General features: G+C 36.5%; 2 protein-coding genes across 5 annotated transcripts; one reads left to right on the plus strand and one right to left on the minus strand.

Annotated features, from left to right (window-relative positions):
• Positions 1-4217: 4217 nt before the first annotated feature.
• Positions 4218-31679, minus strand: zc2hc1a (zinc finger, C2HC-type containing 1A). 2 transcript variants are annotated; one of them, XM_067377491.1, is made up of 10 exons: positions 31589-31679; positions 30850-30920; positions 28667-28783; positions 18589-18624; positions 13226-13367; positions 12979-13127; positions 6186-6285; positions 4993-5098; positions 4790-4900; positions 4218-4373 (listed from the first exon to the last, which is right to left on the minus strand). In XM_067377491.1, exons 1-10 carry the CDS (start codon positions 31602-31604, stop codon positions 4238-4240), a joined length of 984 nt encoding a protein of 327 aa, XP_067233592.1. In that variant the 5' UTR covers positions 31605-31679; the 3' UTR covers positions 4218-4237. The 2 variants fall into 2 exon arrangements, with proteins under 2 accessions (XP_067233592.1, XP_067233593.1); XM_067377492.1 differs by lacking the exon at positions 18589-18624.
• pkia (cAMP-dependent protein kinase inhibitor alpha) lies at positions 20287-41799 on the plus strand. 3 transcript variants are annotated; one of them, XM_067377494.1, is made up of 4 exons: positions 20287-20730; positions 32948-33073; positions 40375-40552; positions 40899-41799. In XM_067377494.1, the coding sequence occupies exons 3-4, from the start codon at positions 40402-40404 to the stop codon at positions 40979-40981; spliced, it is 234 nt and encodes a 77-aa protein (XP_067233595.1). In that variant the 5' UTR covers positions 20287-20730; positions 32948-33073; positions 40375-40401; the 3' UTR covers positions 40982-41799. The 3 variants fall into 3 exon arrangements, with proteins under 3 accessions (XP_067233595.1, XP_067233596.1, XP_067233594.1); XM_067377495.1 differs by lacking the exon at positions 32948-33073; XM_067377493.1 differs by lacking the exon at positions 20287-20730 and having other exon boundaries at positions 32843-33073.
• The last annotated feature ends 30290 nt before the right edge of the window (positions 41800-72089 follow it).

Consider the following 72089-nt stretch of genomic DNA (forward strand, 5'->3'; position numbering starts at 1 on the left):
AATGCCTTCCAATTCCTTTTCATGGGGAAAATATGCTAAGCATAAACATGAGAATGTTTTAAAACTTAGACATTGCTTTTTCTATGATCAGGACTGTTATATTTGCCATAGAGTGCTGAACATTTACTGAGGATGCAGAGTTTAATTGCACATCGCTGTAATTAACACAAATGTTGTTTTAGAGCATATGTTATTTCTAGACCTCAAGTTACAAACTTTATGGTCTTCACATGCTTGGGGAAGTGACCCTATTCAGCCCACCAAACTCCAAATCTTTATGCTTTCTCACAGCTTTCAAATAAAGTCAAATAGTAATCTCTTATAGAAACACTTTTCTCATAAACTGACCAAATTAATTATTCAGTTGCAAACACCAAAACGTCTGGAGTGAGCTTTATGGTGCTTTCCCACTGCATGGTACGGCTCACTTTTGCGGGGTACAGTACAGTACCTAGTACATGGTACTTTTTTAGCACCACCTTGGCTGAGGTTCCTAGCTTGCTGTACCAATACTAAAATGTGATGTATAATCACTGCAAAGCACTGATTGGTCAGAGAGAATAGTCTCTACCTGCGTCATTCGATTTGCGACACGAGACACCAAGCCCGCTAGATTTAAATAGTCGGCGATTTGTTCGCACTACTTTTTGTCAACGACTTGCTTTAAACGGCCGTGATTTAAAAAAAGGTATGGCTGTATCGTGGTCAGTAGACAAGTCGGCGGTGCAGCTATAATGATCAGTCTATAATTCCACCCACTTTGAAGCGGTAGCCTACTAAACTGCAGTGGAAAGCAAACCGAACCAAAGTAAAGGGAGCCAAGCCATGCCGAGTCATACCACACAAGAGAAAAGCGCCTTTAGACAGTTTATCTATTAAACAAAAACAGTTTATCAAACTAGACAAATATCTAGTTCAGTCATGAACTCTGGAGAGCACAAGCTAACAGGTCCTTTACATGCAATCTGCTAGCGATCACGTTACTGCATGGCACATATGATAATGCGGCCAGCATATCTTACATATATTCCACATTCAGCAGTAGCAGATCTAGTCTGCCAAGACCAAATGCCATTGCCATATTCAATAACATGCTAAAACTATTCAGAAAGTTGTCATGATTGAAATATGGTTTTGTATGGATTTGGTTTTTCAATACAATAACCAAAAACAAATAGTTTCTTTAATTTTAACATGACCCTCTACTCTTTTCTTAAAGTCATCAAATTTCTCTTTTTATTTGGTTAATCAGCTATCATCTCCAAAAAACTTTTTTTTTTTTGGCTAAAGCAGCACATTTGTAAGCATTCCCCTATTTTTAGGCAAGTGTTTCATATCCCTGTTCCAAGTGGCACACCAGCTATACACAAAGGGCCACAGTAAGCCATTGCTGGGCATGATCCAAAAAACAATTGAGAGCAATTGCGATCACATTTTGGCTCCCCTTCAGCGGTAGTCAGCTCTGCCTTATGTTTTTACCCAGCATGCACAATTATCCATAATGAAAACATTGTAAGCAGGTGAAGTGCATGAACTGGATGTGTTTTTTGTATGAGGTTCTTAGTTTTTTATTAAGAGTCGTTCCTTGTAAACCCTCTTGGAAAAAGTGGTATTTGTGTAACGGAGGCCAGCCAGTAAAGAGCTGTGCAGTTGAAACCTCACTCCCCTGGCCTCAAGAGGTTGTCTGACTATCACCAGACCGAGCTCAATTTAAAATTGAACATTGGTCTGGGGAGTCTATGTATTTTCCACTACACAAGAGGCGTGATCAACGAGCATTATTCATGCAATTGGATAGTCCTTCAACCAATCAGATCAACGATCCGGGTGACGTACTTTGCAGAGCGAAGTGAAAACTCAAAACATGAAAAAAAAAAAACGAAAAAAAAAACCATGAAAGTGAGTGTTATTTACACCCACTCGAACGATTTGTTTGATAAACTAAAGAAGTCATTCAGCATTGTCGAGAGGTTAAAAGGAATTGGATCGATGGTCGTGCTTGCCGTCGCTTTTCTATCGTCATTGTGTTATGCCCGCCAATATCGAGCAAGGTGGATAAGCCAGTCTGTCATTGGTTCCCGCAAAAGTGTAACAGAAGCAGTAGAAATGAATGTACGGGTTTCCAGACTGAGCTGCCGGGCGAAATCAAATCGCCGGCAGATCAGGCTAGGTTTTACCCAGTCTACTCAAGAGGCGCACTAGCGACTGAAGCTAGAGGCTGTGGACTTTAGCATCCTTGTTAGCATGGCCACCTCCCATGCCGGATTGAATCGTGCTCCAAGCGGTTCGAGTAGGACCAGTAACATTGGTGCCGTGACCCGGATGGGAGTGAGGTTTAGGAGGGTGGGTGTAAAGAGAGATGTAAAGAGCTGTGCAGGTAAACCTCACTCCTCTGGCCTCAAGAGGCATGCTAGAGGCCATGGTCTTTAGTGTTCTTGTTCCATGCCGATGACTGGTTTACATCCTGCTTGGAGCAGGTGTGAGTAGGACCAGTTATGTATTGATTATAATCACAGACATTAAACCTTGTTTTTGATTCAAGGAGCTTTTAAAATGTCTCAGTTTAATGTGGTTGGCAACAGTTTTCATCTATCTATCTTTGTGAGCAACACTGAGTTTCACACAAGCTACAGATCAAGTAAACCTCATTTTCTTTCCTTGGATTTTAAAATTGCTTTTAAATACCTAAGAAATCTTTTCAGGTTGCCTTTTATTTACTTATGTCTTTATTTAAAAGTTTTTTATATTGGAAAAAATATAACAGAAGGTGGGCTTATATGGCACAGTACATAATCTTTTTAGGGTCACTTCCACTATATTATAAACATGTAGCTTTACAGTTCTCACTGTTTTCATATTATGCAAATATATTTTTATATAACGGTACAGCATGTTGTTACTGAAATTTTCAGAGCCTATTAAGTTTTCTGAACTTGTCTTCAAAAAAAAAAAAAAAAAAAATCATAGCATTATTTTACAGTGCATTACAAATTTCCACTTGTTGACTACAGTTTAATATTTATTCTGTCGAACTTCATTCCAGTAGTGGCAAGCAAATATATTGGGTACATAAAGAGACACTGAAATATGGAATGGGCTTTTGAGAAAAGCCCCAAAATTAAGTCTTTCAGTGGCATTACATTATTGCATGTAATTAATTAAATGGGCATTACAAAACACTGGAAATAGAAACTATAGGAGGCACAATGAAATGTTGATTTTTTTTTTTTTTTTTAACAACTGTGCAGAATGAATGTATTGAATCAGCAGCCCTATCTAAATCAATTAAACAAACATCAAACAAGACAATCTGAGCTTTGTTTACCACTTTATTTATGTAGGATAACTTCAATTCAGGAGCCATTTTTACCATTCAATTCTTTAATGGCAAAAATTATGTCATGATCCATTTAGCGGGTATAAATAAGCCATGACATGCTGTCAGAGCAGCAGTAGTACAAGCATAAGGTGCATATGAGCTTGAGACCAGCATGAACACACACCAGCTCCTTGACTTCTCTCACTCTGGACAGAAGTGACAAATCTTTAAGGCTCTGAAGCTATAAAATACCATAGTAAAGTTCTTTTTGTAAGGTTGTAGCATGGTGCACGTTCTGGAAGGATGTTAAGTTTTGAATGTTGTGTTAATGTGTGAATATGCTGAAGACATTAGATCAACCGAGGTTGAACAGATGTGATGGATTTTATGTCTAATAAATATACAACAACGACAATTTCTACAAGATATTTTCATGTTGAATACTGTTAAAAACACAAAACAATCAAGAACGTATAAAAACAAAGAAATACAAAACTGGATTGCTCAGCGAAAGAACTAAAGTAAATGGAATGAACAAACATTTAACCTAAAAAGTTTAATAAAAATAAATAACACTACAATAAAATATTGCTCTGATAACATCAGAACGGTTGCAATTTGATATGGTCCCATTTTAAGGCCTAGATCAATTAAAGTCAATTTAAACATTTTAATCATAACTTTGATTAAATAATAATTTAGCAGTTTAATCATATTATGTAGCAGTAACCAATCATATTGCACTTTCATATGTATAAAAAGAAAATGAACAGAAGGGTGGGATGGGGTTCAGTCTATAGAAAAGGCAGATTACAAGTGAACGTTTTGTACAGCACAATGATTTTTTGAAGTACACTAAATGAGTTGGAAAGGAATACTCAGTTCTTTTAGCTACAGTGACTCAGTCTTTTGTACTATTTAAATGATCATTCGTTTCACTCCACATTCACAGCAAAACTTGGCCCAGTCCACGGGGTACTTGGTCCCACACTCATGACAAAACTTGGCTCCTGTTGTGGAGTAATTGTTGTCATTTTCATTTTTCACCTCATTCCTAAGAAAAGAAAAAGGCCAAGATATAAATGAGCCATTGTGGACTATTCAAGACAAAACTACAAAACCTCAAAAGGATTAGGAAAACCAGCCTAAAACATGGACGACTATAAATCTTTTGAAACTGACAGAATGTTGTGCTGGAAAAGACTAAGAAAAGGTCTGAATAGGGACCTTGGAGAAGATTATGAAACTCTTTTTAAACCATGTAAACTTTAAGCGATGTTGCCAGGCAATGTTGCTTAGCTTTTTTTAAGCAATGTTGCTTGGGCACTTTCCCATTACGAATGGGCAACAAATTTCTATCTGGAATACTTTAGATCAAAAGACTTGTTGCCCAGTCTCAATGGGAAAGTGCCTTCGTCGCAAGTTCCAAGAACGTAGCAGTGCAGTACATCCATACTTGTAATGTCGTACCTTGAAATACAGTTATCTGCATTTTGGACCTTCTTCTTGTTCATTCCTATACCAGAAGGCGGACTTCTCAGGGAGCTTTGCAAAGCCATGCCCTTGGGTTTCATGTTCCCTCTGCAAACACAAGTGCAATGATGGTCTTAAAAGCCTAGAGATCATGTATATATATATATAAAAAAAAAGGATACAATTAATACTTGTCTTACTCCGATGGAGAGCTGGTCAAGTCGGATGAGGCGTTTCGTAAAGGAGCATATCCTGATGTTACGCTCCTCACTGAGCCAGTGGATGAGATTTTGCTGCTAGGAATCCCTGTGGAGGGAGAGGTAAAAGGGTTTTTCGATGTCCTTATTGAATAAAAATTATACTTTCTACGCTTCATGTTTTGTATTGCAAGTCTTCAGAAACCATAAAATAGCTTTCTTAGAAACAGCCATGTTTCTAACACATGTATCATCTTCTAGGAATCAGTGTTATTTTTGTATATTGAGATACTGTTATAGTTTTATTAATATTTTGAATAAGTTCTTATATTTATATTTTTCCTTTCAATTTTACTTTTAGTCTAAATTTCGATAATTTTCTTGTGCATTTTTTGTGTCATTTTTATTGTTATTTTAATATCTATTTGTGTTTATTTTAGTATTAAGTATTTATTATCAAGTTAAACTAAATGAAAATGAGAAATGTTGTCTTGGTAACTAACTGAAATCAAATAAGTTTATTTTTTATATTTTAAGTTTATTTTATTTCAAGTAATGTCATTTTTAATGGTTTTAGTTATATAACTACAAGCACATAAAAACTAGATTTTAATATAAGCTTTTTTATGGAGGCTTGTCAACTCTATGACACTAATGTGCATTTTAAATATTTTAAAGAAAGTCCAATTTTTTTTTACCTTTTTACTGGTGTTAAAAGTGAAAATATTTAAGGTGACAATTGGAGGTGGGATGAAATTAAAACAAAACATGGACTGCATCAGTGTTGTACTTTTTTGTGTTAGTTAACAACAACAACAACAAAAAATTGATTAGGGTTAAAATAAAGTTAAAATAAAACATAAAAATTAGATCAAAAACCTAAACTTAAAAACCCTGTTTTGTTGTTTCAGTACTGAAATTACTAAAACTAATACACTAAATATACTAATAAACTAAGGCTATACAAATATATATATATATATAAACCACTAATAAAATAGGCAAAAGCACAAATAGTAAAAATGAAAATAAAAAATAAAAGCTAAAATTCAAAACATAAAAATATTCTCGAACAGTGTATAAAAAATAACAGTGGGCTGGATTCAAACTCGCATTTCCCATACAAGTACCACATGTGTTTAGTCCTATGTCACAGCGCCAACACTTGTGGAGTGGAAAAGTGGAGGAGTCCATACCTGTGCCAGCACCCTGCCCATAGGCTGAGCGCTGAGGTAGACGAGAGGACACGGTGGATACAGCAGGAGAGTTTGCCTTCTTTGGTGGAGGAGGTTTGTACTGCAGACAGAAAAATGCAATGTTTATATTAACCACTCAAGGTACAGTAAACAAGTGGTGTTAAAGGATTAGTCCACTTTCAAATAAAATTTTCCTGATAATTTACTCACCCCCATGTCATCCAACCAGGATTATTCTCCTTATAGTGGACTCTTCAATGGCCTCCAAACAGTTGAAGGTCAAAATTACAGTTTCAGTGCAGCTTCAAAGGGCTCTAGTGAAACGATCGGTCATTTTCGAAAAAAAAATACAACTGTATATGCATTATATAAACAGATTGCCTTGCACGTGCTTCCGCTTTCCGGATTCTTCAAAAAGCTTACGTCGTTTGTCCTACGCCTTCTCTATTCAACCTATGGGAAAAAAATTAAACTGATGGCACGTTCATTTTGTAAGTTGAATACGGAAGGCGTAGGACATACAGCGTAAGTTTTTTGAAGAATACAGAAAGCAGAAGCATGTGCAAGGTGATCATCTGTTTATATAAAGCATATACAGTTGTATTTTTTTCAAAAATGGCAGATCGTTTCACTAGAAAAGACCCTTATTCCTCGTCTGATATCGTTTAAAGCCCTTTGAAGCTGCCCTGAAAGTGTAATTTTGACCTTCAACCGTTTGGAGGCCAATGAAGTCCACTATAAGGGGAATGGAATGTTTTCATCAAAAACCTTAATTCTTTTTGGACTGACGAAAGAAAGACATGAACATCTTGGATGACATGGGGGTGAGTAAATTATCAGGAAAATTTTATTTGAAAGTGAACTAATCCTTTAAGTAAAGAAGGATGGTACTGGTGTGTTTTAGCCTGACGTGGTCATACTCAATTCTAGTTCGAATATGAGTCTGATACTGCTCCATTGGGCTTTGATTATGGGGGCGTATTTCAACCGATCCAGGAAAGACCACAATTGGATAGACCTACAACCAATCAGAGCTACAGAGTAAGTGATGTATGTTGAGCGACACATAGTTGTCAACAGAACTCAACAACACACATGCTGGAACTAGTAGAAGATGAGCGTAAACAATCTTTGCTGGTGTTGTAAAAAGAATAAGTATACACGGAGTACTTGCCAATTACTGCGCTGTCGATATCTTCTATAACGGACGCGTTGGCGGAATCTACACATCTCAGTTCTTCAACAACAGCCATCATTGTTGTAAACTAATTGAAAGTGCTCTTTGATGACGTGGCTGATTACGTTTCTGGTGATAATCTGTCAATCATCGCCCTGACAAATGTGATTGGTCCGAACAGTTTCTGTTCGGGCATAATTACTCCTCTACGGATCGTTTCCAGACCGAACTCCCCGACCTCAAAATGTTGTGGGCGGGGCTAAGTTCAGCTGGCATCCAGGCTAGGTGTGTTTGTTAACCAGTTTTGAGAAAGTGCTTTATCCAAAATGGCTTCATGACCATGGGAAAAAAAAAAACTGCTTTAAGACTCCAGTGACTGAAAAAGACAAATTAAAAAAAATAATTTTAAGCAAGCCTCTAAGATAACTTGAAATAGAACATTTCTTTCTTTTTTTTTTTTTGAACTTTATTATGAATACACAGAACAAAAAGAAAAACAAAAACACATGAACATTGTCCTGAGAGTGGGCTTCATACATTATTTACAATCAGAAACATAAACAAATTAAGGCATAGATTGTGTCCTATTTCAGAAAGTCAATAGCTGGACACCATCTTCTTTCAAAAGCTGCGACTTTTAATTGCAGTTGTGCTGTCAACCATTCCATTAAATAAACTTGTCTTAACTTTTGTATCCATTGCGTAACAGTAGGTGGCTCAGGCTTTAGCAAACAGATTGTTATCATTTTGCTAGCCGTCATTAAGAAGAGACGGAGAAGAAATGCTTGATCTTGTGAACGGTTGTCTGGAAAGATTTCCAATAAAAAAAAGTTTGGGAGTCAAAAGATATGTTCACTTTTAGTAGATTTTCCACAGCGCCCTTAATGTCCCTCCAAAAACAATGTATGATGGGGCAGTCCCAAAAGATATGAGTTTGATCACTGACCAATCCATATTTCCTCCAACATTTGTCACTCATACTCATTTTGTTCTGGAGACTCGCGCTCTGCTGCCACACTAGAGCGCACTCACCACCTACTGGACAGGGGTGGGAATTATAGTTACAAGCTACATCCTGAAAAATCTGATTTTTGTTTTCCAATCAAATTCCCTCCAGATCTGACTGCCCACACCCTTATGACAACCAGAACAAATATTAACCCAAACATCGTCATCCAAGGTAACATTCATCTCCATTTCCCATTGTTGTTTTATATGTTGTGTAATACCAGACATATCAATCAACAATTTTTTGTACAAGGACATTTGTTTTTTCATTACACCACCATTTTCAATCAAATTAATAAAATATATTTGTAGGCTCACTTCTTATCAGGTCCCAATCGTTATGTTTTGTGACATAGCTCCGTATTTTGAAAATACTTATATAGATCACTTGGGGGTGATCTATATTTAACTTAACTTAACGAAACTTAAAATTTCGCTCTTAGTTGGGCAAAGGTTTTAAATACATTTCCATCAAACAATTGATTCACTGTGAGGAGACCTCTCTCGGCCCATCCCCGAAAAACGCTACTGTCTGATAAGGATGGGAGGAACTCAATATTTCTATCAATGGTCATAGCTCGAGATAAAGCAGTCTTTCCCTTCAACAGCTTTTGGACCTTATTCCAAATCTTTAAAGTATGTTTGACCCATAAATTCGAAATTTTTATTTTTTTCTGAGACTGCAGGTTGAGAAATGGGAGCTGAGAGAGAGAGATTCCCGGCACCGAATATTCCTCCACAGATACCCACTGTGACTCCGGATCCCGGATGATCCATGCCACCACAGCTTTTATTTGGGCAGCCCAATAATATAACTTGAAGTTTGGTAGATTTAAGCCCCCATTTTCCTTAGACGTCATTAAAATTTGTAGGCGCACTCTTGGTCTTTTGTTCTGCCATATAAATTTTGACAATAGCTTCTCTAGAGATTTAAAAATAGATTGTGGTACAACAACAGGTAGGTTTTGGAATAGAAATAATAGTCTTGGAAGAATATTCATTCTTATACATTCAATTCTACCCAAAAGAGAAAGCGGTAGTACATCCCATCTGTTTAAATCAGATCTGATTTCCTTTAACAATTTATCATAATTAGATGAAAACAACTGCTTAGTCCTGGGGGTAAGAATTACTCCAAAATTTCTAAACCCCTGTTTGGAGTGTCTAAATGAAACAAGATTATCCAGCTGCAATGGCCAAGTCCCCACAATCACTAAGGCTTCGGATTTGTTTGTATTAATTTTATAACCTGATACCATAGTGTATTCCTTAAGACTTTGAAGCAAAGCTGGAACAGAAGTAATAGGGTTTTCCAGAAATAATAAGATATCATAGGCGCAAAAATTGACAATTTATGTTGAGCATTTGATTCATCTCTTACTCCCCGTATAAGAGGATTGGATCTAATCAGTTCAGCTAATGGTTCTATACTCAAAGCAAATAGAGAGGGTGAAAGAACCTCACCCTGCCTAGTACCGCATCCCAGTGGGAAAAATTTTGAACAGTGTCCATTGACCCTTACTCGTGACTTTGGATTCTTTTAGAAAGTTTGGACACACTTTATAAATGTCTCATTAAAGCCCATGTGCCCCAATGCCTGTTGTAGAAAGCTCCAATCCACCCAATCAAAAGCCTTCTCAGCATCCAAGCTGAGAAGCATTGATGGGGTATTCCATTTCTGTGCCACTATTTGGAGGTTTAAAGCTCTTCGAACATTGTCGGTCCCCTGTCTACTGGCGATAAAGCCAGTCTGATCGGGTTTCACAAGTTTTCTCATATATTTTTGCATTCTGTTTGCAATAATGGCAGTCAGTATCTTTAAATCCACGCAGGAGACTGATGGGGCGATAAGACGAGCACAAAGTAGGATCTTTACCATCTTTATAAATGACACTAATAATCGCTTCAGACCATGACTGAGGAGAATCCCCATCTGAGAGTGCATAATTATAAACTTTATCCAAAAGAGGCGTAAGCTCTCCTTCAAACATTTTATAGTATTCACCTGGGAGGACGTCCACTCCTGGAGATTTATTATTTTTAAGTTTTTAAAATACGTTTTTTTATTTCCTCTCTTGTAATTGGGCGTGTCAAAAGATCGACTTCATCCTCAGTCAATTTAGCAAGACATTTTGAGTTAAAACAATTATCTGTTTTTTCCCCCTTATTTTGACAGCTCTCTTCCTTGTACAAATCTTGGTAGTAGGTGGCAAATGCCTTTGCCACATCCTTGGGTTGTGATAGCATTTCCCCAGAATTTGGACACCTAATTCTATGGACAACTCTGCCTGATTGTGCTTTTCGCAACTGAAATGCTAACAATCTACTTGCCTTGTTACCAAATTCATAATACTTTTGATTTGTAAATCGAAGCTGCCCCTCTGCTTTATAGGTTAATAAATCATTTAATTTCTGCCTATTTTCTTTCAACCTATTAAAAGTGTCATTGTTTTGTACTGTTGGGTAATCTTTCTCTAACTGTCTAATTTTATTTTCCAATCCTAATAGTTCTGCACGCCTCTCTCGCTTTAATCTTGATGAAATCGCAATAATGTTTCCTCTCATGACGCATTTGGCTCCCTCCACTGATGGGCTTACAGTCTCATTGTCATTAAATTGAATATACTCTAATAACCATTTCCTAATTTGTTGTTGAATACTGTATTCGCGGAGACAAGAGCCATCGTTATTTTCATTTTTAAACACTTGCAGTCTGTATAATTCATAAACAACTTAATTCTTTATAAATCTCTCCAACAGAAATTCACTAACGCCATTTTAATGCCCCCTATACATCCAATTACCATCAGAAATCTCCCCTCCTTATCAGTAAAGGTTTTCTCATGGCAAAAATACACTGACTTGCTAAAAAGGATAGCAACTCCCCTTTTCCTCCCACTTTGATCTGAGGAGCTATATTGCCGATCTGCCCACTCTCTCCTCAGCTTCATGTGCTCCTTATCAGAGAGCATTGCTATGGCACAGTTAAACTTTGTCAGTTGATTCAGCACTTTTTTCCTTTTAATTGGACTACCTAAGCCTTTAACATTATACGTAACACATACTAAACTATCCATCTGTTATTCTGTTGTATATTCAACTACTATAACCCTTTCTTGAATCTCACAAACATCGCTAGAGGAGTCACTACTAAAAATAACAATATGGCCCATCAAAACATTTACAAATGAACACACAAATAACAAATTGAACAATGTAGGCTTCCACATACCCGACTGGATCAAAATGTGAATCTTTTAACTCAAACCTGAATGACCCAGTCCCCGATGTATCTTGGACGGAGGCTGGTGACTGGTCCTCCGCGAAAAAAAAAAAAAAAAAAAAAAACACGCCGTGTGCAGTATCGCTGTAGCTCCCAGAGCGTTTTCGTTAGCGACTTGGCTGTGGATAGGTGGTCCTCCACTTAGTGGTTCTCGCATGTCGTCCATATTGGAAATTTCCACTTTTCTTCTCCTAACTATACTAGTTAAATTAGATAGATGTACTCGGCGAAGATATAAATTAGTTATCCTTGTTGAAGAAGGCTATGATTTTGGCGTTGGTGAGTGTCGCTGATCCTCCAGTGGGTCACCTTCCCGCTGTATTCCACCCGTCTTGGCACAGCTCCATCTCCAGTCGCTCCCTCTCATCCACTCGGGCGTGCACCCCCAACTTCTCAAGTGCCGGAAAAATACACTTTGCCCTAGTGTTCTTCATCTTTAGCTACTTAACTGTTTCATGCACCAGCGCCCTTTTCTTCTGCAGCTCGGGAGAGAAGTCGTGATCAAAGTAGATCGGTTTTCCATCGTACATAGCTTTTTTCTGCTCCCAGGACTGCCTTAGTATGATTTCTTTTACTGAAAAGTCCAGAAACCTAACGATCAGCGAACGAGGGGCTGCTTCAGAGTTTTTGGGCTTAGCAGTGAGCGCCCTGTGTGCCCTTTCAATGATGATGTTAAGATCAGGGGGAAGCTGGAGAACAGAATTAAGCAAATCATGTACAAACCGCTTAACATCTCTTTCCTCAGCTTCTCGAGCTCTGCCAGAATTTTTGACTCGGAGTCCCGCATGTTAGCATCCGATTGCGCACTCTGTGCTTGCATCAGAGTTAGCTGCTTCAAGTTTTCGCCTTTTTCCTTGACTGAGTCCTGTTTAGATTGATCTCTACCTCTAGTTGTCGACATGTCGAATTTGTTAAATGTCACCGAGTATTATACTGGTTTTATTAGAAAATTATTAAACTTTTGGACGGAGCGATTCCCTCAAGCTTCATTCAGCATGGCGTCACCCGGAAGGGCTGGGCGATATATCGCATGTAATTGTCACACGCATTTCGTCAGTAAAGCCGGTTCCCTGATTACCGCTAAATCGCCATCACCTGCTTTCAAATGGGGCAGCATTTAATAAACAGAGCCGTAGTTCACTGATTAATGAACGCGATATTGCGTGGCTTATCAGTGAACTACGGCTCTGTCTATTAATTTATTATTAATTAAATCTTATTTGCTTTTTTGTTTTACAACATTAAAAATGAATACATTTTTCCTAAATAAATTTAACAAATAAACCACTGGCTGATCCCAAGTGATGTTCACCATGAAGCCTCACCTGAGTCCTGGCTGGGGGTTTGGCTTTATCACTTCCAGGAAGCTTGCTCTTGTTGGAGATTCTGGATGCTTGCTCCTTACAGAACTTGATGTGGCGATCTGCTGCATTCTCACTGAACCGTCGCTGGCAATAGGGACACTGGATATAATCTGAAAAAGTAAATTGTGGTTAATGTTTTTTTTATCAATATTATTGTAACAATTCCTAGAGTCAATAATCATGTGTTTTTTTTTTTTGTTTTTTTTACCTGGATCATAGGATGGAGGAGGGGGTGGAGGAAGGGGTCCACCATCTTTCATGACTTGATTTAAGCCTTTGGCAGCGCGAATGGTAGCAATGAATTCTTCATGCTTTCTACGCCAATTGGACTGTTTCTTGGGTGGTTCCGGCTGTAAAAGCAAACATTCAATTTAAAATGGGCATAAGTAGAATTTGGACAGAATTCAGGAAACAGGAATGCAGGATAATCTAAATAAACTTCAAGGGGGCCATAAGAATACCATTATTAAAGGATTAGTTCACTTTGGAATAATAATTTAGTCGATAGGAAATTAAGGTTTTTGATGAAAACATTCCAGGATTATTCTCATTATAGTGGATCATTTGTGTTTTGAAGAGATGACAGATTGCTTAGCTAGATTAGACCCTTATTCCTCGTCTGGTATCATTTAAAGCCCTTTGAAGCTGCACTGAAACTGTAATTTTGACCTTCAACCATTTGGGGTTAATTTATTTTTTGACTGATGAAAAAAAAAGACATGGACATGTTGGATGACATGGGAGTGAGTAAATTATCAGGAAATTTTAACTTGAAAGTAAAATAATAATTTAAAATTCTGATTAAAAATGATAAAGGGTCAATAGTAAAATTCCATACAATTTTGTCTAAATAAATCAAAAATAAAAACACTAAAAATATATATATTTAAAGGGATAGTTCACCCAAAAATGAAAATTTGTTGTTTATCTGCTTACCCCCAGGGCATCTAAGATGTAGATGACTTGTTTTCTTCAGTCGAACGCAAATTATGATTTTTAACCGCAACCGCTGCCGTCTGTCAGTCAAATAATAGCAGTGATTGGGAACTTGAACAATAAGAGTCGAAAAAACTTCCATAGACAAATCCAAATTAAACCCTGCGGCTCGTGACGGCACATTGTTGTCCTAAGACACGAAACGATCGGTTTGTGCGAGAAACCGAACAGTATTTATATCATTTTTTACCTCTAATACACCACTATGTCCAACTTCGTTCAGCTTCCGGTTAGTGAGGTCTGATCGCGCTCTGACAACGCAGAACGCGTTTTTTGACCACACTAACAGGAAGCTGAACGAAGTTGGACATAGTGGTGTATTAGAGGTAAAAATTATATAAATAATGTTCGGTTTCTCGCACAAACCGATCGTTTCGTTTCTTAGGACATTAATGTGTCGTCACGAGCCGCAGGTTTTAATTTTGATTTGTCTAAGCAAGTTTTATTTACTGTTATAGTTGAAGTTCCCATCTACTGCTATTATTTGACTGACAGACGGCAGGGGTTGCAGTTAAAAATCATAATTTGCATTCGACTGAAGAAAAAAAGTCACCTACATCTTGGATGCACTGGGGGTAAGCAGATAAACATCAAATTTTCATTTTTGGGTGAACTATCCCTTTAAGGTTACAAGTGAATTTAGGCATCACAACATTATGTAGAGTATGAAAATGAGATATTATTTAAGTATTTTAAAAATTAAGTGTTAGATAATTGCAATGGTAACCTAAATGTAAAAATAGGGTAAAGGAGCAAGAAAAAAAAATTATATCCAATATTGGAGGATATTTATACACTACTGACCATTAAATTAAAAACTAAATAAATAAATAAATAAAATAAAAATAATGTACCTATACATTGTGAATGCAAATTAAAATGAGTTTAAAGTGATACAATTATTAGAACTTTATTTAAGGTATTTTATTTAATTAAAATTTTAACACTTGACACCATCTACTGATATGCTTAAGTTTCTGGTAATTTGAAAGCAAGCATCTTTGCATTATTACAACAGAAGTATCTTAAATATTGCCTTGGATAATGGCTTTAGGTTGTGAGTGTGACCATTGTTCTCTGAAAAGCGGATTGAGACACTGCACCTTGGATTGAACGCTATCAGTGTGACTGGTGTCTGAAGCGTGTACACAAGGCAATTTAAGATGCCGACTACAGTCCATGACGTCATCACCAGAGTGCCCGTGAGTATAAGAGGGTGCCTGCTTCTTTGTCTGAAGGAGACATGCAGGCAAGCCCAAGCCATGGCAATGAGATGCAGTGTCTTGTTCCCATTCTCAGGGAACCATGGTTACAGTCATAACCTGAGGCATTCCCTTTCAAAGTGGAACTCAACACTACATCTGTGTAAATCGACTCTATGGACTTACTTAGCAGGAGTCAGGGGCTGGATTCATGAAAATATTGAGCAAAAAAAGAAAATTCTTAAGATCAATTCTAAGAAGTTTGTAAGAATGTTCTTAAGTGCAATTCTTGAAAAATTCTTAAGTAGTTCTCAAATATTTTCATAAGAACGTCTTAAATTTTTTTCTTAAGAAAATGAAAGTCGGTATTGCTGAACTCAAGACTTGCTGAATAATAAACCTCAAAGCCTTTCTTTTTGCTCTGCTTGAATATTACTGTAGATATAATAAGTGTGCAGACTATTTTCTTAGGACTAGCTTACTACTAGAATAGCCCAATACATTAATTAAACAGGTTAACATCAGGTTGAAGGTTATCCTCCTAACTTTACGAAGTTATTTACGATGATTTTTAAGAACATTATATTTTTGGGAATATCAATACTTAAATTTTATATTAAGAACATTCTTAAGAAAAGTTTTTGGGAACAAAATATTCTTATCTTTTTTCTTGAGTTAGAAAATAAGAAGAAATCGGTAGTTAAGAAGAATTTTATTCTTAAAAATGTTTTGTGAATCTGGCCCCAGATGAGTCAATCATACAAGGTGCATCCTAGGCTGTCAAGTGGTAGTATTCCCTCGGCCATTGCCCAAGGTTCTATGCTCTGTGACAAGGAAAGTGCTGGCCTTTACAACCTTCCTCCCTTCCCTGCGGGCCAGGCATTAACCATATGAGGCCCAAGAACAAAGATCTAAGGCTTAGCTATATCAACTCTTTTGAATGGCTCACCACTTCCTCCAAGGGGAGCTTAATAACTTAAACCCCTAGGGAACCACAAGGGATCTTCAGCAATACAATTGGGGAGAGTGCTCTACTAGTTAGATTCTACATGGACCGGTTAAGGTTCCGACTAAAAGCGAAGGATCTTACTTCAAAACCTCAGACAGTGGGAGAGGTTCCACTCTACATTCAACCCTAAAGAGCAGCTACCAAAGGGAGTCTGCCAGGCATTTTTTTTAGCAGCTACAACCTTTGATACTGCTGCCCTTACAAAAAGGGGCCTAAGGATACATAAGAGGCCCACCCCAAGAAGCAACCAGGGAGCTAACCTTACTTAAAGACCCCAGAGCCCTGGGGGAGGCAGCTCAGCCCTCTTAATTCACTCATCTAGGACCCGTTATAGCCTGCACCTAAATAAATTAACATTAGCCAAAGTCAGTGACAGACAGTGAATGAAGGGAAGGAGGAGGGATGTTACTTCTCATCAACGATTCAATCCTGTTTATTAAATTGCTTCTTATTGATCACTTAACCTCAGGCTTTGAAAGACCAGTTCTCCCAGAGTTCTTTAGGTGGAGATTTGGAGATTTAGAGATTTAGACGTGGGATGTACTTCCTGAAAACAATCACCTCCCTAACCTTCCCAACCGTTGTCTCTTCAGACATGGTGAAAAGTTCAGAGGGTAAGACCAGTGCATCAAGGAGAAAGCTTTTCTCTTTCTCCTTGACGTCTGCCAAGTTCAGCCAAAGATGCCTCTCCGTTGCCACCACTGAAATACCAATGGTAGCGGCTGTTTGTTTGGTGGCCAGCTTAGAGACCGCTACAGGAGACATTCCCTGCTCCTGATCTAAATCGTTAAGCAGATCTTCCTGGTATCCTTACAACATGGCCATCATGTGCAAGGAACCACCAGCTTGACCTGCTTGCGCATAAGCCCTGCTGTTGAAGTGCGAGGTGGTCTGTAATGGTTTAGACAGCAGGATCGGAGCCTTCAAAGAGGATGAATTACCCTGAGAGAGGTAGCTCTCTTTAACAGGAGGCATCTTCACATATCCTCACTTGCGCAATACCTCCACATTCGAATTCTTCAGCCAGCTCGACCTGCGATCCCCATGACTTCAGTCTTTACTGTGCCTCGTCAGTGAGCCCCAAGCTTTGGGGCACAAATGCTGGTCCCACAATGCTTCAGAACAGAGCTTACTCATTGTGAGTTTCTCACAATGGGCGCATTTAGCTCCCTTGAGAACTGAATGCACATGCTCCTCACCCAAACACAATCCACAGGTTGTGTGTCAAAAAACCTGGGACATGGAGGAACACCCTTCCAAAAATGCTTGTTCGAGTGCTCCTCCATAGCGATCACCTTAAACACGCTAACATAAATGGCTCCTAAAGAAAAAAAAAGCTGATGACATACATTGCAGGTGCCCACTTATACTCACGGGCGCTCCGGTGATGACATCATGGACTGTCGTCAACCAATGAAATTGTCATGTGTAAACGTGCTTCAGACACCAGTCACACTGATGGCATTCCCCATAGCATCAATCCAAGACGCAGTGTTGAGTTCCACTTCGAAATGGAACCACTCTTTTAAACAACAATAACTGTGTTTTGTATGTCAGGAAACATAGATTAACATTGTTTAGTGATTCCAGAAAGTAAAGTCAAATCAAAACATCTTGACAAAAATCAAGATTACTCCCTCAGAGGCTAAGGACACAGTTCCTGTTTAAGGATAAGAAGGACTGGCAGAAGTAGTAAAGATTTTCATTATGGCCCATTCCTTTTCTTAACATTCTTTATGAACAAGACTTTATGAATTTAGATTTAAGGTGGGTTTCTTTGGTTAACTTATAACTCTTTTAAGCCCAGAACACACCAAGCTGACGGTCGGACGTCGGGCAGTTTTTATTCGTCGGCCAACTAAGTTTTCTCAGTGAGTTCCGCACCATCGGCTGAAGTTAGTCCTCGTCTGCTTTTTTTCAGCCGATTCATGTCGAATCGGCACTGGAGCTCATCGGTCAGTCAGGCCATCTGATCATTCTGATTGGCTGTTCAGCTACTGCCACCTGCTAGGACATAAAGGCATTTCTTCTTACACAGTTGCAGGACGGACGTGCTACTTGGCCGTCGGGTGACGTGAGCCAACCCCGCAGTCTGCTTTAGTCGCCACTAGTTCGGCTTGGTGTGTTCCGGGCTTTAGAGATCTTACATTCATTTTTTTAAAACAATTACAAAGATTTAAATATTTAAGAATAAGAATGAAGAATATTTAAGCAAGGACTGCCTCCATTGAGAATTTAAAAGGACCATCTTTTTTAATCAGCAAATATTAAACACTGAAGTCTTAATATCAGAAGTGACACGATGAGACACACAATTTAGTTATAAGAGAAAAAAAAATAAACGAAAACAAACATTCAACTTACTTTATCAGACTTAGAGCTGCTGGAAGAACTTTGTAACTGAAACATAATCAAAAGGGGTTTCAGAATATTTCAGGACATTGGAGTAGATATGAGGGTAGCCGTGGAGGAAAAGTTATTGAACAGAGGCTTCTTTTGAGACTGAGGTCTTTTTCACATTTGGTATTCTTGCTTGAGGACAAACCAGAGTTTGACTTTTCTGAACCAAGACATGTTCACGCATCAAAGCTATATTTCTAACAAGTTGGCAGGAGTATTTAGAAAACTAAAAAACAACCATCATGTTTACACTGCCTCAACAAACATGATGCTATCGGTGTAGCCATGCATGATATCGCAATTCCCAGGAAACACACATGCTGGCAAAGATCAGTAATAGGGAATCTTCACGTCAAATCTATAGTAGTAATAATACAATCAATGAACATTTCATGGAGGAGAGAATAATTTGGACAAAATCATCAAATGTAAATGTGAAAAATAAAAAAGTGAAAAAAGAGAAAGAAGTCCATAATTATGTCCTCCAAGATTTATTTATTTATATTATTATTATTATTATTATTGTAGAATTTTAGATTTTTTAGATTGCTGGTTACTTTTGATTTTTGTTTGATTTTTAGGGTGGTTGTGGGGTGGCTCTGTGGTGCACCCTTTTATATGGTTATACTGCCCACAGCTTGTTTATTAAACTATATTATATGTGGCCTGCCACACATAATTTACAAAGCATGCAGTTTTACAATGTCAACACAAGGTGGTAGCACTAGATTTTAAGCCAGGTGTAGCGGTAAATCACGGGTAAGTGAAATTAACCATTATCGGGATGCCACCATGGCATTTTAAAATCTGATTTTTTTTTTCACAAAGAGTTGTAATAACTGTCTAATATGGCAAGCGACAGTCTCTGTCATGGATGAATATAATGAGAAGAGGCATTATGAGACAAAACATGCAAAATCCTATCAGAGGTTCTCCAGCAGTAAACGAGAGGATAAAGTTAGAACCCTTTTTCACAAGATGTAATAGAAGTCTAAGGTGTCACCTGAATGTGTCTGTGAAGTTTCAGCTCAAAATATCCCATAAATTTTGTATTATTATATTTTTTAACTGCCTATTTTGGGGCGATTAAAAATGCATCGATTGTGTGCGTGTCCCCTTTAAATGCTCACGCTCCCCGCCTCCAAGCTCGCAACTCTATAATACATTGCATAAACAAAATTCACACAGTTAATATAACCCTCAAAATGGATTTTTACAAAGTGTTTGTCATGCAGCATATCAGATCATGTAAGTATGGTATTTATTTGGATGTTTACATTTGATTCTGAATGAGTATGATAATAGCCTATGCTCGGGCTAACGGGGCTAAAGCTAACATTACACACTGTTGGAGAGATTTATAAAGAATGTGTTTATGAATTATACAGACTGCAAGTGTTTAAAAATGAAAATAACGATGTCTCTGGTCTCCGTGAATACAGTAAGAAACAATGGTAACTTTAACCACATTTAACAGTACATTTTTCAATTTACAATTCTAGGTCACCTTTAAAGGGTCATGAAACCCCAGAACACATTTTTTGAGCTGTGAACAGATATGTATAGGCTGCACATCATTGAAAACGCTAAAGGTACTCAATTTTATTTATAATTTGAAATTAGTTATTTTTGCATTTTTCAGAGCGATTTCTTTTTTCCGGTTTGAAAAGCAAAGTCGGAGCAATGTCACAAAATCTGACGTCATCATGTACTACCGGCAAGATCAGGAGCGCTGACTGGCTCCAGTATGGGCTGGTCGAACATGCTGACATCAACAGTTTCTGCATTTATTCATAAGAAAAAGCTCATTCAATCCAATCACTGCGCTGTAGTATGCATAAGGTTAGAATTGCGGTACTATGCATGAGGAAGTATCACTTCTCTTGCCTCCGTCTCTTGTGGGTCATATAGTTGTGTTCGCTTCCTCAGTGCAACAACAAAAATGCGTTTCCCTGCGACACGACCAGAGCTGAAGTTTGGGTGCATGTGGATTGTTTTGCTGTAATCTACCAGCACAATTGGAAAATATGTTTGCATGAGATCGCATTACAGCGGAGAATTCAAATGTCACAAACGTGCTGTTCATTCACCTCTGCGTTCGGACAGGTGAGCCATGTGTATGTTTCCCTTAGCACAACTAGCACATGAGTGTTGTTTGTATTTTGTCCCCGATGCTGTCAGAACTGGAGTTTGAATACGAACACATGAAAAATACGATTGTTATGATATGCACGTGGAGCTTTTATTTTCATATTTAACACATTCTCCTGCACCAAACATTAACCAGCACGGTGTATGAACACATATTTCATCATGTCTTCTTCAAATGAAATATATGTGCAAACTGGACACTGATACGTGTATCTGAACGCGATGACACGGTTATTCTGATGAACAAAAGACTTAGAGAATGGACAAAAATTAAAAGGTGCCGTAGAACGTGTTTTCAAAAGATGTAATATAAGTCTAAGGTGTACCCTTAATGTGTCCATGAAGTTTCAGCTCAAAATACCCCATAGATTTTTTTATTCATTTTTTGAACTGCCCTATTTTGGGGCATCATTAAATATGCGCCGATTCGCCTGTTTTTCTGAGGTCTTTTAAACAAATGAGATTTAAATAAGGAGGAGGAAACAATGGTGTTTGAAACTCACTGTATGTCATTTCCATGTACTGAACTCTTGTTATTTAACTATGCCAAGATAAATTCAATTTTTAATTCTAGGGCACCTTTAAACAATGTCTTTATTTTTTCTGTGTTAAACTACATGTTGTTTATTATGAGACTGCAGTGCTCATAAACGTAATGAAAGTATTATTAGCCCTTTTAAATATTCTTTCGCATTTCTCCCTTGTGCTTGAGTGTGTTGTAGATCTGTGTTTGATTGGTTGTTCTCTCCCCTCTTCACTCCCACTTTCCAGAGCTTTACATGCCCATTTTTACAGAGTTTTCCCAGCTCAGAGGTTAAACCAGGCTAAAACAGGGGGGTTTCATGACCCTTTAAACATCTGGAATCTTTTTCCCAGCAGTGCTTATATATCAGACCAAAAGAGTCTAATGAAAACATTAACAAAGCAAGCTATTAGGAAAAGTTTTTGAACAGAGACTTCTTTTAAGACTGAGTTCTTTTTCACATTTGGTATTCTTAGCCCATAAACCTTATGGCTAGACATGGAAATCTTCCTCTGAGAGCAGGTTTATTTAAGAATGTGTAATGAAAATTGTTGAAAACATCTGCCCAGATAAGAAGCAAGAATATGCAAATGTTTGCCTTGCTTGCAAGAAGAATTGAAGAAATATAATTCGAAAACGAAAATAAAATGTGCACGGCCGCACAGGAATTCATAATGATGAGCTTGGTTCTCATTGAGCTGGACAACTTTCTAAATTTAAAAATATCCATATTTAACAAGTTATAAAGTAAAATATCTAGTTTCCACCCAAATGTTTTTTTTTAGTAATTTGAAGGCATAGGACACAGTGTAAGCTTTCTGAACTGCGAGAAGCGCTACACTTTATTTGTAAGATGAATACAGAAGGTGGTCTGGTGGAAGCTAGATATTTTACTTTATAACTTGTTAAATATGGATATTTTTCTTAAACAAACGCATCACTTTGCTTCAGAAGGCCTTTTATTATCCCCCCGGAGCCATGTGGAGTATGTTTATAATGGATGGATGCACTTTCTTGAGCTTCATACTCAATGGTCCCATTCGCTGCCATTATAAAACTTGGATGGATCAGGATATTTATTAATAGAACTCTGATTGTGAGGGCGAGTAAAACTTGGGGGTAATTTACATTTTACTGTGAACTAATCCTTTAACACTCCTTGTGAACTTGGTGTATTTTGATGCGTAACAAGTACTTTTTTCTTCTTAATTTATAAAAAATTAATACATTGAAAGCGTCGCAAGTCATTTTGGATATAAGCATCTGCCCAAAGCATCAATGCATCTAAAGCACATAGTTTTTAATGGCAGATAGCACTAAGTTCAGAATTGAATCGCAATACATTTGGAAAATATCAGAATCAATCCAGAATATTTCTATCTCAAATCGAGAATTGATGTATTGTCCCAGCCCTTATGATTTACCTCTGTGAAATGTCAGCAGCAGGTGATTTACTATTTAGTTTTTACTATTAGCTCAATTTATAGCACTTCCTGTGTTCATTAATACGAAATCTCAACTGACAACTGGTCTTAACCACATATTGAAGGCCAGAAGGCAAGAAAGCAAATATTTCACATTTTTTGAATAAGATAAGATAATGATAAAATGTCTAATTTCAAATTTTCTAGTAACTCACAAACGTATTAACCTTTTTTAGGTCATGACAAGCCAAACAATGTATACATGGAAAAAGCCAAACAATGTCTACATGGACCTTTAACCGTTTTTGGATGTTAGCAGCTCTTTCAGCATGCACCAAGTAATCCCGCAGATATCTTTCCCTAGAACACACAAATAAATGTCCATCTTTAAACAGTTCTTTACATTTTTCATGTTTAAAATATGCACAAAACCCCCCCCCAAAAAACTGTATGATCAATTTTTAGCACAAGGGTATAAAAAAATGGTTGATTTTGGCTTTGGAGAAAGCTAAAGTTTTAGATAATGTTTTGATTAATCGGTTTAACCCTTTGATGCACAAGCTATGAAAACCCCTTCTAATGCGCAACATGGGTCAAAAATGACCCGTATTCATTTCCTATGTAATTTCAATCATGGTTGAGTGTTTCTTTGCTGAATCTTTGAAAGAAATGTATTTTATCATTAATTTATTCCAGGTATTCCTTAAATATCTTGTTTTTGATTGACAAAAATCATTATGTTCATTTTTTCTTTCTTACTTTATAAACAAACACAGTTTTTGTCTGTCTACATCAATTTTACACACATGGGTCAAAAATGACCCGTATTCATTTCCTATGTAATTTCAGTCATGACTGAGTGTTTCTTCGCTGATTCTTTGAAAGAAATTTATTTTATCATTTATTTATTTCAGGTATTACTTAAATATCTTGTTTTTGATTTTCTACAAATAATTATGTTTATTTTTCTTTCTTACTTTATAAACAAACACAGTTTCTACATCAGTTTTACACACATGGGTCAAAAATGACCCGTATTCATTTCCTATGTAATTTCAGTCATGACTAAGTGTTTCTTCGCTGAATCTTTGAAAGAAATGTATTTTGTCATTTATTTATTCCAGGTATTCCTTAAATATCTTGTTTTTGATTTTAACAAATCATTGTTTGTCATCTTTTTTTCATAAACAAACACAGGTTTTGTATTTCTACATCAATTTTACACACATGGGTCAAAAATTACCCATATAGAAACCTTTGCAAATTTCCGCAAGAAGGAACATATTTACTGCAGACAACTGTTCATCCGCCACACATTTCATGTCTCAACATGGCTGCTTTTGTATATTTGATGGATGAAAGATATATTATATTTCATATAATAGGCTGTATATTATATTTCATAATTTGTATTTTTTGTCATAAACCAATGCTACTGGTCACCTTTTACATCTATCAGTGTTCCTGAAAAGTAACAGTTTTGAACAAGGTTTCTGTCCAACAGTGAAAATATATAATAAGTGTATCGATCAACAGTGATTTTGAATTTCTTTATCTAGAGTGTTAATGGCTGGTCCTCAACAGAACTGAGGTGGATGATGACATCACTGTAAAAAAAGCTGAAAGTGTACTTTGCGAACAGTCAAACGCAATTTAAATGTGTATGTGCAGGGTTGCACATACACAGTTACAGAAATCCGGCGGAAATTATAAAAAGTTACAAAAATCTGTATGCTGACCCTCACGTACACATAAAAAGTGAAGTATACGTTGGCCTTTAGAAAGGTAATGAAACACACATTCAAAAAAATTCATTCAAAAAGAAAGGAAAAATTAAAATAAGGATTTGGTTATTGAGTAATACATGGAATAATGAATGATAAAATTAATTTATTGTAATATATGCGATATAGAAAATAACTAATTCGGGTCACTTTTGACTCATGTTGTATTTGTCCAAAACTGTTACATTTCAGGAACGCTGACAGACATAAAGGATGACCAATTGCATTGATTTATGACAAAAAATTAAAAATTATGAAATATATAGCCTAATATATTAAATATAATAAGACTTACATCCATCAAATATACAAAAGTAGCCTTGTTAAGATGTAAAATGTGTGGCAGATGAACAGTTGTCTGCAGTAAATATGTTCCTACTTGCAAAAATTTGCAAATCTTAAAGATTTCTATATGGGACATTTTTGACCCATGTGTGTAAAATTGATGTAGAAACTGTGTTTGTTTATAAAGTAAGAAAGAAAAATAAACATAATTATTTGTAGAAAATCAAAAACAAGATATTTAAGTAATACCTGAAATAAATAAATGATAAAATAAATTTCTTTTAAAGATTCAGCGAAGAAACACTCAGTCATGACTGAAATTACATAGGAAATGAATACGGGTCATTTTTGACCCATGTGTGTAAAATTGATGTAGACAGACAAAAACTGTGTTTGTTTATAAAGTAAGAAAGAAAAAATGAACATAATGATTTTTTACAATCAAAAACAAGATATTTAAGGAATACCTGGAATAAATGAATGATAAAATACATTTCTTTTAAAGATTCAGCAAAGAAACACTCAACCATGATTGAAATTACATAGGAAATGAATACGGGTCATTTTTGACCCATGTTGCGCATTAGAAGGGTAGTGATACAAAAATGATTTTTATTAAAAAAGTAAGAAAGAAAAAATTAAAATGAGGATTTGTGATGATCAAAAACAAGTTAATTGAGGAATACCTGGAATACTGAATGATTAAAATAATTTCTTGCAAAGATATAGAAAATAAAAACTCAGCCGGGTCATTTTTGACCCATGTTGTGCATCAAAGGGTTAAAAGAGAAAAATTGTCAATGTTATGTTTAACCACATATAGACCTATTAGTAAGGATATGAAAAACATTAAAAACATTGGCATATTTTACATACAGATGAGAAATTAAGAACTGATTAAAGATGTGTATGTGTTATTTGTGTATTCTAGGGAAAGAAATCTGCGTGATTACATGGTGCATGTTGATACAGCTGCTTTGAAATAATCCAAAAACAGTGATCCAGTAAGTTTTTTCCATGTAGAAATTGTTTGGCTTGTCATAACCTAAAAATGGTTTTTGGAAAAGAAAAAAAAAAGTAGGTTTTTGAAATAATCAATAATATTTAAAGGTGCCCTAGATTCAAAAATTGAATTTATCTTGGCATAGTTAAATAACAACAGTTCAGTACATGGAAAAGACATACAGTGAGTCTCAAACTCCATTGTTTCCTCCTTCTTATATAAATCTCATTTGTTTAAAAGACCTCTGAAGAACAGGCAAATCTCAACATAACACCGACTGTTACGTAACAGTCGAGGTGTACGCCCCCAAAATTTGCATATGCCAGCCCATGTTCCCAAAATTATGAAAGGGATTACACGTGTGGATGTGCACAGCTGAATCATCAGACTAGGTAAGCAAGCAAGAACAATAGCGAAAAATGGCAGATGGAGCAATAATAACTGACATGATCCATGATATCATGATACTTTTAGTAATATTTGTAAATTGTCTTTCTAAATGTTTCATTAGCATGTTGCTAATGTACTTACTGTACTGTAATGTTTCTTACTGTATTCACGGAGACAAGAGCCGTCACTATTTTCCATTTTTCACTATTTTCTGTATAATTCATAAACACAAATTCATTCTTTATAATTCTCTCCAACAGTGTAGCATTAGCTTTAGCCACGGAACACTATCAAACTCATTCATAACCAAATGTAAACATCCAAATAAGCACTGTACTTACGCGATTAGACATGCTGCATGACGAACACTTTGTAAAGATCCATTTTGAGGGTTATATTAGCTGTGTGAACTTTGTTATGTTGTTTAAGGCAAGCGCGAGCTCTTGGGGCGTGGAGCACCAGATTTAAAGGGCCACACACCCTGAATCGGCTCATTTATAATGATGCCCCAAAATAGGCAGTTAAAAAAATGAATTAAAAAAAAATCTATGGGGTATTTTGAGCTGAAACTTCACAGACACATTCAGGGGACACCTTAGACTTATATTACAAAAAAATTAAAAAAGTTCTAGGGCACCTTTAACAAACAATTTGATTGACAGCAGTGGTCCTAGAGGTAAAGTTGCTGTGTTGTAGTACAATATAATATGAATGTCTATGCGAGAATGTGCGAAAAAAAAAATCATGTAGAAAAACACGAAGTGGCTGATTTCTTTTGAATTTCTAACAGGCCTCTAGGGCTGTTAGTTAAACAGGCTGGTTAAACCAATCATTCCGATTGGTCTCCGTTAACCTTGTCTGACAGCCACTCGAACTTAAATTTAGCCCACTTTTAAATAAACTTTTCCTGATAATTTACTCACCCCCATGTAATCTAAGATGTTCATGTCTTTCTTTCTTCAGTCAAAAAGAAATTAAGGTTTTTGATTAAAACATTCCAGGATTTTTCTCCTTATAATGGACTTCAATGGGCACCAAACGGTTGAAAGTCAAAATTACAGTTTCAGTGCAGCTTCACAGGGCTTTAAACAATACCAGATGAGGAATAAGAGTCTTATCTAGTGAAACGATCGGCCATTTAAAAAAAAAAAAATTAAATGTATATGCTTTATATAAACAAATGTTCGCCTTCTAAGTACTTCTGCCACTTCCTTTTTCCGTATTCTCCAAAAAGTTTACGCTGTATGCCCTACGCCTTCCCTATTTTACTTACAGAACGAACGCAGCACCAGTTAAATTTTTTCCGTAAGTAGAATAGGGAAGGTGTAGGACATACTCCTACGTCCTGAGTCATACATCGCATCAGGGGTTAGTAATTTGCGTAGTATGTGTACGGTCGTCTGGTGGAAGCTAGTTATTTTACTTTATAAAGTTTTAAATATGGATACTTATCTTACAAAAACCCATCGCTTCGCTTCAGAAGGCCTTTATTAACTGAAAGAACATAGTCATATACACCTACGATGGCTTTCTGGGTGAGTAAATCATGGGATAATTTTCATTTTTGGGTGAACTGTCCCTTTAATATTTATCTATTTCAATACTGATTAGGAGACGGCGAGCACAGGAACCGTTGCGTCATGCTGCTTTTATTTATAAATCATTAAAAACACCCCTTCCCATGCAAAAAAAATCAAGTGTCTGTGGATAAGAGTATCACAGATGATGAATAGTAGGAGAATTTTATAACGACAGTCATTTATGACATTTAACAACAACTGCAGCTATTTTCGGGCGCCATACGTCATTACACCATTTCTACATTATTGTACATGCACAGTCCTTTCCAGTGTTTACATGTCCTCTCGATTGGATTAGAAAAAGAAAAAAACACCGCTTTCCCAATCTGACTGAAATTTAGTTCGGATTGAGCTCAATCGGTTTGATTAAAGTGCAATTCAGTCCAATTGAGCCACCAATCAGATTACTAACGGATTATTTGTTTGCATGATTGCCACCTCAATTCATTATGCCAGACCACCCAAAAGTTTCAAGACACTCACTGGATGTTAGTGTGTTGGAGCAGTGTAAACTAGCCTTACAAAATGCCTTTATTATTATTTCTATATAGTATTAACTATTACCAGAAACAGTTTCCAGTGTTCCTAGGAAATAAGGCTTGAAATCCAGTAAAATGTAAGGATTTTTTGCCTTTATTCTCATGTTGTTCTATTGCTACTAAGATGATAGTGGTGAATGACAATTTTGCCACTGCAGACGGATTTCATGGTGACAGCAACTACACTGTTGCCACACTGCACTGTTGTATTTAATAACTCACAGTTCACATCTCATGAAGGGAACCCCAAAATCCCTTTATATGTGGACATGTATAGTACTGGATATGGCAAACTAGATCCAGGTCAAAACAAGTTAAAAAGTGAAACTGTTATATTCAGGTGTGATGTGGTTGTTTCCTCACCTTTGGTTTTATGGGTTTGACTGTAGAAATGTCGGTCCCCTCTGCCCTTTGCCTGCTGGAGTCAAACACCTTCCTTCTCTTTGCCACTGTCTTCTGGCAGATCGGCACATGTTTTTTCTACAACAGGTAATAAGATGGGTGGGTATCAAATAACTGTGACAGCACTGTGTTGACAGGGTAATAATACCAGGTTTTGTGTTTACATTGTGACCAATGAAAAATACATGCCTTGTTGCCAATTTTGATATAGCAACTGCACAACAATATAATTGGTTAGTACATTGCTAGGCAACATGTAATGTAAACAACCGTTCAAAAGTTTGGGGTCAGTATGATCAAAGAATATACACTAAGCTCTTTGCTCTTCTAAGCTCTTAAATATGATTTAAAAAAAAAAAAAGAATTTAAAGAAATTGTTACTTTTATTTATCAATAATGTGTTAAATTAATAAGACCTTTATAATGTTACAAAAGATTCATATTACAAATAAATGCTGTTCATTTGAACTTTCTATTCATCAAAGAATCCTGAAAAAATATATTATTGATTCTACAAAATATTAACAGCACAACTGTTTTCTGCACAGATAATGTTTAAAATTATCACTAACATTATCAAAAAAAAAAAAAAATATATCAAAAGATCATGTGACACTGAAGACTGGAGTAATGGCTGCTGAAAATTCTGCTTTTCTGTCAGAGGAATAAATACAATTTTTAAACATACTAAAACAGAAAATAATTGTATTAAATTGTAGTACTATTTCACAATATTACTGTTTTACTGTATTTTTGAGGGGAAAAAAGCAGCCTTGGTGAGCATAAAAGACTTTCTTAGAAAACATTTTAAATCTTACAGACCCCAAAACTCCTGGGGCCGTATTCACAAAACATCTTAAGGCTAAAAGTAGCTCCTAAATTGCCGATTTAGGAGAAACTCTTAAAAATAATGGGCGTGTCAGTCCTAATTTTAGGAGTCCTAAATTTTTGCTCTAAGAGCATTTCGCAAAGCATTTTAGTGCTAAAACTAGCTCCTAAATCTGTGAAACATTAGGAGTAGTCAAGAGGACACCTAAATCACTAAGACAAAATCACAAACAGTCCTAATCCACCCAAAGACACTGTACACCATTGAGGCAATAGCAATGGAATGTTAGGTGTTGAACTTTTTCTTCATAAATGCAATACATTTTGATTTATAGATATGAAGAAGATTAAAAATAAATCTTTAGCAAATAAATAAATATTGTCCGATTACCTGTGGCAGTGGTGTTCATGAGTTCACACTAACAAATGATTAAATAGAGTAAAAAAATATATATAATAAGCGTATTTGGTGTGCTGTCCAAGGGCATCAAGGGCCCCAAGCTTGGAATTTAGTCCAAACCCAAATTCTCCCCATATCCCCAGCCGAGAGTGAGGAGCGGGGTGGCGGAGGGATGGAGAAAACTATCAAAGTAACTATAGACGAGTCAGCTCTCGTCTGTTCCTCTTCTTGTGGTGATTAGATAGACCATTTGAATGTGCTCCTCCCAAACTTTGTTTATAAAACATAATTTGTCGCTTGAATTCTGCATTCTCTTGAGATGCAGACATCCAAGACTGTATAACTGTATACAGTTTAATTCTAGTTTAATTAATTTAATTAGTGACAATTAGCCTACATTTTTAAAACTTTATTTGAATATGGCAACATTTGTATTTTAAAACCTTTATTTTAATATGGAAACATGACACCTCATTCTACAATATTTCTATGATTAAATCGCTGACTCCTCCCCCATCAGCCAATCACTGTGTGTATACTCCATAGCAACGAGGTCAACCCCGCCCTTACTCTTAGCTTAAGACTTCAGTCTATTCCTTAGTAAAAGTTTGTCTCAGCAGCTTTGTGAATAGGTTTTAAGGGAAAACTCTTAGCTAAAAGTTTTACTGCTATTTAGGAGAACTCTTAGTGGTAAGATAAAATGTTTTGTGAATACGGCCCCTGAACGTTAGTGTACATACTGTAACATACTTTAACTTGCTAGGTGATGTGTAATAATGCAAATATAGTAACATATAGCAGAATAATAGTTTTATATTATTATACATAATGTCTTGCTGGGATTTTTATTTTTATGTTTGGCAAGATATAAATTAACCATCAGCTGTCAGTTCATCATTCATGAAGAAATACTTACAAGCACCCTTGAAAAAAAACGTCTTCCACATATTTTGCAGGGCACCAGGTCTTCAGAAACGGGAGGAGATTCTGATTTTTTTTAAAAAAAAAAAAATCAAAACCAAAAAATACAAATAGTAACAAAGATAATCAAAATAAACACAAAAATAATAAAGATCAAAAAGTAGTTCAGTTTGGGTGTGTCTATGCAGCCAGTTCACTCAGATACAGTGGCTTTAGATTAGCTAAACAAATGAGAACAGATCAAGCAGCAGTATGTGAAAATGGGTCACTCCTGTCACTCCATGCAAAACAACTGAAGGGCTGAAAGAGGAAACTGAATGATGTCAATTTGAAGGGCAGGAAAAATCTTTCCTGAGCGTTTGACCTTTGTTTTTTGATGTTTAATGCAGCCTACTTCAAATGATATACATATAACAGTTAGCTGTTTGTTGTGCTTTTGTTGTGACATTTGATCATGTGAAGTAGGCTGCATTAAAACAAATTTAATGGCATTTCAATAAGCTGTTCCGGTATAGATCTGTTTAAACATATATAAACCCCCTAAAATAACAGTTAAACGTCTGTATTTTCCTACAAAACGTAATTTTCTCCCATGGTGATAACCTCAAACAGCATCGAACTGAATAAACCAAAGATGCTCTCCATTATACAAACACACGGATTGAGTGTTAGGGGTTAGATGCACAATATTCAAAATATTTACATATGCATCTTATGCTTATTTAAAGCCTTACCTTCTATTTCCTCCATCTTTCTTGCCTGGTAAGACACTAAGGACGATGCTGTAGCAACTAGGCTCCTCTAGGTAGCCGCTCCACATGCTAGTATCCTTATTTTTGATTGGTCTTTTCCCGTTTCCCAGCAGAAATAAACGCTGTGTAGTACCTGCATCTAGCCGCTAGGTGGGACGTGGGAGGCGACCATGGAGGCGACCAGACTGTGCATTACAATCTACAGCAGTGGTCACCAACCTTTTTAAGCCCAAGATCCCTGACCTCGACCTTTTTGAAAGACAAGATCTACTTCATAGAAAAAGACAGCCCAGATTGTATTTAGTATTTTTTTCGTGGTTAATGTAGATTCTGATTTATTTAGCGTTTTTATTTTTTGTTTTTTTACAAGCAAATTGGCCGATTCTGATACTGGTTGCAGATATTTATTATTAATATTATTATAATAAACAAAAATTGTCTCCTCTTCGCGTCCGTCTTCAGCGTCTCTGGCCTCTTGTTAACGGCCGTTTACAGACTCAGACGTAATGTGGGCTATTTACCTTTATCTGTCTACCTTTATTTATCTTTTTCTTATTTATAGTTACTGGCAAATTGCAAATTTCCAGACCAAACATAGTCTAGGCTACTATTTACAAAAAGCGAAACACTCAAAAAGAGTCTATTGCAGATGCCATATTGCACCATATTCTTCTTTTTCTAACTCTGTAAGTATCTTATTCACATGCTATTGGGAAGCAACAATCAACATGTGTTTTGGACGAAATCTCGATTAATAGAGCCCTTGTTTAAACACTGAACTACTGAGAGTCAGAATCCCAGCACATCTGCCATGTTTGGTGGGGAATGCACGTCAAACAACAGCTGCACTGTCTCTAGACTATATTCAGTGTCATATGTTTTATTTGAAATGGCACAATTTCAACATGCCTCACTGAGTATCAAATATTATTTTCCCTCTAAAATGTACTTTTTAAAACGTGTCAGGATCAGTGAATAGTTTAAATCAATCTCAGTTTCAACAAGGAGAGAAAGTCGGCGGTTTAAAAAGAAAAAAATGATGTAAAAATAACCTATAGGCTACCCATAAACATATGAACCGTCTTTTGAAAGAATCGGAGTGAAAGAATGACTAAAAACCATAGCTAAAAACACGATTCACTGTCGCCATCTACTGGCGTACGGCGAACCCCAAACAAAGAGTCACGCGAATCAGTGAACAGGTTCAAAAGAGTCGAATCACTGAGATGATTCAAACGTCCCTCCACTACTGAACATAAGCAGATATAATGGTTTTGGATAATCCTCGCATATCATCAGCACTCAGCAACGCGCATACGTCATCCCTTTCTTCTCTTGCAGACTCATGAACTGAGGCAGCAGCAGCAGCAGCACCGCTGACAGCATCGTCGCATCCTACTGAAGTATTAACCGGAGCGACAAAACTACATAGCCTTGACAATTAGAAAAACATCCAGCCTAAAACAGGTACGATTTGTGGATTCGCTCGGCCTTATAGATAAGCCTTCTGAGTCGTATTATATGACAGATTTAGTCGCTCGCGACCCTGTTTCATTAGCGTCTGTGCTGTAGCATGTCAGATTTATATAACCGGTGCATTCATATAAACTCAAACGCCGTATGTTGTGCTGTGAATGAAAGAATTGCTCCATTGGGATTTGCACTTGTAGCTGTCATATTTGGATATGACACGCTGATATGTTTTGATATGATGTTATTACTGAGTGCACGTGACATGTCAAGGACGAGACGAGTTAGCCAACAAACGTTTATATTTCTGTATTTTTTTAATTTTACAGAATATAAACTAGTGCATTTTACGCTCTAATAATCTATCAGTTTGTCGATTGTGTGTTCTTTTAAACAAAGGGGCAGGACTAGAATAGCCTATCACAACATTACATTTAGCCAGATATGTGTTTTAGTTTCAGTTTGGATTCAATTAATAAGGTGATTTATATTCTGAGTTTGAGGCATTGATGGGGTTAGTTATGAATGAAGCAATTTTTTAAGATTATTTCATCATTATTATGATGCACATTGTAACTATCACACATTGTGATTTATAATATTCTCCATCATATATGTGGTTGGTTCATTTGCAGAGTGCTTGTCGGAGGTCAAAATTGGATTGATTTGTGGAGGCCTTAGTGGCACTGATTCCTGAGACATGGGACTAAACAGGTCACACAACTTCACATCTGCCTTTAGTTTGGAAAACTGCAAAAATAAAAATAAAAAATGTGAATGACTATTTCATTTGACTCCGATATTAGTATTAAATTGTGGCACTGCATTATCACTCACTCCGCCTTTAGATGTACCACCTGTTCTCAGACAATACCTCAATATTTCAATTAAAATGAGTTGCACTTAAAACTGAAATGAACTGAAATATAAAAAAGTATATTTTTTCAATCAGATATTTTTGAAAACAATTATAAAATGATGTAAAATCAAACTTTGTGTTCATCCTGAATAATTCTATTATATGGAACACTAATATATTTAATATATCAAATTAATTACTTATATATAAACACACCTAAACTTTTATTTTCTAAGTTTTGCAACCTGTTCTGTCCCAGGATTCAGGCATCAGTGGTGTGCACGTTATGCAAAAAAGAGGCACACCCATCTCTGCTCCCTGTCTACTGCAGCTCTGTCTTGTTTTTATGTAAAATTTGTAGAGCTGCTGGACCTCTGCTGCTGAATTCTGCAGTATGTCTGTTTGTTTGGGCTGTTTTGTCCAAATTGTCGCACAAGCTGTTTCAGAGGGTGCGTTGGTGGATTCCACAGAGGTCTACCTAGGCATAGGCAGGGTAAGTGTGTGTGTGACAACTATTCTGCATGGTTGTCACTGTTGCCTTGACTCAAGTCCATATTGATTTTGGACTTGGACCTGAACTCCTATGCCAAGTGAGCTTAAAATGACATATTTCCAATTTATATATAGAAATAAGACAATTCATTTGATGTTTAGAGACAGAAACATTTTAATAGAATGTGATATTATGGTTTATTAAAAGATTAGTTCACTTTAAAATGAAAATTACCCCAAGCTTTACTCACTCTCAAGCCATCATATTTGTATATGACTTTATTCTTTCTGATGAACAGAATTGGAGTTATATTAATAAATATCCTGACGCATCCGAGCTTTATAATGGCAGTGAACAGGACCAACGAGTATGAAGCTCAAGAAAGAGCATCCATCTATTATAAAAGTACTCCATACAGCTATGGGGGGTTAATAAAGGCCCTCTGAAGAAAAATATCAATATTTAACCAGTTATAGAGTAAAATATCTAGCTTCCACCAGACCGCCTTCCATATTCAACTTTGCGTCTGTTAAAGGAACTCTCCACTTTTTTTGAAAATAGGCTAATTTTCCAACTCCCCTAGAGTTAAACAGTTGAGTTTTACCGTTTTCAAATCCATTTAGCCGATCTCCGGGTCTGGCGCAATGATATTACGCAGCGTGTCTCACAAATGTCCATGGTTGCAAGGCACGCTCCCTGTGCAAGCAGGGGGTCACAGGCGGTGCGTAATATCATTGCGCCTGCTGCACCCATAGTACGGCAGCAAAGTTCCTTGATTATTACGCCAGAATGAGAGTATAATTCCTTATCGGCCTAGAAAATCTCAACTTTTCATTTTCCGTCGATCTTAGTACACAATAGCCGCGTTTCCACTGCCGGGCCAAAGGCGGGCGTGCTAGTGCGTGCCAGGGCCGGTCGCGTTTCCACTGTCACTTCCGGGGCTTGATCGTGCCTCTTCGGTGCTTCCTCTGTGCCAAAGGCATGGGTTTTTCAGCCCGCTGAAAACCTTGGTCCAAAGCGGGCCAGCTGGGGCTTGAGGTGCGGTCGAGGTGAAAGGCGGAGCTAATCGTAGTCAGGTGATGGTCTACACATTGAAATGGGTTGGGTTGTGTGACGTTTGATCAAGGGAGGTGTGTTTAAGGGCGGTTTTTAGATCAGCGCTGCGGAGCTAGCGGACCGACAGTGGAAACGCAACTTGATTTTGGCCTCGGTGCATAAGGTCTGTGGCCATAGGCCCAGCCAGGCACGCTGTTAGCCCTGGCTCGCACTGGCCCGACAGTGGAAAAGTGGCCAATGTAACTACAGAAGACTCAAGTTTTAAATAGGAAAAATATTGAAACTCATTGGTCATTTTTGAGCGCGATGCTAACGGTCTAATCAGATTCAATGAACTATGCTAAGCTATGCTAAAAGTGGTACTGCCAGACCCGGAGATCGGCTGAATGGATTCGAAAACGGTAAAACTCAACTGTTTAACTCTAGGGGAGTTGGAAAATTAGCCTATTTTCAAAAAAAGTGGAGTGTTCCTTTAAGCTCTTCCCGTAAGTTGAATACGGAAGGCGTAGGACGAAGCATAAGCATTTTGAACTGCGAGAGGCGTTACACTTTCTTCCTAAGTTGAATACGGAAGACCGTCTGGTTGAAGCCACATATTTTACTTCATAACTTGTTAAATATGGATATTTTTCTTACACAAATGCATTTTCATTTTAAAGTGAAGTAATCCTTTAAGGACAGTGGTGATAAAAAGTATGTGCACCCTTAAAGTGCCCCTATTATTCTATTTTGAAGGTTCCTAATTTTGTTTTGGAGGTCTCCAACAATAGGTTTACAAGCATCCAAAGTTAACAAACAAACTAACAAAAGCACTTAAATTTTCTCATAATATACATTGCAGCATTACCTCTTGTCCCACAGTGTCTGAAATGGTTCAATTAAAGGATTGAGTCACTCTAAATCTCTCCTTTCAGAGAGTCTTCTCTGCTCTTATTGGTCAGATTGCCCAGTCTGTTGTGATTGGTCTAGCGCTTACAGTGCGTGTCAGAAATGAAACACCCATTACCATATCTGAATTTCAGCTCTGGAAACTTCTTCAGCACTTGTACACCGTAATACAGATAGAAACAATGGCGTCGGTTTTACCATTTCACTTACCAATTCAGTCCTCAACCTCTGGAAGTGCATGCGTCTTCTCAACATGTCAGAAACACACACCAAACTCTTCCAGGCCTCAGCTACAACGACAGTGTTTGAGGTCGGGTCAGTGTAGACATTGTTTGTACATAGACAATGAACACGCTAGCATTATTTAAATTTATTACTAACCTATGTAGGTTTGTGCAGGAAGTAAGACTGGATTCAATGACGCCTCGTTTCAGGCAGTTCAGAATCGGTTCTTTCTTTTGGGAGACAATGGAAAAAAAAAAGCATAATAGGGGCACCATTTTCTGTATTTCTTCATACATTTAAAATAATACACATTTTTTTATTATTCTCACCAAAATCATGAGAATCGAAAAGTAGATATTTTTTGTTGAGAAATGGAATATGTGAATGACTTTGCTGTTTTTCTTCTTTTTTAAAATACTGTGAAACAGCCCTGTAATGATGACCTCTTTATGGGTGTTTCACCACACAGTGGCACCATTTTGAAGGCAACAGCTGAGAATGACTATGCTGAGATGATGGCATTGGCTAAATATAACTCTGAGCTCAGGGAAGACCATCCTTGCAGTGATATTTTAGTTAAACAAAATTCTAGATAATCTTGCAGATTTGTGCCACATCTGTTTTGACGTGTTTGACTCAGGAATCAGAGCATCAAAACATTTTATGTGACTTTTTTCACACAACATACAGAGGAATCTCAGATAAGGAAGAAATCCAGAGGGACAATTTAGAAATGCATGAGATCACAAATGTGAGACAGCCCCTTATCCAAGCTTATCATCTTATCTAGGCCAGATTATGGCGTCTTATATAGTCTTTACATTGTTACTTGTTTGGGATTCCTAATGGTTAGAACGAGTCTTTGTTCAAACACTGATCAGTAATTGAATCAGTTGAAATACTTGAAATTTATGAATCTAAGGAGTCATATTTCCATTCAAAGATTTCTATTCTAAGAAATATTATGTTCACCAAGGCTGTATTTATTTGATATATTGAAATATTGTGAAATATTATTACAATTTAAAATATATTTTTCTTTCATAATATACTTTAAAAATGTAATTCATTCCTGTAATGGAAAAGCTGAATTTTCAGCAGCCATTGTTACTTCAGTTTACAGTTTAACATGATCCTTCAGAAATCATTTCAATATGCTGATTTGGTGGTCGGGAAACAGTTGTGCTGCTTAAAATTTTTTGTGGAAACCATGATACATTTTTTCAGGATTCATTGATGAATAGAAAGTTCAAAAGAACCGCATTTATAAGAACATTTTGAAACATTTTAACTGTCTTTACTGTCACTTTTAATCAATTTAATGCTGAATAATAGATTTTTTTTTTAATTATTAACTTTTCAATGATAGTGTACATTGTAGCTGCATTATTTCTAGATTGTTGATTGTTAAAAAAATAATGGAGTACAAAGATTTAGCAAAAGAAATTTCAAAAACATTTTAAACATTTGAAAATAAACATTTATGAAAACAAGTAAAATATTTAAAATTATATATAAATTATTAAACATTTACTTATACATTCATTTATGCTGTATTGCCTCAGCTCATGAGCTTGTGAACCAATCATCTCTTCCTACTAGTTAATTTATAGCATCAAATACATGAATGAACATGAGAAGGAATGTTGTTTAAAACGCAAAAATATGTAAATACACACCATTTTTCAAGTTCAATTCCACCAAGGTTAATCTTCTAATTCCTGACTGCTTTGTCGGACAAAATGGCGGATTCTGCATTATGATTGGTTAGATTGCTTGTCAATCAAACTCCTGGCAAACTTAAAGTGTTAGTTCACCCAAAAATTACAATTCTGTCATTAATTACTCACCTACTATGTCGTTCCAAACCCGTAAGACCTTCATTCATCTTCGGGGCACAAATTAAGATAATTTGAGTTGTTGTTCTGATGTACAAACCCGATTCCAAAAAAGTTGGGACACTGTACAAATTGTGAATAAAAAAGGAATGCAATAATTTCCAAATCTCATAAACTTATATTTTATTCACAATAGAATATAGATAACATATGAGATGTTGAAAGTGAGACATTTTGAAATGTCCTGCCAAATATTGGCTCATTTTGGATTTCATGAGACCTACACATTCCAAAAAAGTTGGGACAGGTAGCAATAAGAGGCCGGAAAAGTTAAATGTACATATAAGGAACAGCTGGAGGACCAATTTGCAACTTATTAGGTCAATTGGCAACATGATTGGGTATAAAAAGAGCCTCTCAGAGTGGCAATGTCTCTCAGATGTCAAGATGGGCAGAGGATCACCAATTCCCCCAATGCTGCGGCGAAAAATAGTGGAGCAATATCAGAAAGGAGTTTCTCAGAGAAAAATTGCAAAGAGTTTGAAGTTATCATCATCTGCAGTGCATAATATCATCCAAATATTCATAGAATCTGGTACAATCTCTGTGCGTAAGGGTCAAGGCCGGAAAACCATACTGATGCTCATGATCTTCGGGCCCTTAGACGGCACTGCATCACATACAGGAATGCTACTGTAATGGAAATCACAACATGGGCTCAGGAATACTTCCAGAAAACATTGTCGGTGAACCGTTGCCGGCTGAAACTCTATAGGTCAAAAAAGAAGCCATATCTAAACATGATCCAGAAGCACAGGTGTTTTCTTTGGGCCAAGGCTCATTTAAAATGGACTGTGGCAAAGTGGAAAACTGTTCTGTGGTCAGACGAATCAAAATTTGAAGTTCTTTTTTGGAAAACTGGGATGCCATGTCACCCGGACTAAAGAGGACAAGAACAACCCAAGTTGTTATCAGCGCTCAGTTCAGAAGTCTGCATCTCTGATGGTATGGGGTTGCATGAGTGCATGTGGCATGGGCAGCTTACACATCTGGAAAGGCACCATCAATGCTGAAAGGTATATCCAAGTTCTAGAACAACATATGCTCCCATCCAGATGTCGTCTCTTTCAGGGAAGACCTTGCATTTTCCAGCATGACAATGCCAGACCATATACTGCATCAATTACAACATCATGGCTGTGTAGAAGAAGGATCTGGGTACTGAAATGGCCAGCCTGCAGTCCAGATCTTTCTCCCATAGAAAACATTTGGCGCATCATAAAGAGGAAGATGCAACAAAGAAGACCTAAGACAGTTGAGCAACTAGAGGGGATGCCACACAGTGGTAAACATGGCCTTGTCCCAACTTTTTTGAGATGTGTTGATGCCATGAAATTTAAAATCTTATCCCTTATACCTTAAAATGATACATTTTCTCAGTTTAAACATTTGATATGTCATCAATGTTGTATTCTGAATAAAATATTGAAATTTGAAACTTCTACATCATTGCATTCTGTTTTTATTTACAATTTGTACAGTGTCCCAACTTTTTTGGAATCGGGTTTGTAGAACCTGAAAGCACTGAACGTAAACAATGTAGGAAAATGACACAGAAGAGAAGATTTTGTTGAATAAAGTTATTTTTGTTTTGTTTTTTCAAAACAAAAAGTATTCTCGTCGCTTCATAAAATTTAGGTTGAACCACTGCAGTCATGTAGACTTTTGATGTCTAGTGATAGTTAAATTCCTGGCAATCCTATCAAAAATATCTTAATTTGTGTTCTGAAGATGAATGAAGGTCTTACAGGTGTGAAACGACATGAGGGTGAGTAATTAATGACAGAATTTACATTTTTGGGTGAACTAACCCTTTAATGACTTGCATGTCACAGCAGATCTGTGTTTAAGCAAATAAAACCATCTCTCTCTGTCACAGGCACTGCTATGTTGAAACGCATTAGATATGACTGATGTCGAGGTGACATATGAAGACTTCATCGCCTCTGGAAGGTCCGGCAGACGCAATGCTGTACACGACATACTGGGAACCTCCAGCGAGCTGGACGCTAGCGGGCTTTCCCAAACTCTCTCTGAGCTCAATATCAGCAAAGCAGGCGAGTGAAGTTCCCTGAACTTATCTGTGCTTTAACATGGAGTGCCATCAAAACACTGCAGTAATGTAATATGGCACTGAGAGGCAGGCTGGTCATGAATAATGTATCAGACAAACCTGCTTTGGGCAAACTAGAGAGTTTAGAGGGCCTGTTAGTGGCTTCCCACACCAGTTTTTAGCTCAAGACAAACACGAATGTGCTTTATCAAATATAGGCCTGTTAGCTGAGGGCATCCCTATGAAACATTTTGCTGTAGGGTGTTGGACAACAGCTCCCTAGTTTTCATTAAAACCATCTGTCTTTTTTTCTTGTTTTTGCTTTCACTAACAAAACTCCTCTCTCTCAGATACAGGGAATGATGGAGAGAAAAGCCAGAGCATGGCAAACTCCGACCCGAAGCAGGAAGAGGGCAAAGGGGAAGAAACATAACAGACTTCAGTGAGAAAATCAGGAAATACCCCCTCTAGTGGCTGATTTTATAAGCATGGAGGGGTTGACACTGAAAATAGCGCAGCATCCCTCTCTCTGAAGGATCCTGATGGAGGAGACTTTGCTTTGAGGAAGCTACTGTGAAAGGCTGGGCCTTAAGAATCATAGCGCTGCTGTTTTACTACAGTGATTGCTACTTTAGCTGATGTAGGTATGATTTGTACTTAGAAGTTCACTCTAGTTGGTAGGTACCTAGAGCGACTGGTGGGATTTGAGTCTGAAGTAATCACATTACAATGATGAATACACACTTGGTAGTGGATCTTATTTTGAACACCCACTGAACTTGTGATTTTGGATTCACTAATTAACTGCCAGAATAGTGCAGCTAATACGCACTTAGAATTCAGTCATTTTATAGGTGTAGTGTTGTAATATCAGATTTTGATATTAAATTTGTGCTTTATGTCTTTGATATCTTCAGTTTATGTTTTCGCCGGGTACACGTTGGTATATTCACATAATATAAGTGCGGCACTCTGGTTAAACACTCACTGAATTCTGATAAACTGTCTATGATGGTCTTGCATGACATTTCTCCTGCCAGAATATGTGTGTATAACTGTTCACATCCCACAGATTTGTGATCTGAACATACGCAGTGTGTTGTGATGCTACTTTTTTGTGTTTTATGATGAAAATTCTTATTGTATTATGAAATCTGGCTTGATTTGAAGTCTGACTGACACTGCCTATTAACCCCTTTGAAAATGTGTTCAATAGAGCTTGCCTTACCAAACTTCTGCCCATATTTTGTCTTCCAGTCATTAGCTCTATGTCCTCAATTTTGCATATATTTGATATTTTCATCTGTGGGTACATAAAAATTTGAATAAATTCAAGAAATATTTGGGAATTGTTTTTTTCTTCATATATTTGTAATGCATTGTATATGTACTCATTTATTTTAATATATCAATGATTATTATATTATATTATATTTATTATATTAGTCAACCATTTGTGTTCAGTACTAAATTAGATACTGATTAATACAGTGATACTGATATTCCACTGGATGGCACTGTTCACTCACAAATCTCTTTTATTCCAAATGCAGTTCCACCCCACCTAATGAGTGATTGAAGTCAGTGAACATCCATTTTTGAGTTTTATATTCATTTCTTTTCATATGTCAGTTATATGTAATTATATTATATATATTTAGGTCACTATAGCTGCATTTAAATAAAAAATACACCGTTTTTGCTACTTTTTCTAAGTAAAGGGAAAGTTCACCCCAAAATGAAATGTAATCATTCTGTCATTTACTCACCGTCAAGTTGTTCCAAACCTTAACCTGTATGAGTTTCTTTGTTCTGTTCAGCATGAAAGAAGATATTTTAAAGAATGTGGGTAACCACAGTTAACAGTTGCTGGTCCCTATTGGCTTCCGTGGAAGAAAAAAAAAAAAAAAAAAAAAAAAAAAATATATATATATATATATATATATATATATATATATATAATCAGTAAGCTGAATGTAAGATGTGAATGCTCTGCATACCCAAGCCATTCTTGGACTCAGCAATTAATATTAACATTATAAATTACTATTAAATCCCTTGTTTGAGGTGTACCATAAAGCTCACATGATTGGTAACTAAAATTATTTTCATAGTATTTTATTTTCTCCATAGGGATTTTTTTTTAATGAAAACTTATAAATTGTTTAAGACAGTCCTACTGTAACTAGGCCTATCAGAGGATGCTAATCGATAGTCTATGCGTTTGTTAAAGTCATCAGTTTACATAATTTCAATTTATTTTTTAAAGAATGCTGATATTATTATTTTTATAGCCTACTTATATTTATTATAATTACTTTATTAATTATTTAATTTTATTATTTTTTTTATAATGTGCTAATACTATTATACTTATTTTTAATTATTAATTTAAAAAGTACACAAATCTCTGGCATACATTTAAATTGATGCCATGGAGTTTCTTATTTGTCGTGTTGAATTTAGATCTGTGTCCTAAACTTATACGTTTAGGTGAAGCATATTGTTTGTGTGCACTAGCGGCACCTAGCGGATTACAAAAATACAGCATATTTTGCAAACGCACCTTTCGTATGTCCCGCCTCCGTCGACTCCGACATCACAAAAGCTCTTTGAACATTCTTCAACTCGAGGCGACCGGTAAATAACGCCGAGCTCTCAGCGCCTCGTTATGCTCCTTAAAAAACGCGGCGTTCCCATTGAAAACGTATGCTAGCAGCCGGAAAAAACGCTTTGGTGGACTCACGGCTTTACGGTTGCTTATGAAGGCACGTCTCAACAGGTAAATATGGGCTTCTCTCAATAAAAGGTCCAACAAATTAGAAATACTTTTCGCTGTTTTGCTATATTTGTCATAAGCAAGCAAATGAGTAAACTAACCCTGAAACCCATTCAACGAAACTGCATCAGCCACATTTTTTTTAGCCTATGACGCACCACCCAGCATACCCGTTTAAAAAAAGTCACCGCGCGCCAATATGGAAGTCAGTGGGGACCAGAAACTGTTTAGGTCTTTTCGCACTCGAAGTTAACCCTGGGTCATTCTAAACCCCGGGTAAACGAAATCCTGGATTATCATGTTTCACACATCATTTACCGGGGATTAACCATTACCTGCAGTGTAACATTACATTAGGCTAGGCTTAATGGTAACATTGAATAGTAATGTCAGTTTATGACATTTAACATTGTACATTCCTAAACCCTGGGTTACCGTTCCTATTTGCATATTAGTGATGTCAGTGTCATTGGATAAACGCAGCATGTGACCTGTTTACATAGCTTTAGCATTTTGCATCGTCGTATTGCCGACTGCTACTATTGAGTTTACTAAATGGACATTTTGGACTATAAAGGTAAGAATGAAACGGTCTCTTTTTCACTCAAATTGTCGCGTTTTCTGTCAAACACCGAGTTTACTGTTTATATACAATGCGCAGTGTTTCTGTGACTAAAGCACGTGAATATGATGCATGTGATTGGTTAGCCGTTGCTAAGCTAGTCATAACATTCTGACACCCCGTAACACCGCAAAAGCGGTGCTAACCCAGCTCCAGAGCAAGGTTTCATAACCCCGCTTTTAAGTTACAAGTGTGAAATGTGAAATTTTTTTATTTTTTAGGTGAACTAACCCTTTAATATATGACAGTACTTAGCAATGCAATTTTATTTCACATGATTAAAATGAATTTATTTATACAAAAGCAAAAAGAAATGAATTGCAAGTGGGAAAACCTTTGAGAAGACCAACATTTCCTTCCTTCGCCATTTGCCGTGTCATTTCTCAGTAAGTATTTTGAGACCTCGAACCCTTTGGCAGAGCCACTGACCTTTTCTGCCTTTTAAGTGGCAGAGCCGCACATTAATCATTAATCAGCTTACAGCACACTGGAGTTCACAGTTCTCAGCCAATTTTCACAACCAATGAATCCATGTGGCTTTTCTGAGAGATCAGTTATGTAATTGTGACCCCTGTGCATGAGCAATAGAGAAATAAGGTGGTTTAAAGGCAGAGAGGACCACAGCCTTAAAACTTTGATCACACACTCCAGTTGTAATTCCAAATCTGTCAAGCATGTCTGTCCACTCAATCACACTCCATAGAGGTGGCATCTGGTGCCCCCTGTAGTTGGTGTTTGATTGGAAACCAAACTGCAAAGGTGCATTTGTGGATGTAATCATGGGCCTGCATGAATTATAATATATGACCAGTGTACCAAGTAACATGAGTTATGTAATCAGATTACTTGTGATTACTTTTAAATGTAAAACAATATAGTTACATTTTCAAATAAGCAATGCAAGTTACTTTGTTTTTCCATTGACTGACACCTCTCCTGTCCTCATGTTGAGAGAAATCGTAAGATGCAGAGGTGTTGTGTGCGCACTGTACATGATACGACAAAGATAGAAATACATATTCTCCAATAGAACATATTGGTCTTCTCCAATAGGAAGACTCTCCAATGCCTGAAAACATGAATATTAGAAGCTAACCCCTCAAAAAATAATTCTGAAGATCTTTTCCATGCTATCACAATGAATAGGAACTGGAGCTGAACTTCTATGAACTTGCACAAACTCTCTGTAACAAATGAGCTGTTTATATTTTCATATATTGGTGTGAGAGAAGGGTGATGTGTAAGAACAAAACTCCTAAAGTTAGACTTGGACTGTGGCCTTGCTCTGGAGTGCAGAGTGAAAATTCAAATCTATGCAGAGCTATTATTCAGATGGAAGGTGTCTGTGCGTGTGGGCAGGGCTGAATGGCTCAAGGGAGTGAAATTGAATCTGTGGTCTTGGAGCTCTGCTACTCTTAGTCTGCTACCTCTGACAGTGATGGATTTTGTTCTGATGGGAGAGTGTCATACCATCTTTTCTAATCTCTCTCTTTCTTTTTCACTCTCACACACACAGACTCATACGCACGCAAATACACTGTTGCTTAATCTGTGAAAACCTAACTACAAACCACATTTAACGTTTAACAATGGATAGTTCAACCAAAAATGAAAATTCTGTCATTTACTTACTGTCACTTAAAAAAAATCCATATGACTTTCTGTGGAGCATAAAAGGTGGATTTTTACAGATTTCCGGCTGCTTTTTTTTTTTTTTCTCCATATAATGAAAGCGAATGGGGACTGGAGCTGTCATGCACCAAAATTTTAAAAAAGCACATAAAAAGTGGACCGGTAGTCTTAGGGCTGGGGGATATATTGCATGCAATTGTTGCGCATTTCGTCAGTAAAGCCGGTTCCCTGATTACCACTAAATCGCCATCACCTGCTTTCAAATGGAGCGGCATTTAATAGACAGAGCCGTAGTTCACTGACAAGCTACGCAATATCGCGTTCATTAACGAAGGCGATTCATCTGCGATAATGAACGCAATATTGCGTAGCTTATCAGTGAACTACGGCTCTGTCTATTAAATGCCGCTCCATTTGAAAGCAGGTGCTGGCAATTTAGCGGTAATCAGGGAACCGGCTTTACTTACGAAATGCGCGTGACAATCGCATGCGATATATCGCCCAGCCCTAGGTAGACTCATGTAATAGATACAGTATTAAGTCCTCTAAAGTTATACAATTGTCCGAAGAACAAACTGAGACTTAAAATGTTATTTGCTAAAAATCTCAGCTCTTAAATCAAATGTGGCACCATTGATGTCAATGACTTCTGGTCATATGACTCGTGAGAGCCAATGATGTTTGGCATCACTGACATCAAAATGCATACACAAATATAGTAGGCTTGTTCAACTTCATGCGGCGTGGCAAAGATTGGATCACATGTGCCATCAAAGTACCACAAGAGCAAAACGAGACCAGCCGCCTGGCTGCGAAAGCCTTGATAACAACACACTTTATTCTCAGATTCTGTGATGACAAGGAGGATGTGTGTTGCATGTTTTTTTCTTAGACAAGTTCCTGCATTTAACCAATCTTGATATTGAATATCTGATATTCAATAAATGGGAATTTCAATCGCATCCACCTCTACGGCTACAGTCAACGCAAAAATGCGTGGTCTGCCATGAATGACATTGGTTCAGCACAGATCTCACCAGCCGGTGACAGGCTAGTGTAGTTCATCTCAAACAAGCCTATTGTCTGTGTTAGTGATGTAAAGTCCGGTTCTTTTTTGCGAACCAGTTCTTTTGGACAGTTTGTTTCAATGAGCTGGTTCAAAAAATCGGATCACCTCACGTAATGTCATTTCTATTTTCCCGGTGGATGAAAATACATACAATAATTTGTAATCATAACTTCAGTTAAATAATAATAAGCGTCATTGTTATCATCTTGGATAAGTTTCTTAAATGTATGTTTTGCAAAAGCACACAATACAGGCACATGGTGTGCAAACACTGTTTTACATGTCTTAATATAAAGTAAATAAACTAGTCAGTAAAATATAACATGCATACACAATAGTTAGACTGAACAGTTGTATGTTCATGTTAAAATGTTGTTTAATAAAACTAGTTGCATTTGCATTTTCCAGTACATTTTATTTGTTATAAAAAAAACAAAACACGTACATTTCGCCAAATTCGCGCCCTCGTTCAAGCTCTCATTCACCCGTGCTCGTAGTATCAGCACAGCATCAGTTGTCTGAGTGAAACGGTTCGGTTCAGACGCGGTGCTATCACGCATGCACAGTATCTCCACCTCATCGGTTCTCAGTATCGAACGTGTCTGAAAGTTCAGTTCAGACTCAGAGATGGTGATATCATGCATGCTCAGTATCTCCAGCTCATCGGTTCTCCGTATCGAACGTGTCTGAAAGTTCGGTTCAGACATCAGTATCAGCTGCTCGTTCTTATCATTTCTCTCAGCACAGCATGTCTGTTCATGCTGTGTGTTTGAGTTAGTTACTGGAGTAACTATACTCCGGGATATTGGTATATTTCAGGTCAGGCATGTCCGAAAGTGAACAACTTTAAAAAATTGTGGATCAGTGCTGACTTGAGACGCAAACAGTTTGGAACGATTCGGTACGATTTAGTGAACCGGATCACTAGTCTGTGTCCGAAATCACATACTTTATCGAGTAGGTACTTATTTTGAATGAGTAATTACTTCATGGCCGATAAAAAGTATGTTCTATATAGTATGCATGTAATATGGAGGTACTACATTTGCCATGTTGTCATTACCATGTGACCTACCAGCATCAGTTGTGTTTCTACACTGCTATTCACAAATCCTCTCCCGTCGCCTCATGGAATAGTAAAGTGTCCATCGCATGCAAAATTGGGTCAACCGAGTACTTTTTGCCTATTCTTTTATGATTACTGTGCATTCAGACATACTACTTTTGCCACATACTGTTTATACTGCTATATAGTAGGCAAGTATGCAATTTTGGATGCAGCCATTGTAAATCTTCAACAAATTTTGAATATAGTCATATGGACCAATTTTATGCTGAATTTTCTCTTTTCCATTTTGGAGCGTATAGGGGATGTCTAATGCTATTTCATGGATTCTGACTTGCTGTTAAAGAGATGGATTCTCATGCTAAACATGGCCAAAGTTTCAAATAACAATTGGGCGTATGACTTTTTTTTGTGCCAAATACACTCCTTCAGGGTTTGTATAAGTTTCGCAAGGTTTTTTTTTTTTTTTTTTTTTTTTGAGTATGGCCGTGTATGACGTCAAAAAGTGTGGAATCCCTTGTATGGGCACTTCTCCCAGAGGAACGCACGCACAGGACTGGCTCAAGAACGATTTGTCATTTTGTTTTTAGACCACAAAATCAACAATGTCACCAAAGAAGTGTGTTTTTGTTTGTGAGGGAAAGATAACCTTGTTCAGCTTCCTGAAGAACCCAGCGTTAAGGGAACATTGGATGCAGTTTGTTTTTCCAGGGCAGCAACGGAGTTGTGGACTAATGTTTTATAAGCAAGGCCCAGTTTGACGATGGATTTGCAGATCGTTTGAAACTGAAAGATGGAGCGGTCCAAGTGATAAAAAGATCCTTGTCATGAGTCTGAACTGCAGGCTGTAAGTAAAACCTCATCAAATGTTTTTGTTTTGTTGATAATCGGTGCGTAAGTGCATAATGTTAACAACACAAATGTATATAGTGAATCAAAAGTTATCCAGGGAATATGCAATAATGTATTGTGTGTTTAAATACATTTGTTTAGCTGACCACCATAAGTGCTATACTCCATAGTGCTACTCTATAGTGTTACTCTATAGGTGCTCAAAATTAACATGAGATTTATATTTTGAATAACACAAGGGTAGGTATATTATGAGAGAATTTATTTATTAATGATCAATTCCTTTAACAGACTTAATGAACAAAAAGCTAGAAGCATTTATACTCACACACACACACAAAAAAATCAAATACAATATATTCATTTGCTGCTTAATTATTAATTATTCCTTGAAAAACTTGGAAAAGCAGGTGATTTAGAGTTTTAAATCAGATGAACTTGTGCCCACCTGGCCTCACATTGCCACCCACGGCGTGTCACTCACACAGGAAGTGATATTGGCTGTCCTGTCGCTGCTTGTTAACAGCTGGTTCACTAATGATCCTCCGCCTGTCGGCTCGCGGTGCAGCGTGGAGGGAGAGCCGCAAGCGCCGTCCTCATCAGTCCTGTCGGGCCGTCTCAGCACACTGCCTGCGGGGAAAAGACCCTCGGCACTGCACGCCAGTGAGCTGCAGGTCTCACGTCATGATCGAGCAGATCAAGGGTGATTGTAATTAGACAGTGACATCGGGTGGCTGTGGGATGCTTGTAATGAGGGCCATGGGGTGGTCTTGTGTAGAGACAGAGTGAGAGAGAGAGAAGCGGAGATATCATGCATTTATGTTTTATAAGGATTACCGGCAAAGGTCAGGCCAGAGTCTTGCTGATGCTCAACAGCTATAGAGTACAGAGTGCTAAACAAAAGGAGGACAGAGGAGAGACAGAGAAACTCAGGAGGAGACAGCTTGACTCTGCCACTCTATGGCCTCTGACAGGCAGGACTGACTGCTTGTCTGTGTGCATATGGCTGTGTGGAGCAGAGTGATTGGATGATCTACACAATAAGTATTGTGGCAAAACTTTGACATGCTGTGCTTTAACTGTACAGCACTAAGACTGATAATAATTAATATACTTCACATAGATTCATACTGTAACATTTTTAGCCACAAATTATGAAATGAAAGTAGGCTGCATGCTTCTGGTAAGATGTGTAAGCAACTAATAGTAATATTTTTCCTTTGAACAAAATGAACAAAAAAAAACACACACACAAAAAGTAGCTGTGGGGGCAGCATGTTTCAGGTAAGATGTGCAAGCAACTAATAGTGGTATCTTTCCCATTTATATGGTGGAAATACGGTTGAAAATACCATTGTTTCTACCACATTAAAAACAAACATGCATAAAAACAACGCTTCACTACATTAAAATTTGGAACATTAAACATTTTACAGGCTGATTTATGCAAAATGTGCAAAAAAAATAAAATTTTAGAATGGGATTGTGCATTAGTAAATGCCCCCGATTTAAACAAGAACAACTTAAAGGGATAGTTCACCCATAAATGAAAATTCTGTTTATTCACCCTATCTTTCCAAACCTATATGGCTATTTTCCTTCTGTGTAACACAAGACATTTTGAATTTTATTGTTTACAAATATTTTTGTTAGGACTGCACAATTTATGCAATTTTATCGCACACGATTTGGCAAAAGCTGTGATTTTGTGCACAGCTTGTCAGAGCTGTACGGCTCTGTGATCACTAGTAAATGCTTCTCCATCTGAAAGCCAGAGGGCGCTCTTGCGCAGAAACTCCAAATATGCCCTGCTGCAGAAGTAGATAACACGCATCATTCCAGGAAATCCCATATGGGCATCATACTCTCACTGTAGCTGAATAAACAAGATTGAAATGCTTTGATTGATTTAACATGACAACTGCCTTATTCTGTGTAAGAAGCCACATCATCTCACAGAAGGATGCTCAACTGTCGTTATGAAGTGAGTTTGGAGTAAAAACGTAATAATTTTTTGTCTTTTGTTGGAAAAGATGTTAATAAATGCTTCTCATGTCTGGAAAGATGTTTGATGCGTGTTGCTTTTTCAAATGTGCATTATAAGCAGCTCAAACTCACAGTGCTTTCAGATGGATTCGCTTTTGGAGCCATACTACATTGACAAGCTGCACATAAAAAAATAACCGCAGCCTTTATGATTTCAAAAATTGCGTTTAAGAGCGATTTCAATGTTATTTTTCGTATCGTTCTTTTGTTTTCAGTTTTGGGTGATCAGTCGCTTTTAGTTGTATCCCACTCTCATATCAGTCATCAACAGTGAAAACTGTCTATAGAATTATCCCAATCATTTACTTCCATTGATTTTTGTTTTTCACATATTTCCTGACTGAAACAGATGGAACAACTCGTGGGCTTGTACATAACGTCCAGTATTAAAGCGCAGAAACATTACAGGACTCAAACCTGTGTCTCAGCTGGCTGTGATATATCACTCTCTCCAAAGTACAGACCATGCTCTACACTCACACAAATACATACATTGTTTAAGCCTTCCACCTCACAGATTACAATATTATTTCCTGGCAGATTGCGAAATGATTCATATTTATTACCGCTTAATATAACAATTTTTCTTATTTATCTGTCAGCTGGAGCCAAAATACATAAATCAAATATATAGGGATGCAGACTGTAACAATATGTAATTACCACAGTGTCTGGGCCCTCTCCCAATAAACACAATTACAGTGACGCATATTGCTCATATTGGGTCAGATTTTACAGGGCGGCAGACTTTTATGATTCTCACACAGTCTCTGTGTTTATGTGCCGCAGTGTCTCGGAGTGACCGATGCATCGGCTCTTGTTGTACACTTCCTTAACAGAATCCAGAAATGAAATGCTGTAGCGTTCAGTCCATTCAATCTAATGAACATCCTTGAGTCATGAAGTCTTTTAATGTGATTTTTTTTTTTTTTTTTTTTTTTTTTATCGCATGAATTATAAGTGTAATTTGTATCTGGAGATGACAAAGCAATCAAACTCAAGCAAAATCAACTAAATAATTGACTAAGACTGAACCAATGCAGAGACAGAAAAATCTTTTTTCTTATTAGTTCAATCCTCAGCTTTTCTACACCTTAATGTCTTGGTTATTTTTTTCCTCTGTGAGAAAATAAAAAAAATGCCCAGAGGGACTTTCTGATCTTGTATGTAAAAACATGTTATGCCTAGTCTCCAACTCTATTCACTGCATCCAATAACACACCCACTAATAAATGCGGCTCTATTGACAGAGATAACACCATGCAGTTGCCTTTGGCCTCTTTTAAAACATACAAATAAACAATTATATCAGGGGTCCTCCTGTGGAATTTGAAAGAATATGTTCCCATGTTGAATTATGAGCAACTCTGTGGTGTAATATGAGGCAGCTGGTGACTTATGAAACAGATATATTGCTGTAGCTCCAGTTTTCGCTTTCAGGAGACTGAAGGGCATTTCATGCTATTAACCTCCGGTCTGGGAGAAAATTCAGCTGGGTGCGTGATTGAAATGCTTCTCATGGCAAGGGCCTTGTAGTGAGGTCCCTGATTGTTTGCCTTGTTCATTTCTGTAATTCTCTTCATCATGGGGCTCTCAGAGAATCTATTAAAAGCACATGGCAATATTTTTAAAGGTTAAGCTCAGCTTTTCAGCCTCACCAATCAAGCAAGATGAGTTTTAGATGAAAAACAGCCATTATTTGGAGGTTAGCTGCTTCTCAGGGTAGTCGCTCCCTTTGTTTCAGCCCATGGGAAGATGGCTATATATTTAGGGTTCAAAATGTGCCATTTTGAAAACATTAAGTCTAAATGCATTTCTGTTCAAATACTTAGTGTTTGCTGTTCAAATGGCTGCTTTGTAACTCTGAAATGTAATGCTTAGTGTCTCTTTTAAATACTGTATATTGGCTAGATAAACATGATTCCCATGAGTAAAAATGCAGTATCATATAACAACAGTAGGGTGCGATGTTGCATAACTAAACTGACACAAATGCTCAGGATGTCACTTGATCAACATATGCTCCCTCTCTGGTTGATAACATGAAATGTTTTGTTTTAAATGCATCTTTGCTTTCAGCATGTTTTTGCCTGTTTTTCCCAAATATTTTATTGCTAACATGAAAATTAATATAATACAATATTATGTTATGTAATGTAATACATAGTTTGGAAAGTGTGTGTGTGTGTGTAATAAATATATATATATATATATATATATATATATATATATATATATATATATATATTACAAACTTTTAAAATATTCCAGCATTTTCCTTGTTTTTTAGCGATTGTACTGAATGACCTGATGTTTCAGGACATGCGTGTGAGCAAGTGAAGACATGAATTTTTCAAATAGTTAAAAGAGAGTTACTTTGCTTCATGACCATGTGGTATTTTACAGGTGTCTGAATGATGTCACATCCTGTCACATGATATTGACTGCATGATTTGGTCCAAAATGGCCCCTTTATATTGGTTACTCTGAATGACATCAATGAAATTGCATTTTGCACCATGTTGATATATGATGTTATAAAATCATGCCAGAGTAAAACTGTATTGCTGTAATTGGTCTTTGGACGGTTAAACCGAATGATCTTTTTACACTTCAAAATCTTTAAAATACCTTTATTTATATATATATATATATATATAATATTCCAAACATTAAATCCTTGATTCAACCAGCATTGAAACATTTTTTTTTTTTTTTTTTTTTTTTTTTTGTATCTGTCATCTGTCTCTTCCTCTCACTTTCCCCTGCCCTATCTTGCCTGTTCTTGCTCTTGTACCCTTAAGTGCATATTTGTGAAGTTTGTGGTTATTTTTCCTGCATTAAACGTTTAATTAATGTTAGGGTGAAAGGGGTACAACGTTAATAAATTAAAAAAAATGAAGAGCAAAATAATATGCAGTTAGTTTTAGGTTTACTAGTCCTCAAAGCATTTAGTAAGAGCACTAATAAAACTTTGATAGTGTCTAATTTTGACTATTTAAAGGTACATATTTTATATTTCTCTGTTAAACATGTGACACATCTATAATTCTGATATTTTACATTGCCAAACCTGACCAGACAAAGATTTCCAATAATACATTGCACCGCTCCTGATTGCTGCTGGAAAACCATTCGTGTTTATAAGGAAAATCCATCTCTTTTCAGGAATTTGTTTTCAACCACACACATTACAGTAATTGGTTGCTTTTTAAAGAGAAACTTGATCCAGTGTGTGTGTGGATAATTATACAGTTTTTGGTTTCTCTCTAGAAGAATTTTCTTCCCCCTCTTCTCTTCTCATGTACTCAGTCACAAACTCAGCGGCACACCCACATAAACACACAGACACAGAGCCACAAACTCACACACACTCAGCCAGACACTAATCAATGTTACCACAGCGAGGCTGATTGGTTTACAGACACACGTTTAGAGACCAGCCTCCACACTTCTCAGTATGTCTTATTGGCCAACAGTATTTAGTTTGTTTGGACAGCTAGCAGTCTTGGCTAACCACTGCTAATTAGGCCCCATAAAGCTGTACTGGAACAAACAGTGCATGCTAGCTGAGCTTTAAATCAACACTCGGCGTATGCTGAAAGGAACATAAATTACATTTTAATTGCTCCCACTAATTCCACGAGGAACATGTTTGCTGAGATCAAAATGATCATAATTAAAAATGCTCCGTTTCATTTCATTTCTCATCCCCTTTTTTGTACCGTCATGCAGGGCAAATGAGAAATGATGAAATATCCCTCTCATTAAACCCTCTTTCTCTGTTTCTTGATGAAGTGTAAGGTAAGATTAAATTGCTTTATAAGAATTATGAAATAAACCTACTTAGCCATGTGTAGACCAATTTACAGCCATTGGCGCTAAGACGAGAGCATACCATGACACTTAGATCTATTAAATCTTAAAAGTTTGCAAAAAACTTTATAAAAAAAGTACTGGGGACAGTTCAGCTAAAAATGAAAATGCAACAACTGTTCATTGTGATCACATACGACAAGGATAAAAAAGCACTATAAAACCACCATAAATTAGTCTTTAAGACACGTGTGGTATATTACGTTTTCTTATTCACTGAAAATCTGAAGTTTGTGTCAAAATAGGTGTCAATCAAATACTAAAACAGCATTGATTCTCAATTGTAGTGAATTCAGGGTGATTGTGACACTTTTTGACTTTTTGAGATGACTTGGAAAAAAGTATCCCAATCAACCTGAATTCACCCTATATTTACATACAAGTTGTATGGACTCATTTATGATATGTTAGTAAATAATGACAGATTTCACATTTTTGCATGATATATCCCTTAAAATTCTGCTCAAGCTCTTTAGGTCAAAAAAAAAAAGAAATATGGAAGCCCAGAGGCTGGAAAATCTGATAAGCACGATGAGCGTTCCAGATGCTTTAAATGTCTTTATTGAGACACACTTTTACAGTGCGTTTGTCTATTCTGTCTGGAGTCACTGTGAACCACATGGAGCATGCTGGAACCATTACATATCTAAATTTACAGCACTGTTCTTGTCCAAGGCCATATTTTGTAAGCTATCTATCCATAGAGCTGCCTACAGGCCCAGTTAACATACCAAAACACCCCCACAAACATACAGCATACATATCCATAACCGTCTGCATGTAGAGACTGCATCCACGCCAAGCTTTTTATTGACAACATATCCACACATAAACAAACAGCAATTCACACCACTTTACACAGACTTCACTGTTGTCTGAACGTGTGCAGGCTATGATATTTTTCCTGTGCCAGTGGTATTCATCTGTAACTAATATGAAGAGAGAATTTTTCTCTCTGCTGGCTGGCTCACACAGCCAGTTGTTTTCCATTTGTAGAAATGGCAATGCGGTCTTTTTCGTTTTCCCCCCATTTGTCAACTTTTGAACGCACATCTCTCATCACAGTTTGTTAATTGTTCCACATGTTATGGCTGAGCCAGCGAAAGCACACAAATGCTTCAGCCCACCAGCCTATACTGAGCCATGAATGCGGCTGCTGACTCTGTATATTTAGGTGGAGCGCGGTACACAGCTGGCTGAACGCATGGCTGTGGCGTCTATCGCAGGGAACGGCTGCAGCGGGTGATTGTGGGGAGTTTGAACATGATGGGAGGTCTCGGAAAGGTCAGGAGAGGAAGAGGCCGCTGTCATGTGCTGCCATCAGCTCTCGTTTTTGATCTGTTTCACTGAGACTTGATCATAATAGAATTGAGAAAAAGTGGATGGATGGATGGATGGATGGACACTCAAAATAAACAGATACAGTATAGATAGACAGACACAAAGAGATAAATAGATAGACTAACAAATAAATAGGGGCAGACAGAAGGATTAATTAATTAATAGACAGAGATGGATGGACAGACAGACTGACACATGAAAGTATGGATAGATAGAGTTGGAGTATACTTTATTGTCCTTATCAGGAAATTTGTTTTGGACTCTGCAATAATACACAATCATACACACACAATACAATAAACAATAAAGAGTGAGGGGGTATTGATATTTGAAATATCAATAGATACAGGTAAAAATGTTTTTTTTTTTTTTTTTTTTTTTATAATGGCTGCTTTTACAAAGTGGGACTCTATAACGTTTCCCTGAGGGCAAAAGTTGATACATTGGGAATGGAATAAAACATGATTAGGATCACTCACTATTGTCTGTGCATACAGAGATAGACAGACGGATGGACTGATGAACTGATGGAAGGAGGGAAAATTATGAATGGATGGATGGGTGGATGAATGAATGGAAGAAAATTAAGGAAGGAAGGAGAATTTTGGATGAATGGATGGATGGATAGATGGAAGAAAATTAAGGAAGGAGGGAAAATAATGGATGGATGTAAAACATTAAGGAAGGAGGGAATATTATGGATGGATGGATGGATGGAAGGAAGAAAATTAAGAAAGAAGGGAAAATGATGGATGGATGGATGGATGGAAGAAAAGGAAGGAAAATTATGGATGGAGGGATGAATGAAAGGATGAATGGAAGAAAATTAAGGAAGGAAAATTATGGATGGATGGATGGATGGATGGATGGAAGAAAATTAAGGAAGGAGGGAAAATTATGGATGAATGCATGGATGGATTGATGGATGGATGAATGGAATGAAATTAAGGAAGGAAGAAAAAATATGGATGGATAAACAGAAGAAAATTAAGGAAGGAAAAGGATGGATGGATGGATGGATGGATGGATGGATGGATGGATGGATGGAAGAAAATTAAGGAGGGAAAATTATGGATGGATGGATGGATGGATGGATGAAAATTAAGGAAGGAGGGAAAATTATGGATGAATACATGGATGGAGTGATGGATGGATGAATGGAATGAAATTAAGGAAGGAAGAAAAAATATGGATGGATAAACGGAAGAAAATTAAGGAAGGAAAAGGATGGATGGATGGATGGATGGATGGATGGATGGATGGATAGATGGAAGAAAATTAAGGAGGGAAAATGATGGATGGATGGATGAAAATTAAGGAAAGAGGGAAAATTATAAATGAATGCATGGATGGAGTGATGGGTGGATAAATGGAAGGAACTTAAGGAAGGAAGAAAAATTATGGATGGATGGACAAGTGAAAGAAAATTAAGGAAGGAGAGAAAATTATGGAAGGATGGATGGATGGAAGAAAATTAAAAAAGGAGGGAAACTTAAATGAAATGCATGGATGGAGAGATGGATGGATAGATGAATAGAAGAAAATTAAGGAAGGAGGGAAAAATTATGGAAGGATGGATGGATGGAAGAAAATTAAAAAAGGAGGGATACTTAAATGAAATGCATGGATGGAGAGATGGATGGATAGATTAATAGAAGAAAATTAAGGAAGGAGGGAAAATTATGGATGGGTGGGTAGATAGATAGATGAATGAATGAATGGAAGGAAATTATGGAAGGAGGGAAAATTATGGATGGGTGGGTAGATAGATAGATGAATGAATGAATGGAAGGAAATTATGGAAGGAGGGAAAATTATGGATGGATGGAAGAAAATTAGATAAAAGTATGGATAGATAGAGACAGATGGATAGATGAACTGATGCACAGACAGATGATGATAGATAGATGGACAGACAGACAGACTGATGAGTTAATAGATGGGAGAGATGGATGGACAGAGCGATAGACGCTAGATGAACAGAGTGACACATGACAGTATGTAGAAAGATGGTAGATAAATGAAAGAAAGAAAGCAAACAAGCATCCAGCAAGAAAGAAAGAAAGAGAGAAAGAAAGAGAAAGAAAGAGAGCAATTAAACGAGAAAGGGCTCAGCTGTGAGCAGCTCTGTTCAGATGACAGTAAATTGAAGATAATACAGAATTGAAGTGGGTTTGACGGCTCTCGAATGACTTGCACAGACTGTCTGAGCTCACAGACACAAGGACTGACGTGCGTCTTCACTCGCCCTGATCATCAGTCCTAATGACACACATCAGCATCTGATGCTCACGTGTGTTCAGGAGTCACACTTTCACCAAAACACACCAGGAATCCATGTGTCTGACAGGGTCCATGTCTCACCTCAAACATATGCCTCTTTTTTTTCTTTCTTTTTTTTTTTTTTTTGGGTAAAAAAGCTAAACTGAGGCACAAGCTTAAAACCTAATTAATGCTCAGTGCAGAGATCATTAGCACACTGCATTCCAGAAGAGAAAAGTTCAGATTTGGGTGCTCGTGTTTCACTAATTCCCTCTTGACAGCGCTGTGGCACTTGTGCTTAGGAATGTGGAGAAGATTACACATTGCTTTTAATTATGGCAGCTCGTTTGCATATCTTTCTAAATCATAATATATGGTAATGAGCATTTTCCTAGCATTGAGAGTCCCAGACAGCAAATGTGCCCTAAAAATGTCTGTAAATATTAGTTTTCCTGTCAGCTCAAAGAAATTCTCTTGAAATGTTTTTAAATAGCATCACTTCTATTTATTTTCCAGAAGAAAATTAAATGCATTGCAATTAAAATGAACATTAATTAGTGTGTGTAACTTTAGTTAGAGAGACATACAAATCAGCTACAGTTCTGAAATTTGACACAGGGTTTTTACAGAAGGCTGCCCCGTTCTCTGCAAATTAGAAAATATTTCCCTAAAAATAATGAAGTGATAAGTGAGGTGGCCTGGCGGATAGTGCACATGCTCCGACATGTTCTGCTATAGGGTTGTTTCCTCATCTTACTGCTCCCCACTTCTTCCTATAGTCGAGTATCACCTCCATTTTGCCTTGTCAATAAAAGTGGCAAAACAATAATGACAAAATGACTCGTAGTAAACTAATTATATATAAAAAAGGTTTAAAAATCTTAAATTAAAAATGAAGGAGAACAAGAAACTGAAAATTGGACTTCCTAACAAATAATATTAATATTTATTAATAATATTAATAAATTATTACTTATAATATAAATAAATACTTATTTATTAACACTATTTTTTAAATATATATTTTTAGAATGACAATTTATAATAGAATGCCATTATTTATACAGACAAAAAACTCACTCTAAAAAAATGGTGCTATAACTGAAAGTGGTTCTTTTATGTGCTGTATAGCACTAAATCTTGGTGCTTCAGTGGTTCTTCAGCGGTTCTTCAATGGTTCATTAATATTTTAACGATTTAAAAAAAGATGATTCACTGTCTGGCCATCTGGGATTTTGGGATGGAGATAAAGGTTATGATTATAATTTGTTGATAGTAAACCACATTGTGTGTGTATATTAGCACCTTTTGATGTTTTCTTGTGGTATGAGAGCGTTTGGACCCGGAAGCACTGCCGCATGACGTCCGACTTAACAACCGAATAGCACCGCTACCATATACAGAACCTGTTAAGCCCCTGTATGGTTCTTCAATGGTTCTTTGGGGTGGTTAAAGTTTTTTTTTACAAGATGTAATATAAATCTAAGGTGTCCCCTGAATGTGTCTGTGAAGTTTCAGCTCAAAATACCCCATAGAGTTTTTTTTATTCATTTTTTTAACTGCCTATTTTGAGGCATAATTAGAAATGCGCAGATTCATGCTGCGGCCCCTTTAAATTCTCGTGTTCTCCACCCACGGAGCTCGCGCTTGCCTTGAACAGCATAAACAAAGTTTACACAGCTAATATAACCCTCAAAATAGATCTTTACAAAGTGTTTGTCATGCATGATGCCTGCGTCGGATTATGTGAGTATTGTTTTTATTTGGATGTTTACATTTGATTCTGAATGAGTTTGAGGCTGTGATCCGTGGCTAACGGCTAATGCTACACTGTTGGAGAGATTTATAAAGAATGAAGTTGTGTTTATGAATTATACAGACTGCAAGTGTTTAAAAATGAAAATAGCGACGGCTCTTGTCTCCGTGAATACAGTAATAAATGATGGTAACTTTAACCACATTTAACAGTACATTAGCAACATGCTAACGAAACATTTAGAAAGACAATTTACAAATATCACTAAAAATATCATGATATCATGGATCATGTCAGTTATTATCACTCCATCTGCCATTTTTCGCTGTTGTTCTTGCTTGCTTACCTAGTCTGATGATTCAGCTGTGCACAGATCCAGACGTTAATACTGGCTGCCCTTGTCTAATGCCTTGAACATGCAAATATTGGCGTACATATTAATGATCCCGACTGATACGTAACAGTCGGTGTTATGTTGAGATTCGCCTGTTCTTTGGAGGTCTTTGAAACAAATGAGATTTATACAAGAAGGAGGAAATAATGGTGTTTGAGACTCACTATATGTCATTTCCATGTACTGAACGCTTGTTATTCAACTATGCCGAGATAAATTCAATTTTTAATTCTAGGGCACCTTTAAGTTGCTGTATAGCACCACTGCCATGCAAAGAACCTGTTAAGCCCCTTTACGAGTCAAAGAACCACTGTTGGTGCTGTTTAGCACCATTTTGTTGATAAAATAAAATGTGATATGGCACCTCTTATGGGTTCTACATAGCACCATTTGACAAAGGTGCACCAAAAGTGGTTCCCCTATGATTATGAGCAAAGAACCATTTTTAGTGCTATATAGTACCTTTTTTCTTTTTATGAGTGTATGTTGTGAATATGCATCTTTATGTAAACAACTAGACAGTGAATAGACCTTTGTAAGTTCCTGGTTAATTTCAAATTAGACATGACAGAGTCAGTTATGAACTCTGAACAGTTCACTGATACTGATTCAAACTGAGTTGAGACATTTTTAATGAATCAGACATCACTCTTTGCGCTATGTAGTTGTGTGCATTAAACTTGCATCAAACATGCACATGAGACTATAGGCCATCTGACAAAACCGCATTTGAACAGAAGCTTTACTAACCAGACTTTAACAGCTTTTAAATGATTGTTGCGCATTTTTATTTATTTATTTATTGTCAAGCATCTGTTTGTGTATATATATCTTAAAAATGTAGGCTATACAAAATCTATTGTTTCTAATTGCAATTTAGGCTTTTATTCACATAAACATTGACCAGCGAACATACCTAGGACATTTCAATTTAATAAACAGAAGCTCAATGCTCAATTGTTAACACACGGAAACCAATGAGGTTCATTCTCTAGTGTCACATGGCATGTTTGAGCTTCTGCAAGAAGCAATGATGTTTGTTCTCCCAAATCAAGCAAGTATGGTTATGTTTGCCATATCTGAGTTCTCTAATCAATGTTGATATATAAATACAATGTCACCTTGGAATTAAAAGGTTCTGTCTGACATTTTTGTCAAAACTGAATTATTCACATAATGTTATTCTGACAACTTATTTTGGGAGTTTTTTTTTTTTTTTTTTTTAGAAAAGGTTATATTTACAAAGGAGTATGAAATGCGAAAACTTTGGAGCTCAATATCTCAAAACTGCTCCGAATGCAGAAAAAAACTTGCACTCTAAAAAATGCTGGGTTAAAAACAACCCAAGGTGGGTTAAATGTTTGCCCAACCTGCTGGGTAGTTTCTCTGAACTCAACTATTGTTTAAAAATTACTTTATTCCTTGCTTAAAATGAACCCAAAGTATTTTGGAAATTTACATTTATTAATATGTTTAATAAAAAAAATAATAGAAAAATAAACATTTATCAAATTGCTTAAATGTTCACCTTTTGATTATTATTGTTGCCTCTATAGTGTGTCTGATTTTTAATTTCCAACCTATTTTGAGTTCATTTTAAACTAGCCATATAGTAATTTTTAAACAATAGTTGGGTTAAATAAAACTGCACAGCACGTTGGGCAAACATTTAACCCATTCGCTGGGTTTGTCCATTTTTAACCCAGCATTTTTTATAGTGTATAATTCCAACGTGGCGAAAAGTGTAAATTAAATCTGTTGTTCATATAAAGCGATCGTGTCTCTTCAGATGACTTGGATTAACAGCTTGATTCATATGGATTTATTTTACAATCTCTTTATAAACATCTTAATGTGACAGAAGAGTTTTGGGTGAAAAGACTTTCAATGGAGGGACAGAAGTCTCTCCGATTTAAATATCTTATGTGTGTTTTAAAGATGAGCAAAAGTCTTATGTGTTTGGAATGACATGACAGTGAGTAAATGATGACTATTTTCATTTTTGGGTGAACTATCAATTTAACCCTGCTGAAAAGTCTAGCGTAAACCAGCATGAATTCCATGTTCGGCCAGGCTGGTTGGTCTCAGCATGAAAAACATACATTATGCTGATAACTAGCAAAGCTATATTTTTCATATATAGAAAACATCTAAAAACATCTTGTAGATATTGAAATCACTTTGTCTCCCCATTGAGTGCACATCTTTTATTGAGTCCTACATGCAAAGATCATTTGATCCTTTCAATAAGTCCAGCATCAGAAAACATACTTAGACCTTCATAAATTATTTGATTCTCTAAAAGGTCTAAGAGCTGTGAAAGCATCGGTTGAGGTACAATTCAAAGAAACCAGGCGATCGGCAGAAAGATGCTCTTTATGCGTATCAAGTGTGTCAATCTTTGGAAGACACTCTCAGTCTGGAGATGGAGCTGAAGACATTTGTGCTCTGCGGGCAAGACAATGTGTTGACCCATAAACAAAGAAAGCGATCAGACTGAAGCACTTGTGTGGAGAAATAGCAGGGCTTTTAAACAGGACTGTAATCTGTATCTGACTGAAGGGAAGAGTGAGGGAGGTTTTAATATACTCCAGTACATGAGAGGAGGAAGCTGCCCGAGCACATCAGAATGTGATTTTTACACTCAAGTACACTCTGGACTCCTGCTTTTTACATTTTTTTTTTTCTTCAAACAGAAGTGATAGGGCAGAGTGACCCTCTTGTTCTCTGCGGCGCTGTAGATCTCGTGATCCATCTGTTCAGCCATTGTACGTAAAAGCACTGAAGGCTGGGGAGAAGAGGTTGGGGGAGGAAAAGTGGAGAGGCCGGGTTAATTCACCCTAAAAAAACTCAATTTTAAACCACACACAAGGTAACAAGGATTAAACCATAAGCAATGATGGATTTTTTAAATGTAAAATATTTATTCAATATTCATATATCGAAATACACATCATCTATGATGACCATGTCTTTAATTTTTTTATATATATATATTTTGATGGTCCATTTTAAACATTCTACCATCTATAAGTAACTTTGCAACTACATGTCAACTAACTCTCATTAGAGTATTAGTAAACTGTTAGGTTAGGGTTGAAGTTTCAATGCAGCTTCAAAGGGCTCTACACGATCCTAGCCGAAGAATAAGGGTCTTATCTAGTGAAAGTCATTTTCTAAACCAGAAAAGATATATATATATACTTTTTAACCACAATTGTTTATCTTGCACTACACTGTAAAAAGTGACATGCTCTATCTACTCAATAAAATTGTAGCAACACTATTATCACCATAATAGTGACCAAAATGTTCAATAAAATCAACATCTAAACCTGTTAATCCTTGTGTTTCTCTTTGCTTCAGTGATTTTGCTTGTTATCATCAGGTGTCTTATAGGTGCTAAAGAGGATGTTTTGTTTTACACAACTTTGCAATATTACTTGAAACTGTCTTTACTAACTGATAAAAGACTATTTATTAGGTGCACTGAAAGGAATAATATTAATATACATCATCTGTGCACGAGGTAGGGCCTTAAAAACATCAGCCAATCGTTTATGCGATCATCGCGTAAACGATTGGCCCTCTGGCTTGTCAATCACTGCCGTGACGTTCCTTGTGAGAGACGAGCGCGGCTGCGCGCTCCAGTAACTTTCCACACTCCACAGGCGCCGCATGCGATGTTTTTGTCAGGAGACAGGAGTAACAACTGCAGATTATGAGTTACCTGCGCCGAGTCCGACATAATGAATCCACTAACACGACACAGCGAATGCCGGTGGTAAACACTCGTGTTCCAATACTCGTGCACGAGTTTTGGGAGGCGTTCCTTTGAAATACTCAGTAACAGTCTTTGGATTCTCAGTCGACGAAAAAATCCTCTGTATCACCTTTAAATGTTCGCAATAAAAAATAAAGAGTTCTTAATTCATCTTTGATGTCTGTGTTATTCAGATATTTTTATTTATAATTTACTTAAATTTTACTCATTTTAGATGGTTGATGATAATATTGCTTGTAATCTGTTGCCAAAATTTTATGGAGTAGATATAGCGTATTACTTTTTACAGTGTAGCTCTACGTAGTAACATTGGAAAGGTCAGGCGGAAGTACTGACCCAGCGTTTACAAGTGTGGAGGAGGACCATTTAAAAGTCTTTGAATGACAAATATTCATATGTCTTTGTGTTAGTTTATTGTTTAAAACGGTCCTTTCGTGTGTATTCTGAATGTTTAAATTTTTTGAAAAGCATGGTCGGTACTTCCACCTACTTTCCAACATGATTACGTAATGCGTGGCACTTCGCCGAGCTAGTGCAAGATGAGCATTTGTGGTTAAAAAGTATATACATTTTAATTTTATTTATTTATTTACTTTTTATAAAATGACAGATCGTTTCACTAGATAAGACCCTTATTCCTCAGCTGGGATCGTGCAGATCTCTTTGAAGCTGCACTGAAACTGCAGTTCGTACTGGTTGAAGTCCCAAATGGAGAAAAATCCTGGAATGTTTTCCCCAAAAACCTTAATTTCTTTTTGACTGAAGAAAGAAAGACATGAACATATTAGATGACGTGAGTAAATGATCAGGAAATTTTAATTCTGAAGTATATATTAAGTAAATATTTATTTATTTATTTACTTTTTTAATAAGATGTTTACACTCACATGTAGGTGTAGGGAAAATGTTATTACTTTTCCATTTAGATGTTAATGAATATTGTTTTTCTCAGAACTCCCACTTAATGTTCCATTCAAGGCTGTATGGAAAACACTGTTTACATTTTCTTGAAAAACCTGGGAGGATCTCGTAACTGCTGGAGCTGCATTAATGAATTCATGAGTTTCTGTAGGGCCTAATAGAAGCACAATTGGAATGAAAAACAGTAATTGTGGAAAAATATCAGCTGAACCAGAGCCCTCACCTCGTTTCAGCCACAGTAGTCTTGCAAGTTTGATTGGACTGCACATACTGTATTACTTCACCTAAAGACTTATCCACAGAATTAGTGCTGGCCCCTTATGTATCTTTAAAAGGATTACACAAATGCTCATACACACTAAAGAGTCATCTGTTGGTGACCACAGGTTAAGTTAGCAGTGCTATGTAAAGAAAGACCCATAAGTGAAGAGAGCCCTGTTGTTTATATCAGCACATTCAGAGCCTGTTGAGCCCCTACTGTAGTGTGGAGGAGAACATTGATTTTACTGTCATGAAAAAGCACTTACTTCCAGTGCCAGGTAGATCTATAAACCAGAGTAAGAGAAGTAATCTGCTCTGAAACAGTTGGTCTAGGGCAGAATGAACACAGTCCCAGCTAACAGGGAACATTCTCAGAACTTTAGCTAATGTTCTGGCAAGGTGAAAATGTTCCTTCAAATAGATCTGGTCTTTAATAATGTTGTTGAAATGTTATTTACAGTATACATTGTTCATGGAATGTTTTTTTCTTTTTTTTTTCTAAAATGTTTTAGGTGGACATTCCCTTAATGTTTTTAAAATGTTAATTAAGGGTTCAAATGTAACATTCCCATAATGTTTGCAAAATGATAAAATGAAACGATCCCTTAACATTAGCGTAACTAAGAATAATGTCACAATAATTACTAGTTTTTAGTATTGATATGTTATTAATTGCAATTAGGGCAAGACACAACAGACACTTCAGCACTTGCAAACACTAAACATTTCAGTATTTTCCCTATACTTTAAAGAGAATTGTTGGCTTAACTTAAAAAAGTTACCTGGTTGCCATAAAATTTTGAGTTCATTGAAATTAAAAAAAATTGAGTTAATGCAATGAAGGCAATTGGTTTAATCAACAGAAACTTAAAATATTGTTATCTGAACCACATCAATTATTGAAGTTGATTTGACAAAAGAAAAAATGTTATAAATCATGAAAAGGTTTCTAAGGTTTTTTAAAAAAGGATTTGTTAATATATTCTTTGCATGATAACACTTTTTCCTAAAAACATGATTTTTTAAAATATTCTGGCTGCTGACAGTGTTTTCTGATTTTATGGAGTGGTAAAAATATATTTTTATACTATATTTTACTCTAATATGTCAACAAAATGGGGATGGGAGGTTATAATTCTTCTTCAAAGGGAGATATTTTGAAGAGCGCTGCAGTCTAAACAACATTAACTTCCACTGCATGGACAAAAAAACCTTTTAAAAATATTCTTTTGAGTTTCACAGAAGAAAGATATGCATACAATTATGAATGAATGGTTCAATGGATGCTGTTTTGTTACAGCATTCCTGTAGCACACTAATAATGACATGATTCCCTGTGTCTCCGGCTGTGTCCGAAATCACCCCTACACACACAGATACATGCCTCCTTAAATAGGGCACTATTTGAGCCATTTGTGGTGTCCGAAACCATAGTGGAGGTGTAGCCCAATGTGGCTACAGCGTAATATCATACATGTATAAATTCCTTTTTAATTGATTATTAAATTGTTTAATTAAAGTTTATATGTAGTTTCCATGACAGAGTTTTCATCTTGCTACTGGAGCTGCCAGTTTGCTAAGTTGATTTTTAGCAAGAACTGATAAAATGTATACCTTGCATTAATGTGTGACACTTAGATGAAAGCATCTGCTAAATGTATATAAAATTAAGCTTTGACCATATTGTAATGCTTTAAAATGAAGAGAGCGATGAAGGCCAGTTTACATGTGTGTGTGTGCACGCATGTATCTGTGTGTGTCAAGGCCAAGCTCATTAAGGGCCAGCAAGCCTGTGTTGTAAAGGTCTGGTCACAGCTTGGCCAAGGCACTGCTATCTCTCAACAGATTGTGTGTGCTAGACCACACTTTAAAAAAAAATAAAAAAAAATCTGTTAATAAGCCAAGCACTTCATCAGCCCGCCTAAGGCCATAATGGTGTCCCACCAACACACTGCTTTCATTTTCGCCTTTCATCAAACATGCTTTCCTTCCCCTTTTCTGCTTCTCTCCCTCCTCCCACTACTTTCCATTTCAAATGGGCAAAGAAACAAACCTTAGACCCTTTTGGTCTGAAAACCAGAATATTTTTTAAAAAAACTCATCACAACAGCACATGAAATCTCATCTGGGAATTCAGGAAAGTGCAAAGAAATATATTATGTATATATATATATATATATACATATTTCTGCTAAAAAAAAAGTTCATTACAAGATAAACAGGTAGAATACTACAACCATATTATGAATACATTATATATAGTGTATTAATAATGTATTAATAATATGGTTGTAGTATTCTACCTGTTTATCTTGTATGGAAATTTTTTTTTTTTTTAGCAGAACCAGAAACTTCAACCTACGGAAGAGGATTAGGGCCAAGCAATAATAAAAAAAAAATAAAACCCTCGCGAGATTAAAGTTGTTAAATTTCGAGAAAAAAGTCAAAATAAAATGTTGAGAATAAACTTGTTAAATTACCAGAAAAAACTCGTTAAATTTCAAGAACAAAGTCGAGATAAAATGCTGAGAATAAACTCATTAAATTACGAGAAAAAACTCGTTACAATTTCGAGAAAAAAGTTGAGATAAAATGTTAAGAATAAAGTCATTAAATTACGAGAAAAAAGTAATTAAATTACGAGAAAAAATTCGTTAAATTATGAGAACAAATTCGTAATTTAACGAATTTGTACTCGTAATTTAACTACTTTTTTCTCATAAATTAATGAGTTTATTCTCAACATTTTATCTCGACTTTTTTCTCGAAATTTAACAACTTTAATCTCGAGATGGTTTTATTTTTTTATTATTGCTTGGCCCTAATTCTCTTCCGTATTAACCAAATCTATAAGTAGGATATAAAAAAATAATGCAAAAACAATATTTCCAAGTATTATCTGGTATACATCATTTATATAACACTTTAAAATATAGTATAACAAATTTTAGATAGATAGATCCCATCTTGAATAGAGCTGGTTAAGTGGCTACATTCCTTTTCTTTTACCCCCTCCATTTTCAAAAAATGTGGTGAGGGAAGGTCAGAGGTCAGAAAACAGATAAACCACCAGCACCAAATAAACTCCAGCACACTTTAGCAGCATTTCTTCAGTCTTTACACTGCTAGATGTTTTTATATTTGTTTAGCAGACACATTTTGCCAGTGAACTGGCTTAACCCTCTGGAGTCTGAGGCTGATTTGGGGCTTGGAGAAGTTTTGACATGCCCTGACATTTGTGCTTTTTTTCAGTTGTTCATAAACATATTAATTACAAAGTGTCATTACATTGTATTCAGCACAAACTAGGCTACAATAATATGTGAGGAACATGTATGTACATGTTTGTGTTTTTGAAGGAATAACATTTATGCGTGGTTATTGAAAAAACAATAAACTTAAGTCACTAAAATAAGGCCAAAAAAAGTATAGTAAATCTGTGTTTACAATACTTTAGGGTATTTGAGGTTGTAAACTAGAGTTTTTGCTTCAAAATTATGTAAAAATTATGCTGCCTATTCCTTCATATAAAACAATATATTGATTTAGTTTTTGTAAGACACTTTTTGCCAAGAAACGCAGTATGCAAGGAGGCGTGAATCACCACTGAAAATGGGCCATTCTCACCTGAGAAGACAAAAGAATTGGATAGTAATGAGCTGAAATGACTTGCATATTAATGAGGCATTCCAGTCAGGTAGGCTGTGAAAAAAAACCTTCTGTGATGTCTCAAGCTCATCATGATATATGAAACATACAGAAAAATATTATTACAATATAAAGTAATGGTTTTATATTATACTTTAAAATATAATGTATTTATGTGATGCAAAGAGTCTGAATATAGGCTTTTAGTTTAAAAGCATGCACATTTGGAGAAATATTGGATTCTCATATGTTTATGTCAATTTTCTAAACAGAGGAGTTATTTTTATTTAATATTCACAGTCATTACTGTGGTGTATGCTGGTGTTTTACGCTGGTGTTTTCAATTCATCCTTGAAGTCGGAGGGCGCTCTCTGTGCATTTTTAGTCCAGAAGAAGAGGCTATTCCATGAATGGAGTTTCCAATACATACTGCAGCCGGAGGGCGCTAAAGAAACAAAAACTCATCTAAACTTCATCTATAGAAGAAAAGAAAACAGGAACTAACTGCATGTCTTCTAGAGCTCACTAACCATGACTTTTACATCCAGATAAACACTTTTCAAGACAATAAATACATGATTGAGATGATGAATGCAATGTATAGCCTCTGAATTTGCGTCTGAATAGCGCTGGCTCCGTGGGTGTGGCCGCATTAGCGGATAATGAGCTGAATCATGGACTTCTGACTTGGCTCTCTTTTCATACAGATTACATAAACACAGAATGTTTGTTTTCGATTGGACTTACATGATTTAAAACCTGACATCTTAACGTTTTTTTTATACATAAGTGTAATTTTTCTGTGATTAGTATTCACTAAGTTACAGTTAATTTTCTGAGAGCTATCAGATTGGACTTTGTTCAGAGGGAGAGGAGAAATTACGCATCATGTTAGTTTTCTTTATTTTACAAAAAGCTCAACATTTTGTTTTTACTCTGAGTGTATACAAATAAAAGAAGATATTCTATAGTTTCAGTTGATATATTACTTATGTCTCTATGACAAAAAATGACGGAGTATTTTAAGTCTGTTTTGCTGCAATGTGAAAAAAACCCTGCAAAACGCGCTGGCGCGTTTTCAGACCTCAGAGTGTTAAAGAATGAAATGATAAAGACAGCCATGATATATCTAAAATGACACAAATATATACATTGAAATTAAATGCTTTTGCTAAATCAGTGAACAAATTGGTTGAGTTTGTGATTCAGTGACTCATTCATAAAGACAGTCACTTCACCACCTACTGGAGCTTAAATGAAACCTGCAAAATTAAAAAAATCCACATCACTAACGTACAGAACCTGTCTCGACCAATTCAAATCAAGTATTGTAACTAACTATATAACAAAATAGTGTAATGTGAAATACATCTCTGTGAAACAACTGGACTTCAAATGGTGAAAGAAAAGCTATCAAAATGTGGCATTTCACAAACCATTTTATATAGCTGTGGAACATCATTCTAAGCAAGTTACATATTTATTTATTTGTCAGTGTCACATTTTTGATGATTTGCCATAATGACTCAGAAGGTGAAAGATTAAGATCCCTCTCCACTTATGATTAGACTATATAATTATTTTTAATTTGTACTTCCACTTGGGAGTCTAAAGAGACCCTGTCAGTCCCTCTAATGCAGCACTCTGTCAGAGGCCAAACACCACATCAACATTCATTTTGTGTGTGAGTGACTGAGTGAGTGAGTGTGTTTGTGTGTGTAACCTCAATCATTGCATTAATTAGTTCAAAAGAGAGCTAAAAAAATATAACTGAGCCAGTGGGCCTGAAGGATCATAAAGCTCTTATCACTCTACATTTAGACTTAATTATTAATGTTATACACCATCTAAGTGAAACAATTAAAATAATACGGCCACAAAATGGGTTGGCTGGCAGGCATAATGAAAACATTATGCTTATAAGGGGTGGCATGGATGGCCAATTCCAGAGACAAGAAAATCCTCTAATGAAAAAGAGAACCTCTAAAGCTCATTAATTGTGCCAGAATATGATGTTTAATTGAGAACAAGGCAGGGCTGGACAGAAAAGCCATTATGAAGGTTTTATGGACAACATTGCTTTGATGGATAAATTTAAAAGGCTACATAGATGTTAAACAAGAGAAGGCACACTGGGACTTCTGTGAACAAGAATGTAGTAAAAAAAAAAAAAGTAAAAAAAAGAACATTAAATGTTAATGTTTTACATATATATGTAAACAAAAAACAAAAAACAAAAAAACAAACCAAAAAATAAATAAATAATAAATATATATATATTTATTTTTTTTTCTCTCTAGTTCATGTTGGCCACGATTATTGGCACCCAATTACTGCAATGTCCTTTTCCCAAGATAACAGCTCCAGATAACAGTCTTCACCTATAATGCGTGATGAGTTTGGAGAACACCTGACAAGAGATGAGACCATTCCTCCATGCAGAATCTCTCCAGATCCTTCAGATTCCAGCTCCATGTTGGTGCTTCTCTTCAGTTCACTCCACTCATTTTCTTTAGGTTTCAGGTTCAGGGAACTGGGATGGCCATGGCAGAAGCTTCATTTCGTGCTCAGTGACACATTTTTGTGTTGGTTTTGATGTTTGTTTTGGATCATTGTCCTGATGGACGATCCAACCACGGCCCATTATTGGATTTCTAGCAGAAGTGGTCAGGTTTAGATTTTTTATCTGTTGGTATTTGATAGAATCCATGATGCCATATATCTGAAAAAGATGTCCAGGACCTCCAGCAGAAAAATAGGCCCACAACATTAAAGATCCAGCAGTTTATTTAACTGTGGGCATGGGGTACTTTTTATCCATGTGTGCACCAAACCCATCTGGTGGGTTTGCTGCCAAAAAGCTATTTTTTTAAGTTTCATCTTACCACAGAAGCCGGTCCCATTTGAAGTTCCAGTCTTGTCTGACAACTGAATATGCTGGAGTTTGTTTTGGGATGTGCAAAGAAGGATTTTTCTTGAAACCCTCTCGAACATCTTGTGGGGATGTAGGTGCTGTTTGATCATTTTTTTTAGGCTTTCTGAGACTCAAGACAACTAATTTCTGCAAATCTCCAGCTGTGATCCTTGATGAGTCTTTGGCAACTCAAACTTTCCTCCTCACCGCACATTAGGACGATTTAGAAACACGTCCTCTTCCGGGCAGATTTGTAACATCTTTAGTTGATTGAAACTTCTTAATTATTTCCCTGATGGTGGAAATGGGAATTTTCAA

The sequence above is a fragment of the Chanodichthys erythropterus genome, chromosome 23, assembly GCF_024489055.1.
Source record: "Chanodichthys erythropterus isolate Z2021 chromosome 23, ASM2448905v1, whole genome shotgun sequence".
In the NCBI taxonomy this organism is placed as follows: domain Eukaryota; kingdom Metazoa; phylum Chordata; class Actinopteri; order Cypriniformes; family Xenocyprididae; genus Chanodichthys; species Chanodichthys erythropterus.

Excerpts from the sequence above, each read along its gene's own strand:
- pkia (XM_067377494.1), top strand. The coding sequence starts at position 40,402 with ATGACTGATGTCGAGGTGACATATGAAGACTTCATCGCCTCTGGAAGG. Across the intron at positions 40,553-40,898 it reads GCTCAATATCAGCAAAGCAG|ATACAGGGAATGATGGAGAG; the intron begins GCGAGTGAAGTT and ends CCTCTCTCTCAG.
- zc2hc1a (XM_067377491.1), bottom strand. Across the intron at positions 18,625-28,666 it reads TCAAACCCATAAAACCAAAG|TTACAAAGTTCTTCCAGCAG; the intron begins GTGAGGAAACAA and ends ATTATGTTTCAG. Across the intron at positions 4,374-4,789 it reads GCAGATAACTGTATTTCAAG|GAATGAGGTGAAAAATGAAA; the intron begins GTACGACATTAC and ends TTCTTTTCTTAG.